The following is a 72,089-nucleotide window of genomic DNA, read 5'->3' as shown; positions in this document are numbered from 1 at the left end:
TTGGTAGTGTATATATGTCCATGCCAGTCTCTCACTTTGTCCCAGCTTACCCTTCCCCCTCCCTGTGTCCTCAAGTCCATTCTCTATGTCTACATCTTTATTCCTGCCCTGCAACTAGGTTCATTCGTACCATTTTTTTTTTTTTAGATTCTATATATATGTGTTAGCATATGGTATTTGTTTTTCACTTACTTCACTCTGTATGACAGCCTCTAGGTCCGTGCACCTGACTACAAATAACTCAATTTCGTTTCTTTTTATGGCTGAGTAATATTCCATTGTATATATGTGCCACATCTTTATCCATTCATCTGTCGATGGACATTTAGGTTGGTTCCACATCCTGATTATTGTAAATAGTGCTGCAATGAACATTGGGGTACATGTCTCTTTTGAATTATGGTTTTCTCAGGGTATATGCCCAGTAGTGGGATTGCTGGGTCATATGGTAGTTCTAATTTTAGTCTTTTAAGGAACCTCCATTCTGTTTTCCATAGTGGTTGTATCAATTTACTTTCCCACCAACAGTCCAGGAGGGTTCCCTTTTCACCACACGCTTTCCAGCATTTATTGTTTCTAGATTTTTTGATAATGGCCATTCTGACGAGCGTGAGGTGATACCTCATTGTAGTTTTGATTTGCATTTCTCTAATGATTAGTATTGGGTTTAACACTGTTCCTGTTTCAAACATACAAGTGTACACTACGCACCAGCTAGCCATTAAACTTAACACAATTATTATTCTGTAGTGTAGATGTTGAGACATCAATCACAAATAGAAAATCCAAAACTAACATTTAAAAAAATGAGAATTTTCACAAGTTTGTGTTCCTTGTGTATTCCTGCTATTTTTATCCATTCTAAAAAATCAGGGCATAATACTTTTTAAAAAATCAGTAGATTTTTAATTTGTTTTCATATAAAGACTACTGTATGAATGAAGACTATGTATGAAGACTACTGTAGAAAAATTTTTGAATTTTTCTTCTTGTCATAGGTTAAAGACAACTGAGTTAGTAGTTCAAATAAAGAAAGATTCTGTGACATAATCTTCACTAAATTGTTTTGAGGTTTTTCACAGAACCTTAAAAGCAAAGTGAAGCAAAAGTTTCTGTTAGTGTGCTAAAGTTACCAAAATTATGAAAGATTTTGCCATATATACTTCAATTAACCATTATGCAGAAGAGGAATTACTCTGCAACCCCCTTAGTTTCACTCCTTAGGGAAGAAAAGGAATTGTTATTCCTAAAATCTGAATTTTTACTAATAAGAATGCAGTGGGAAAAATATATGGCAAAAGAATTTTAAAGGTTGCACCTTGAACTCAGAAACAATTTATCATATTAACAAATGCATGAATAGAGTCCTCTATGAAGTGTTAAAAGTGAATCTGTTATATATAATGCCCACTTTTAATGAAGATGCAGGACACTGGCTGATCGTACATGACTAGCACAGCTATAAATTGGTACATTTTTAGAAGGCAATTTGACAATAGAGATCAGAGACTTGACAACTACACATATACTTTGATTCAGCAACTATGCGTCTGGAAAAGAGTTCAAGAAAATAATAAGAGTAGTTCACAGAAACTTATGTACAAAGATGTCCCAACAGTAAGAAGTAGGCCAAATAAATACAGGACTAATCAGTGTGTGGAATACTGTGTAATTTATTTAAAATGATGAAAATCTATATACCAAAGTAGGGAGGAAACAAAGTCAGCAGTGCTTAAAGCTGTTGCAACCCGGTTTTCCCCTCACCCTGAAGAGGCCAGTTCCATAGAGTTCTGGGCACACCATGCCCCCCAGCAGACACTTCACGCAGAAAAGCATCTGCTCAGTAATTTTATGTTGAGGTTTGTCTGCAGGAACATTGGGATAATTTCTTCAGGATTTGTGCAAAGGTCTTACTGACTTCAAGGGTTTAGGGCAGCAACGAGGGAAGAACTTTTTTACTTTCCAGAAGACCAGGTGCACAGAGATGCACATTGGGCTTTATGGAGAAGAACCGTTAAGACTTCACTCACACGGAAAAGAAGGTACTTTAGCAATACATTGTGCTATTAGAAACTTCATCATCAGAAGTAATTATTGGGAGTAAACTAATCTTGCCTGAGAGAGCAGAACAGGATGAAGGGCAATGCATAAACTTAAGAAATGCCTATTTGTAAGTCCTAAGAGCCTCCAAGATCATCATTGAAGATACTGCACAATCTATATTATTTTAAACAACCAAAGGCTGTCTAATTTTTTATATATCACTTACAACTACTGGAGTATATCAGAAATTCAAAACTAATGAGCATCCACAAAAATTCAGACTCCAACAATCATTAATACTCTCAAGTAGGTTAATTACTGGGTGCTGGAAGCACACGCCATAGAATAATTCTTTGATTGAATGAATAATATACCAGTATGGGTTTCTTGTTCATACTGACAGGAGCTTTACTAAATACTGTAAACATAAAGACTAACAAGGTCACTTGTCTCATGAAGTTCAGAGTTTGATGGAGAGGATAGACATATGAACAAATAACCAGAGCAATGAGATAAACGGTGTAAGAGGATGAGCATCTGCTTCCAAATCATAAGCACTTAGCTTTAACTGGTTAGCTGGGAAGGCTCCCTGAACTGATGATGGTATTTGAGTTAAGAACTAAAGGACAAGGCTTTTCCAGGCAAACAAGAAGCACAAAGACATTCAGGGTAGAAGGACCAGCATGTACAAGAAAAAGTACAGCCCCTTTTGAGAATTCTATGTATTTTAATTCCAAGAGACTAGCTCATGAAAGGTAGAGTATGTAAGCTAAAGAGTTTTATATATCCTGTAGGTGATGGGGCAATATTGAAATTTTACAAAAGTGTAATACCATACCTGCATTAGTCAGGGTTCTCCAGAAAAACAGAACCAAGAGTATGTACGTACATATAGAAAGAGATTTATTATAAGGAATTGGCTCACACAGTTATGGAGGTTGGCAAATCCAAAATCTGCAGGGCCGGCTGGCAGGCTGAAGACACAGGAGAGCCAATGTTCCAGTTCTGGTCTGAAGGGTATCTGCTGTAGAGCCAGGAAGGGCTGATGTTGCAGATGAAGTGTGAAGGCAGTCTGTTGGAGGATTCTCTCTTGTTTGGGAGGGGCTGGTCTTTCCGTTCTGTTAAGGCTTTCAACTGATTGGATGAGGCCCACCAACATTATGAAAGGCAACCTGCTTTACTCAAAATCCACTAATTTAAATGTTAATCTCATCCAAAAACACAGAAACACCCCAAATAATGCCTGACCAAATATCTGGGCCACCTGTGGCCCAGTTACGTTAACACATAAAATTAACCATCACAATACTATATCTCAAATCAAGATGGAGTTATACCATGTGAAGTAGACCACCCAGCACCTTTTATACATTAATACATTGCTAAAGTTTAAAATACATGTCTCTTATTTACAAGCAGCTCATGCAGCTCAATATCAAAAAAACAAACAACCCAATCCTAAAATGGGCAGAAGACCTAAATAGACGTTTCTCCAAAGAAGATATACAGATTGCCAACAAACATATGAAAGGATGCTCAACATCACTAATCATTAGAGAAAAGCAAATCAAAACTACAATGAGGTGTCACCTCACACCGGTCAGAATGGCCATCATCAAAAAATCCACAAACAATAAATGCTGGAGAGGGTGTGGAGAAAAGGGAACCCTCTTGCACTGCTGGTGGGAATGTAAATTGATACAGCCACTATGAAGAACTGTATGGAGGTTCCTTAAAAAACTAAAAATAGAACTACCATATGACCCAGCAATCCCACTGAGAAAACCATATTTCAAAAAGAGTCATGTACCATATATACCCTGAGAAAACCATAATTCAAAAAGAGTCACGTACCACAATGTTCATTGCAGCTCTATTTACAATAGTCAGGACATGGAAGCAACCTAAGTGTCCATCGACTGATGAATGAATAAAGAAGATGTGGCACATATATACAGTGGAATATTAGCCATAAAAAGAAACGAAATTGAGTTATTTGTAGTCAGGTGGAGGGACCTAGAGACTGTCATACAGAGTGAAGTAAGTCAGAAAGAGAAAAATGAATACCGTATGCTAACACATATATATGGAATCTAAGAGAAAAAAAATGGTTCTGAAGAACCTAGGGCCAGGACAGGAATAAAGACGCAGATGTAGAGAATGGACTTGAGGACACAGAGAGGGGGAAGGGTAAGCTGGGACGAAGTGAGGGAGTGGCATGCACTTATATACACTACCAAATGTAAAATAGATAGCTAGTGGAAAGCAACCGCATAGCACAGGGAGATCAGCTCCGTGCTTTGTGACCACCTAGAGGGGTGGGATAGGGAGGGTGGGAGGGAGATGCAAGATGGAGGAGATATGGGGATATATGTATATGTATAGCTGATTCACTTTGTTATAAAGCAGAAATTAACACACCATTGTAAAGCAATTATACCCCAATAAAGATGTTAAAAAATAAAATAAATAAAATACATGTCTCTTTATTTGGGCAAAACAGACATAGACCATCTAAATCTAACACGGGATAGATGATCTGTCTTGATGAAAAGAGGTGGATAGACTTCTTTTTACCGTATTAATGTAAACTAATTTTCCTGTCGTGCCCATGACTTCATGGAATTACTATTTGAAAATATGTTTGGATTCTACGTTACTATTATAGAAGAAATATATGTCATACTTACTAGTTTTATAATGAGTGGTTCTGACTAATGATCTAGAGGTAGAAATCCCTTCATGTTCAGAAGACCATTTTTGGAATATTTAGAATCTATACTATATTTCAATAAAGGGCAATCAGTAACTTTGACAAACTAGAATAAAACAAAAAATAAAATAAATAATACATTTTAGGTTTTTTAATTAAGAATTTTGATTTGAAATGTTTGATATTAAGATATTTTCAGGTTTTTTAAAGATCAATTAATTCATCTCAGAAATATGATCCTAATTATTCTGAATGAGTCTAAAAGATTCACTGATATAGAGTGGGACCCATGTAGATTTTTCACCAATAATGACAGTTAATCCATGTATAGAATTAACTATGAGCCATGCACAGACATAAGATTTTCATACGTATGAACTCTTTTAATCCTCACAGTAATCCTAAATGTTAGGTACTATTGTGATCCTTGTTTTATAGATGAGAAAATTAAGACAGAAAGAGATTAAGTGATTTTCCCAAGGTCAAACAGTATGAGGTGGACCTAGGATTTAAACTAGTCAGACAGGCTCCGTATTCCACTGCTATACCGTCTCCCCCTTTTACTGATCAGAACACATGTGTAAAATGTAAACAAAAAACTATGTGAGTAATGTACAGGCCCTTTTGGTTTGGTTTATACAAACAGTATTGTACCTGTAGTGAAGTACCACCTTACACCCAAGCTGGGAGTCAGATATACTTGTCTATGTCTGGCAAACTGGTGGAGCAACAACAGGGGCCAACTAACTAAGAAAATGATGGAATTAGCTCAGACCCCAGCCCCCTCCACAGGTCTAGACAGGTGAGTGCTCAAAACCAACATGGCGGAGAGGTAGGTGTGTGTAACCTCAGACTGGGCAGAGCACACAGCCAGGGTGACCAGGCGAAAAGTCAGCAAGATCAATCAAGCTGTAGAATAAATCAACTATATTATAGTTTAGATCTGACTCTAAGCTCTTTTAGATGATTTTCCGATCACAGGGACTGATTATGGTTTAAAAAAACAAACAAACAAACAAACTACACTAAAATCTTTGATGAGTTGAGCTCCTGACTGGCGAAGATATAAATAAGTTCTAAACACCTCACAATGATTTTAACACCTCTAGATCATTTTTTGTCAGAAGGAAACAAAGACTGCAAACAGTTGGAGTTGAATTATTTCATTGGTGAAGGAAATTCCTGCTTCCAGGACCCTCAAAACTGCCCTGATTCCTTTCCTTCCAAATAACCGATTTTTTAACTCTTCTTTCTGTTCTGGCAGCTATCCAGTATCTCTTTTTAATTCTGGTTATCAAGAAGACAACCAATACAATATTATTTCCCCCTTACCTGAGTTCTCTCATTGTCTCTCAAAATCTCACCTTCATTTACAACTCAAGGTAAGTCTTACTTTGACTTCCATTGATTTCTTTCAGTTAGGAACCCACTTAGGAATAAATCTAACATGGTAGTACCTTGTAAATACAGATGTGCATTAAATATTATTCTGCAATGCATAGTTATTCAATACGTTAGTATTTTTCCCCAACTATACCTATATATGGTATAGGTAAGCATTCAACAAATATAGATTGAATTGAATCATCACTATCAAATCTTATACTAGTATAATCATGTATAATTTATTCCATATAAACATTCTCATCATAATAGGAATCTTATTTTGTAGTACACTGCAAATATCTTTAGCAGAGGTCAAGATGTTTATCTTTTGGTAAGGAAATCTGGATGTCATGTTGTGGCATTAAATTCAACTTTATTTAAAAATGCATATTTTCTTTATAGCTTAAATCATATAAACAAAACATTCTACTTTTTGCATTCTTCAGTGAGACCCCTACAACTGAATGCTGAGATATAGTAACTCTTCAGTTATTTTAAGACTACTTATCTTGCAACCTAGCCTAAAATCAGCAAATAAAGAGTTCCATATCATCCAGCAATTTCACTCCTGGGCATATAACCAGAAAAAAAAAATGAAAATATTAATTCGAAAAGATACATGCACCCCAATGTTCACAGCAGCACTATTTACAATAGTCAAGACATGGAAGCAGTCCAAATGCCCATCAACAGATGAATGGATAAAGAAGATGGTATATTTATATACAATGGAATGTTACTCAGCCATAAAAAAGAATTAACTTCTGTTATTTGCAACAGTGTGGATGGACCTAGCATATATTATGCTTAGTGAAATAAGTCAGACAGAGAAAGACAAATACTGTATGATATCACTAACATGTGGAATCTAAAAAATAATACAAATGAATGTGATGCAAAACAGAAACAGACTCAGTTTAAAAAAACAAACTACTGATTACCAAAGGGGAGGGGGGAAAAGGACAAAACAGATAAGCAACAAAGATATATTGTATAGCATGGGACTTATAGCAATTTTCATCTACTAACTTTTAATGGAGTATAACCTGTAAAAATACTGAATCACTATGCTGTATACCTGAAACTAATATAATATTGTAAAGCAACTATACTTCAATAAAAGAAATACATTAAAAAAATTTTTTTAAGTTCCAAACAGAAGCCCCAAACTCTATGTAATAGAGTTAAGCAAGTTATTCCCTCAGCTATAAAATGAAAATGGGTAATAATTCTAATCTGCATTATATTATATTATATTATATTATATTATATTATATTATAAGCATTATATTAAGAACTAAATGAGATGAAGTTACTAAAGTGTTTCCTGCAGATCGTGACACCAACATCAATAAATTTGAGAATTAGGTTGAGATAAAACAAACTCAGAGGGTCTACTTATAGAAAAGCTTCTCAGACGTCACTCAAAAAAAAGTTTTACTCATCTGCTGTTTTTACAAATCCAGTTATCTATTTTCCACCCTACAACAGATTAAGAGTAGCCAATTAAAACAATGGTAGGGGAAAGCTCCAAGCAACCACTGTAAAGGTTATTCCTCCCCACCCCCCTTTCCCTTTTGGTAACCATACATTTGTTTGTTTGTTTGTTTGTTTTTTGTTTTTTTAAATAAATTTATTTATTTATTTTTTATTTTTGTGTCTTCGTTGCTGCACACGGGCTTTCTTTAGTTGTGGCAAGCGGGGGCTACTCTTCTTTGCTGTGCGCGGGCTTCTCACTGCGGTGGCTTCTCTTGTTGTGGAGCACGGGCTCTAGACGTGCGGGCTTCAGTAGTTGTGGCTCGCAGGCTCAGTAGTTGTGGCTTGCAGGCTCTACAGCTCAGGCTCAGTAGTTGTGGCACACGGGCTTAGTTGCTCCGTGGCATATGGGATCTTCCCAGACCAGGGGTTGAACTCATGACCCCTGCATTGGCAGGCAGATTCTTAACCACTGCACCACCAGGGAAGCCCATACATTTGTTTTTGAAGTCTGTGAATCTGTTCTGTTTTTTAAATAAGTTCATTTGGATCATTCTTTAGAGTCCACATAATAAATAAATAATATGAATTTGTTTTTCACGTTATCTTTTTGTTTTTGATGTCTAATGTTAGTAAGTTGTATAACATCCTCAGTGCTCTGAATCATGTAAGACAATATTGATGTAGTTACTGGACAGACAATTCATCTTGTAAACAGATGATGTAAACTTACGGTATCATTAAATACAGTACAGTACTGTAAATGTATTTTCTCAATAACATTTTCTTTTCTCTAGCTTACTTTTTTTGTAAAAGTACAATATATATTACATATAACATACAAAATATGTGTTAATTGACTGTATATGCTATAGGCAAAGCTTCTGGTCAACAGTAGGCTATTAGTTAAGTTTGGGGAGTGTCAAAAGTTACATGCAAATTTTCCACTGCATGGAGGGTGGGTGCCCCTAACCCCTGAGTCCTTGCTATTGTTGCCAAGTCAGAAGCAAGTAAGCTGAGAGTAGGACACATTTAGAGTTACCTTGCTGAAATTGAGGAAGCATATATAGAAACCATTAAAAAGAAATAAGCATGAACCTCCAATGCAGGTATCATGCAAATAAAGCCCTGCACATTATATAGACTTGAGGGCCTCAGATTATTAACACACAAAAGAAGTGTGCTGAGTATACTATCAAAAGCAGTGGGTCTAGTCTCATGTTCAAATCATAGGTCTACCCCTTATAAGCTGGGTCTAGTGTTTATTATCTCTGTAACCTCAGTGGCCCCAGCTATAAAAGGAGATAACAATAACTATTTTGCAAGACTGTTTTAAAGACCAAAAAAAAAAATGTGAAGTGCCTATTATATAACTGTATTCAGTACATTTTGTATAAGGAGGCAAAGAGGTAGATAATACAATTTAGAATGATTTTTCATTTAAAAATTGCCCCATTTTAAAGTTTTGCATTAAAAAAGGCTTCAATTATTTTGAAACTTTATTTAGGTAGAATTCTTCATTCTTGGACAATGCCAAATGAAGCATTACTACCTATGAATTAGAAATGCATACATCATTTTTTAAAAAATCATAAACACAATTTAAAGGCAAATGAAAAAACATATTCATAATATATACTACAAAGGATTGATACCTTAATATATAAAGATTTAAAAATTAATAAGAAAAAGTTGGGCCAAGTCATGAACAAGCAATTCAAAAAGAAGAATTACAACTGGACTATATATATATATATTTTTTTTAATGCTAATTAAAAACAGTGAAATAATATTTTCACCTATGACCTTGACAAAATTTTTTAAAATTATTGTAATGACTACGATGTGGGGAAACAGGCTCTTTTACACACTACTGGGGATATTAGAAGCAGTCTGCCTGAAAGGCAAGTTGTTAATTTATATCAAAAGGTTCAAAATGCTGTTCACTCTTTCATCCAGGAATACTAATAAATGTGTATAAGGATTAATAAAAAGGAATATTCATCTATTTGAGATATGGGAAATATCCTAAAGTTTTGTTCAATAGGGAAATTGTAAGTAAATTATAATTATGGTTCATTCACATGAAAGAGTATATATTAACGGATGCAATCCTAGTCAATGCTAAGGGAAAAGGAACAAACTACATATTGTATATTATACACTGCAATAATAGGGTATACTTTAAAAAACTATATGCATAGGTAAAAATTAAGACGAAAATGACATAAACATGTGATAATAGTTGTTTGGAATGATTATGGATGATTCTCAACTACTCCTTTCTGCTTATTTTAATTTTCTGCTTTTTTTTTTAACTTCACCATGTATTGCTTTTGCAATAAGAAAACTGAAACAAATGTACACTGATTTTTATAGAACCTGAATACAAACAAGACCATTTATTCGAAAATATATAAAATATATATTTAATAATCCTACATTTACATAAGATTTTGTGTGTAACACTTTTCCATACAAGATTGTCTGAAGCCTCTGTGACATATCTATTATCATCCCAAATTAAGGATGAAGAAACTAAGTTATTTCAACACAGTCATCCCACTGATAAATGACAAGGCTTTGTCTTAAATGCAGCTCTTCTGAGTTTAAGGTCGAGGCTCTTTCTACTGCACTGAGAGCTGCCTCCCACTTAATCCCTGCATGGCAGTAAAAGAAGCCAACTAAGCATTAAAATATAGTATCTTTAGTATTTCTGCTCCAGATGCTTGTAGGAGCAAGCCAGCATATCATTATTTTTCATTTCATTGAGTTTTTTTAATGACAAATTTTGACTGCAAACTCTTTCCAGAGTGGAGAGTTCAAATTAAAATGTCAGTCTTGATTCAGTGAAGATGATTTACTTTCAAAATATTTAAGGAAAATATTTTCATTAAAACCAATATGATTGGATGTTAGAGTATATAAATGTCATGATAAGTTCCACCATTTAGCAAAAAGACTTCAAGCCTTATTAGACAAATCCTGAAACTTTGTAACACAGGAAAACATTCATCTCATTAAAAATATACATGTGCATATATATATTTACCTAAATATTTAAAACGTATGCAACAAGTACAAGATCCAGATACTTTAGTGTGTCAGTGTCTGTAACAAACAATCCAATTTGCTGACAAGCTGTCTCCAACAATTATTGACAATGATAGCATCTATTAGACTTCTGTTCACTACTATCTCTCTCACTGATAAATTGCTATGCATTTTGCTAAGCCTCATTTCTTTCCATATATTCATATTAACTCCTCTGTAGTTCTTTTAAGTAGGAGATAGATACAGAATTTTGAGGTTCACTTTAGATTGACAGTCTCCAGGCAAAACAAAATCTCTCATTAGTCAAAAAAATTTCACAGTTTTTGATACCCTTACCACCGTACCCCCAAATGGTAGAGCATTTCACAAATAATTTTATTAGAGCCAGACCTTCTGGGCAGTTTTAATTTGAATTTAAAACTTCACCCATAATTGGACAGAGATCTCTTCAACCATGGTGCAAAGATCAATACTGGCTCAAGAGAAGTGGCTTTTGCACAAATTCCATTTCACCTCCCCTTCCTTCTCTCTTCCAGGACCTAGAATGATCCCCACCCTATCCTTTGCTCTCTCAGCAGCATCACCCTTTGCCTTTACTCGTCTCTGAAATTTTCAGTAAGGATGAGGAGGAAAGGGCTTCTTTAGTTCTTCCTCCTCTGAGAATTCCTTCTGCGACCCATGGGAAACTGAAACAGAGCCAGAAGCTATAAGTTGATACTGCCATCCTAGCATTGCACTACCTTACTCTCCTCTCTCCCACCTAGCCTCTTAGCTTTTATCTTTATTTTTCTGCCTCTCACAAACACCACTAACTCTCCTTGAGATTTCTCCAATACGACCTGGTCTTAAAGGAAATTGAAGGTGGTCTCCCAATGACACACTCTGGATCATCACAATCTCTGTTGCTTCTTTTGTTTTGTTTTACTACTCGGACCACTGCAAGACCCCTCCTCAGACATACACATGGTTTAGCAAGGGTATTATATATGTCTTACTTGTAAGTGGTATTATTGCATGTGTGAATTCATTCAAAAAGCACAATTTCAAATATTTTTAACTGATTCAATCCAATTGCCAAAACACTTAAAAACAAGTAGTCTACTGAATTGAACCAGATTGCTTTAACCATTATTTACACATGGCAAATCATGATTGGACAGCTCCATCAGAAATCGAAGCGAAGAGGCTTTTGGTAATGTTGAATTCCAGGAGGGTTCACTTAGTTGATCCAAAATTCAAGTAACAATGATTTATAGAGAACTTAGATTCTAGTACTATGCTAAATTCATTGAAGAATCCAATAGAAACCTAAGACAAATTAGGTGAGAACTCAGGAGAAGCATACATAAAGAATTTAGAGAACAATGCAAAAATACAAAATAGTGCAAAATTAAAAGGCGATCACCAAGGTAAAAGCCAGAAATACTAAAGAAATTCTCATAAGTGAAATACTGGAAAGGGAGGGCTCCATTGAGGATATAGAACTCAAAATGGACTATGTAGATTAAAAAAACATTTCAGGAAAGGACACGAGACAGGACACAGAGTTGGAAACTAATAACCATGTAAGCGACTGGAACTAAAAATTATAAGTAGATGACTTACATATCTGTTTCACACAATATCATATGGGGAGATTCAAAACAGCCATAAATCTTCCCTTACCAGAGCTAAAGTCTGTCTCTCCACCTCTTGGATCGGGTTGTCACTGTGGCTTCCTCTGGCCAATGGAACCTTAGCAAGCATGACACGAGCGGAGGCTTGAGAAACACTTCCACCTCGGGGCTTGCCTTTTACTATACTTGGTATCGTAAGACCACCATGGATGGAAAAGAACCCAAGCTAGCCTCGTGGAGGATGAAAGATGAAAAGACCCCAAGGAGAAGTGAGGTGACACAGACAACAATCAGACAGCCTCCAGGCAAAACCTGCCAACTGCCAGTTGTGTAGTAAGGCCGGCCAGCCTGCCAGCTCGCTATGGACACGTGAGTAAGCCCAACAGAGAACAGTGGGGCCAGCCCAGACAGAGTACCTCACCAATCCATGGAATTCACACACACACACTCTTGAGTTTTTTGTTTCTTCCTTCAAAACTACTGTCATCCAATTAATCACCTCCAAACTGACGATGCAGCTTTCAGTTTTTCCTTCCAAGCTACCTTAACCACTGCTGTCAGACTAGCTTTTCAAAAAAGCACAGCTTTGATCCTCTCACTCTTCTGATTGCAAACTCCTAATAAGTATTCATTCATTCATTCAACACATTTATTGATCACCTGCTAGGTCACAGCCACTAATCTAGATGTAGGAAATACAATTTTTAAAACATTGTACATGGGCTTCCCTGGTGGCGCAGTGGTTGAGAATCTGCCTGCCAATGCAGGGGACACAGGTTCGAGCCCTGGTCTGGGAAGATCCCACATGCCGCGGAGCAACTGGGCCTGTGAGCCACAACTACTGAGCCTGCGCATCTGGAGCCTGTGCTCTGCAACAAGAGAGGCCACAACAGTGAGAGACCTGCGCACCGCGATGAAGAGGGGCCCCCGCTCGCCGCAACTAGAGAAAGCCCTCGCACAGAAACGAAGACCCAACACAGCCATAAATAAATAAATAAATAAAATTTATTAAAAAAAACAAACAAAAAACATTGTACAAACTCCCTGCTTCACAAGACTGACATTCCAGCTCATCATTTCTACAGTAAAGGCTCTCCAGTCTGACTCCACATAAGATCACTGGGGGAGTTTTACAACTATGTACTGAGCATAAACAATGGAATGACAAATCATACATTGTTTAAATGGATATCTATAGGGAGAGGAAGTAGATAGGCTGGTGGGACAGGCTAAATTACTTTGACAATAACTTGATTTGTAAATTTAACTTTGGAAACATGTAAATATTCTACATAATTATAAAACAAAATTAAATTTATAAATTAATCTCTCAAATGAAAATAAAATAAATGAGCTTTAATACATAACCAATTGCTGGTGCAATCAAATAGATGAACTCTTCAAAGTAACTTTAAATCAGAGCAAATTGACTGTATATCCCTACTGATAGATACACTAAGAACAAAAAGATAACAAAGTTACCAGTAATAATATCATTAGAAAAGATGTTATTATTGTTAATCTGAAACTTTTGTGTGTTCACTATAGGACAAAGCAAATAGTTCATTATAAATATTCTCCTTCTAACATTCCTGGTGTCATTGAAAGCTGGGATTCGGGGGAGGCCTGGGGTAAAAAAGATACCAACATAAAATAAACCCTGTGGTGCTGAGTTTGAATGGAATGTATCAGTATATATCTGTGATGTGATGGTATCTTAGAAAATAAAATCTTCCCTGGTTCTTTCCATTTAAAAGGCTTAGAAACATGGCCTAATAGCAATGTAAACCACTAGTATCCAGATTGTAATCTTAAAATATGGTTTCCTAGTGAAAGATATCAGAGCTCCACTGCAGGTTTGGGACAGGAAATGTACATGATGATCCTGAGACATCTTGTCATACTAGAAAGTAAATAATGTTTCAAATACTACTAGGGTCATGTCAGAAGAACTCTGGAGCCAAACTGAAGAGGTTCCCACCAGGCAAAGAAAGAACAATCTGAGAATCAGTAACAGTAACATTGCAATGGACTGGAATATCCCAAACATGTTTAAATTCACGGTAATACTAAATAAACAAATTAATTAGATAATTGAATTCACTGCATGATGCTAATGAACAAATTCATTATTTTTGAGAACTGGTAAGTAAGGGAAAGAATCATGTATCCTGCCTTTCCTGTCTAAACTGTACCACCTTTTAAGCAACTAGTAGATGAAAGGAAATGTCTCTTTGTAGAAGCATTTTAGCAAGTTAATGAAGAGACAATAGAATATTATCATTTTGCAATTTCTATTAAATTAATGGCTCAAGGCATTGCTCATCAGTGGTTGCTAACATCTTAATAAGACAGGCAAACAGATATTATATGCTCCTAATGAAAGAACACATCACGACCTAGAAATTAGTCTTGAAAAAAAAAAAAACTGGAACTGAAATCTTATAAAACCTCTGGATCCAACTATCTATACATGACTAGAAAATATGCTAAATGATACCATAGGAATGAAATCAGCAAATTGCAGAGTGAGGAAAACTCTGTAGGACAATCTAGTTTCTTGAACAGAGAGAGAGAGAGAAATGGAGAGGGAACATGTATTATAGATTCAAAGAGACATACCAACCAATCTTATTGTATAGGCCTTGTCAAAATCCTGAGTCAAACGATCTGTAGAAAACTGTACACATACACACTCACACTGATGAAACAGTAACTAATTAAAACACAACTGGCTCTTTCATGATATTTAAAAAGTATGGTACCATGGCATTTTTATGTCCTTATTTAGAGATACATGCTGAAATGTTACAGATGAAATTTTATAATGTCCAAGATTTGCTTCAAAACAATACAGAAGGGCTTCCCTGGTGGCGCAGTGGTTGAGGGTCTGCCTGCCAATGCAGGGGACACGGGTTCGAGCCCTGGTCTGGGAGGGTCCCACATGCCGCGGAGCAGCTGGGCCCGTGAACCACAACTACTGAGCCTGCGCGTCTGGAGCCTGTGCTCCGCTACAGGAGAGGCCGCGATAGTGAGAGGCCCGCGCACCGCGATGAAGAGCGGTCCCCGCTTGCCGCAACTAGAGAAAGCCCTCGCACAGAAACGAAGACCCAACACAGCCATAAATAAATAATAAATAAATTTAAAAAAAAAAAACAATACAGAAGATGGGGAGGGTGGTAGGGGTACAAGTGAAACGAGACTGGCGGTGAGTTTACAATTGTTGAAGTTGGGTGACAGGATGGGTGTTCACTATCCTGCTCTGCCTACTTTTATATATACCTAAGTCTTTCCATAATAAAAAGCAAAAAATATATGCATTGATACAAAGGCCCCACTCTCAGAAATTCTAATTTAATTGGCCTGGGGCTCAGGTGTGAGAGAGAGAGAGAGGAGTAGAAGAGAGGAAGAGGAGGAAAAGTTGGGGGAGGAAGAGGAAGAAAGAGAAAAAATGGAAAGAAGAAAGGAATGGAGGGAGGGAGGGAAGAAGGAAGGAAAGTAGGAAGAAGGAGGGGACTCTCCCTGTGATCCTAGTGCACGAGCAGCCTGGGCTAAGAGCCACTTGTCTACCCTCCAGCCATCCCATTACTTCCAATTACCCAGCCATGCCTGTGTTTCTCAGTGGTTCCCTCAGAATTAACTAGGATCCATGTAAAACATGCTGATTCTGGGAACATGGACATTTAGTAAGTTCCACAGGCCATTCGCTGTCAACTCAGGGTGAAACACCCGCCCCACCCCGTGCTCATCAGAGCAGGCCTTCCCATTGCTCTCTGCATGCAGCCCTCGTGTGCTACCTCTCCCGAGCCTTTGTTCATTCTACTCCTCCCTTCCTCCACCTGAAATGCCTTCCCCTTATCTTCATCCAAATCCTCCCTACTCTGTAACCGAGTTCAAAAACTGCCCCTCCGTGAAGCCTAATCCCTTCCGCTGAAGTGATTCCTTCCTCCTGTGAACTCAGTTTTTCCCCCTTGCACAGGTTTACATCAGTTTATATATAATGCTTCAGCTCCTTTACTCAACAATAAGCTGCTTTGGGTCAAAGGGCCTTTTTTTTATACATATTTTTGTACTCTCACAGAACTTAGACATTCAATAAACATATATGATATCAATGAAGCAATGAAAGCATAATAGCTGACGGCAGCCAGAATACTTATCCAGCAAGCTCTCTTCTCTTAAGGACTAGTTACCATCCCCATTCCACCTTCAATATACAAAGAAGCACCTCTCAAGGAAAGGTGGTACTGGAAGGAAGGCAGCTCAAGTTAAATGACTATCAGCATTTCTCAAGAACCAGCTAAATCAGCTATAAAAGCTTAACTACTTTCTAAATCAAAATGCCACTCTTACCGTTTTTACAAACTAAAGAAATTGGTTTCAAGAAAAATATTTCAAAGTACTATTTTGCATAGAAAAACTGTGTCCGAAAAGTGTTAAATATCCTAAGAGGTTTTATAAAAATGTAAGTAAATATGCCTTTCTGTAGAAATGTGTTGCAATTTTAGGAGGCTTCTAAAGAAAAGGGATATGTATTTGTAAAGACCTCTACTTTCTTTCCTTTGGGAATCTACTTCAGATTCCCAAAGGAAAGAAAAAAAAAAAAAACTTTCAAACTCTGACTTGGGAGGGTTATCATTATAAATTAATGCCTGGCACTCATTGAGAGCCTACCATGCTCAGCAGTTTATCTGATTCTCTCTCTCAGTCTTCTCCGAGTTAGGGTTATCCATGGTTTATTGAGAAGAACACTGAGATCTGGAGAGGCTTAAGTGCCCAAGGTCACCCAACTGGCAGAAGTGGGATTCAAGCCCCTGTATGAGAGATTCTTTCTTTCTACAGACCTCTGTCTTCTCAGAACTCTGCTGACTATTGTAAGTAAAACCACAAACACTAGGGAAGAGGACGGGGAAGAGGAGGGAGGGTGGCTAAGAGGATGAGAGAGAAGATGAATGAGCAGAGGACTTTGCTGTGAGGCAAATCTAGGTTCTTATCTTACTACCTTCCCTATACCGAACCTCTCCGATCTTTAGCTTCCTTCTTTGTAATAATATGGACCATTTGGAGCTGTTGTGAGGAGTGTGTAAGACGGAGCATACGAGGACCCTGACTCAGTAAATGGAAGGTGTTGATAAAAACAACCAGTGCGGTCAACTTTGGTCTTATGAACAGGATGTCCTTGTAGATTTCTCGTTACTGGGCTATCAACTCATTCAGTGAAATGAACTAACTGATATTTCACCCTTCACAGATTCTGCTGAAATCACATGATACCAACTAATTTGTTGTTGTTCTTTGGGGAATTTTCTTGTCAAATATCTTAAAGCATTATATATATTTAAGAGAGTGTAATATTTAAATGCTTCACCTTCGTTTAACCCCGAGCTCACGAGCAAAACTGCTCTCAGCAACCTCAGTCTGCATGATCTGTCATTTAGGCAGAAGGCTCCACTCTGTACACAAATCTTGCGCAAAGGGATGTGGCCCAGGAAGGGTCAATACAGTACACCTGTCACAATTAGCCTCTCTAGCAGTCCTTCTGCAGCCTCCTTTGCTTCATCCAGGGATAATGATGATCATTATTTTTCCTAGAGTAATCCTTCCTAGCGGCTCGGATCCAGCAGAAGGGAATGGTCTGGGGAGGGACACTCAGCTTGCCATTTCTCCCTCATCTGTCTTTCCCTCCCTAATTTGATTGGTTTTACCCTAAACCAAGGGGTAAGTGTCAACCTCTTAGGATTCCAAGAAAAAAATTCTTTTCTAAAATCCATCTGTACCATCCATGTAGGAGGTACATAGGAGGTTTTACAGAGTGGTCTGAGTCCATGGTTAAATTCTGAGGTGACACAGTACTTAAAGATGCAAACACTTCTGCCTTTAATTGGTGTGGAGTTTGAATAACTGAGTCAATAGTCAGAGGTACCAAGAGAGAGATCGAACATTGTTGATGATTTATCATTTTGTTGACCAATTATAGCCACAGACATTATTTATAGAAAAATATTTACAATCTCTACATTGTTTATAAGAAACATAAATTACTAACCAAAATAAACAATTTGTAATTTGTGGGTTTCTGTGCACAATCTTTAGTCCCTGAAACAAAGTGTTTCACTAGCACCTTCCTGGACCTGAACTGAAGAAAAAAGTAATGAAATTAAGTGTTTATTTATAACTTAGAAATAAGTTTACAAATATTCTGACAGAATGATTCAGATGCCCATATTAATGAGCACACATATTTTTTTCTGGAAAATAGTGTGGTTCTCCAACCTCCACGACGCTGAAAATCTCTTGCTCTCTGGGGGAATCGTTCACCTACTAATTTATGAAAATACTTTTAGTCTCCCTTTATTCACAGAGAGCTAGGTTTGGAGAGCCTACCCTTTTAATGTAGTACAACATTTCTTAAAACTTAAGTTCATTTATGTTTTTCTAAAAGGTATGCACAGATGTTTACACTTTTAATAATATGGCTATTTTTTACATAAATACAGAAAATACAAGACAGAAATACGATATTTAAGACTATGTTAAAAGTATAGCCTTGCTATGGAACCAGCAATAAAACAGGATTTTTATTGTTAAAATCTCCCTGAAAGCACTCTGCATTTATGAGATTAAGCTGCTGTGAGGTCTCTTTTATCTATTCCTGAAATTATTTTGTCAGTCTTTTTAACTATCTAAGTATTTTTTACAGTTAGAATTAAAAACCCAAACCTATCATTAGGATTCTTACAAATCCTCTGTAGAAAATCTGTTTACCAAGGAAAAGAAACAGAAAATTTCTTCTCAAGCAGAGGATGTCCTATAACCAGAAATGATGTAGGAATAATGCAAATTACACATTTTCCAAAATTTATATTTTCTCTCTTAGAACGATATAGAGGAAAAAATTCTAACCCATTATGTAAGAAAAACTTGGTCATGCTTCCAATACAAGGGCTTAAGCTTTCTTCAATGCTCCTGTACTGTTCTTCACTGGTTGCTAACATCAGCATAATCCTGAATTATTAAGAAAATTAGAGGTCAGATTTACTTTACAGGAGAATTCAACCTATCTATCTGAATCAGGCCTGAGAGGGTCATAGCATTCCAGATGTGAGCCTGGTGGTAGGTGTAAAGTGCACCACATGTAGAGAATGTGCACAGTAAGGAAAAAGACAAATTACCCAGAGCTATTACTGTCATTAGTTCCATCAGCCTGGGAAGCCCTCCCACGGCATTTTCAGTGTAGTGTGTGGAGCAGGCCTGGGGCTTATCACATCTCGCAGGGGGTCGTCTTCTGCCGTGCATAGCCACATAGCTTGACATTTCAGTAAAAAAAAAAAAAGTCTGGGCCTTCACTCTCTGTGCAGGCTTCTGTTTCCCAGCTCCACAACTAGTAGCTCAAATAAAGGGAGCCAGCCCACTGAAGACGCAATCATTTATCTGATGGCAGAATTGCTAGCCTTTCCAGAGGTGCACACTCTTCTTTCACACAATCAGTTCTAAGCCAAGGAAAATAAGCCTGTGCTACTGTATTGTACCAGAAGCTCCTCTGGGGGTTGTTTCATTAACCTTTTGAATATTTTGCCATAATTAAAAGGTTAGGAATCTATGCCACAAGAAATGTGATGAAATTATTAAGCATACACAATAACGTTAAATGGACTGTGCAATGGTAACCAGTGAGAAAGGCTTAAGGAACCACTGATGTTAACAAAGCCATTTTCTCAAGATGTTTTTGATTCTGAAAGTGCACATAATACTTATTATGGGATATTAAGCAGAAAGGGCATAAAACAATACGTATACATTATAATCATAACTGTATGAGAATCTGTGCTTGTGGGAAGTTATATGTAAAAAAGAAATGGGTTGTGCTAGGTAGGGTGGTATGATTTTTAAAAATTATCTTTTAATCATTTGCTAAAATCCCTTTAATTCTCCTCAGTTAAAGGAAGCCACAGAAGTATATATATACAAGCATTCTCATGAAGGAAACTGTAGCCACAGAAAGGAAAACAAGTGTAAAAATATAAAAACAAGAAAAAACATAAAGACTCAGTATCCATCTCAATAGGGAACAAAGAAAAAGATGCAAAGAACCAAGTAAATTCATTCACGAGAATACTTTTCTTACACCCTTCATAATATAATAATAATCCTACATAGTAGGCACACTTCAAACTAGTCCAACAAGCCATTCCTAAACATGTGGAAACAAGTTCAGAGGAGCTAAGTAACATGTCCAAGGTCAAACAGCAAGTGTTCATATCCAAGACTACTGCCTGACTCTGTCTTTAACCATTAAATTGCACCTCTCTCAATCTCTGTCTCTCTCATCATTATTTTATTAAGGTCCAGTCATAATTCTGAAATAGCCCTCTTTTCCGTCCCTCCCTTGCCCCTAATAAAGCGGTGCAATTCTCATCTGACCTTGGCAGGTCTGATACTCACTCATACTTTAATATACACATACAGTAAATAAATACTTGAGTACCTGCTCTGTATTGGGCTGGTTCTGGAGATACAGAGCTGAAGAAAATAGACCCTCTGGAGGCTTACAGGCAAGTGGGAGATAGAAACAGGCAAGCAGGCAAGTGCAGTCTGTGATGGGAACTCATAGCTGGGGCATATGACTTTGGCTTCTTGAGGAACTGACATCTGAACCGGGAAACTGAGGGATGAGCTAGGATTAGCAGATGAATGGTGCATTATAAGAAATAATTCCTGTAGAGGGCCAGGTGGGGGAAAACAAAAAGAGGACAAAAACAAAAGCAAACAAACATGGTGTATTCCAGAAGCCGAAAGTGACCTATATAGCTGGACTTGGCGTGCAATAATAACCATAAATACTTTGTTGTGCCTAAACAGTATTATTTTTTGAAGACTTGGAGGGTTTGCTTTTCAAGGAAAAAATTATTCATGATGTCAAAAAGCAGCATTTAAAAATTTTTAGGATTTCCCTCATTGCATGTCAACAATAAAAACCTCTTTGTGAATGAGCACACCTAAATTATTTTGTTATGCAAATTACCTGTGCAATTAATTTAAATATCATTATGTCTAGTTCCACAAATTCTGAAACCTTGGGCAAGTTTTCTTGACTGGAGGTTACGTTCCTCTTCTGCAAAATGGAATGAACTTATCTTACATGTTTATGGATGAGAAAGAGAAACAATATGAAACTAGCCCCTAGCCGGGTGCCTGGTACATAGAGGACAACCATTAAATAATAACTGTAGTAGGAGAGTTTGGAAAGCCTAATGCCCATAAAGTACCATTTTACTGACAAGAAGAAGAAGGGGGGGGGGGAAAGAAGGAAGGGCCATTTGCTCACCTGCCTCACACTTTGTTCCCAATACTGACTGGCTGTTCAAAAATATGATTATTTTACTAACAGCGAACTTCAACTGTGTTAATGACTCAAAAGGCTCCCTGTCTTTCCCGTACTCCATATGCATTCATGTTGCATTTAAGAATATGTGCTACAGTTCAATGGCTGCAGATCAGAATGGAAGGCTTGATCCATTGAGGATAAGGCCTCTAGGCACAGTTAGAACATCCCTAAACTTAGGAGGATGTGTCACAAAAGTTCTCATTCACTGCCTGTGTCATCTAGCCACCTATGTGGCTTATGCACAGCTTGCTATAGAACTAATGAGTTCAACGCCAAGAGGTTTGGGGACTCTTGTAGAGCGTCCAACTGTTGTGAATTTATCCTGGCATGTTTCTTTCTGAGATAGTTTACTGCAGCATGCCTTACAAAATCAAGACCTTTATTTTAACTCTACAACTTTCTAGGCTATGTTGCTTATACATTCTTGCTAAGCAATACTGACTGATGCAGGCTACCATTCTGAGTAGTGGTCAGTGGGGAAGAAAATGATCCTCATTAACTCTCAAGTATAAAAATAGATTTATCATCATCATTTTGAAGAGAAATGATTTTTCTCTAACCAATTGATTTCAGAAAGCCACTTTTCTGAAAATAAATGTAGTTTGGATTGCTGTGGCATATTTTTCCACAAAGGGAAACAATCAAGACATTGTCTTTGAAAAAAGACAATTAATATCAGGTGATATCAAATTAATCTAGCAATAAGAGGTAAATTACATTTCCACTATTAATATACTTTCTACATGATGTGCATTTTGGAAAGTTTATCACATGAACACAGATGATATTTCATTCAGAAAAAAAGTCAAAGATTATATTGGAAAGTATTTTATATGCCAATTCTGGATTCTACAAGGAATAGAATAAATAAAACCTTTACAATTATGGAGGTGTCTTCATTTTATCGTTTGATGCACTTTAACATAATCTCAAAATTAGCGCTTAGGGGGAAAAAGATGGAATCTCTATCATTTTAGGTGAAAATAGTATTAAAGAACTCACCAAGACTAAACATTTTCAAAACTGAGTAATTCAACGATACTTACTGAAGTCTTTTGTTTTGTCTTTACACACTTGTCCATACTACACCTAGCGCGTTTAGCTATCAGATGAGTGTTTCCCATTTCCTTTATGTTGGCCCTCAAAATCAAGTAAGGCTTTCTCTTCTTCCTCCATTCATTCCTACCTCTACCAAAGATTTTATGTTTTACCTTCTTGTGTACACAAATAAGGGGGATAATTAATCTTTTCAAAGTATTGGATAGGGGATAATTAATCTTTTCAAATTATTTTAACTACAAATAATAACTAACCTAGTGTGTTTTTATGTTACTAGATTTAGTCTTTACTTTTCCCTCTAAAGGGCCTACATTATAGGCACATCTATAGTGGTACCTATAGAACCCAGCATTCCTCATAGAGCAAAGTAAAACTAAGAGAAACTATGAATTCTTGGTAGGCATCCATTCCATGAGAGGCAAATTGTAGCAGATATTATTACTGGTTTTCTCATCCCATGGACACCTCCGTGATGCAAAACGATATACCATCTGATTCCCCAGTGTTTTCAGACTGGCAAAGCATCAGCTAGATGATGAGTCACAATACAAAATATATGAGGACTTTGCTTCTTGCCACTTAAGTTTCTAAGGCCCAACTGATTTTTTTTTCCCTTACTTCATGTGGTTTTCAAACTTGTTGCTCTTTCCAATAGTGTTTTCAGTTGAGTTTTTAATAGTACGATAATATAGAGCCCAAGGAATATTACTTTCTGTTGAAACATCACATACACTAACCTACCGTCAACAAAACTAAGCAAATTGCTAACCTCTCACAGTTTTACAATATGCCAATAGGACTTTTTTTCTTTTAGGTTTTTGCCTAGGTTCTTATAATTACTGGATAATGACCTCTCCATACTCACTTTCTTTTGACAGCTTAGTTCTAGCCTCTGGGATTTTAACATCTAATTGGTTTGTCTGCTTAGATTGTGGATACTTGAGTCTTCCTGAACTCAGCAAAGCCAGACGGCCAAAGGGATTAAAAGCATTTTAGGTAATTCTGTCCCCCAGAGCCCTTCTAAAATAGAAGTACCAGACTCTGGTACTTCCGTCATTCTTCACAAACCTGGTAACTGGATTCAGCGAATACTTTGGTTATCAGAACAGCACTCTATAGAATCACTGCACTCAATAAATGTCCAATAACAATGGTGAAGAGTTAGATGAACTATATTTAAAATATTTCCCCCTTAATTCCCCTCCTAAATCTGGCTTCCATCTTTGCCTCTTTATGGTATCCAATGATCTCAATTCAGCCAAGTTCAAAGGCATTTTCTCTGTCCTTATCTTCCTTGATCTTTCTGATGTATGGGGCACAGCTTTTCATACCTGCCCCTTTGAAGGCTTCTGGCTTTAGTTCCTGAGACATTTCTATTGTCATTTATTTTTCTTCATCATCACCCTGATCTCTTCACTTATTTCTCACATTTCTTTGTCTTTCTTTTCTCCTTATACCTTTCCAGTCACTTTTCTTCCAAACATATCTTTGATGAATTACTGTTTTCCTTGTGTCTTCCTGCCTTTTTTAAAATTCTACAGAGATTCTTTTGTTTTCACTAAGTTGTGTAAGTTAATAATTTACAGATACCTCTCTAACATTGATCCATTTCTTTCCGTACATCAAGGACATGTTAAAACTCAAATATACAGTTTCAATATAGAATTGATACAGTACATACATTATCTCATTTTCACTTTTTCAAGTGCTCACCATGTCTTCAAAAGTCACTTCTTCTGAGAAGCTGTACTTGATCACTCTACTTCAAATTCTGTCCCCCTTTTTTAAAATCTGCTTGATTTTTCTTCATAGCATTTGTTATTGCTTTCACTGTAATGTGCATTTATTGTACGTCATCTGAATGTATAACAAAAATATAAGCTTCATGAAAGCTTCATGTTTACTGCTATATAGCCAACACATAAAATAGTACATAGCATGAAGTAACTACAAGATAAATATTAGAATGGGTTAATGAATGAGTGAGTGATTACGTAAATAAATGCATGATTCATTCAGAATCTGTCATCCAGATTCAGAACCTTAGAATCATCCTTGATTTCTTACTACCTCAATGCTCTAGTCTATATCCTGTTGTATTAGGATAATAAGGCTAATTACCAGCCTAAGGCTAGGCTGATGCAATAAATAGACCTAACAATACTTCAGTGGCTTAACGAAGATAAAAAACATTACTTCACACTTATAGTTTGAACTGTTTCAGGCTCCACTGGGCAGCTGGGCAGCTCCATTCCCTGAAATTATTTAGAACATTAGTTATTTCCACCATGTTGATCCACCATACCCGTAGGGCACTTTCCTCATCTGTCCTATTAACGCTGGACTTTCCTGGGTTCCAGCCAGTTGAAAGGAAAAAGAGAATATGAATGAAGCACATCCCCAAGCCCATAATAACCTACATTATTTCTGCTTAGATTCCATTGGCAAGGATGTGATCATGTGCACCCCCCACACACCTGTAAGGGAATCTGGGATATAAGCCTATTATACAATAGCTTATGAAAAAAGGGAAAAACAGATTCTGATGAGACAACTCAGCCATTCTCCTCCACATCAGTCAATTTCTCAGAATATTTTTCAGACCAACTCCTTCCATTCTCTTCCTGCCAAATCTAAAAAAGTCCTTCCCTTGCCTGAACCACTCTGATCCTCGACTTGTTGTTTTTCTAGCCTTTAGTCTTTCATCTCACAAGCTTATCTCATTCCAAAATCCAAATGACTTTTCCAAATTATAACTGTCATTTTTAATTTGCTGTCTCAAAATGCTGCAGCTAGCAATTCCCACATATGTCAAGTCAGAATTATTCGTTATGGATTTCAATGCTCATCACCCTCCAACTTTACTAGGATAAAGGAGGAAAAGATTCTAAGAGATAAAAAAATAAAATAAATGAGTTCAGCACATATTACATACGCTAGTCCACATTCATGGATCTGTTTCTCCTAAAGATTTTTAGAAAGGAGTCTTAAATTTTCAGTTATGTAACATCACAATATTTTTTTTTCTTCAAGGCCCTGGATATAGGTGACTTTCAGATCAGTGTTTGATGACGGAATTGGAAAGTCACAAAATAAAACTGCAACGAGAATTTGCCTTAAAAACAAACCTGTTATCCCTAGAACATTAACCTAAGCAATTAAATTCCCTCAAGCAATAGTTTCTCTATAATCCTTTTGTAAAAGCCCATTTTTAAGGCAAAGATTCTCACTATGTGATCTGGGGACCTCTGAGGAGGTGTCTCTGAAACCTTTTCAGGGGGGTCTATGAGGTCAAAACTCCTTTCATGGTAATGCTAAGACATTTTTTTACCTTATTACTTTCATTCTCTCATGAGAGGACATGGACTTTTCCAGACGCTACAGGATGTGTGATATGACCACAGTTTGAATGAGGAAGCAGATATGAGAATTAAGCTATCTTCTATTAAGCCAGATATCTAAAAGATCTGCAAAAATAGAAAACTATACCACTCTCTTCTTAGAGAACAGAACTTATGGTTACCAGGAAGGAAGGGTGGGGGGACAGGATAGTTAGGGAGTTTGGGATTGACATGTACACACCACTATATTCAAAATGGATATCCGACAAGGACCTACCGTACAGCACAGGGAGCTCTGCTCAATGTTATGTGGCAGCCTCGATGGGAGGGGAGTTTGGGGGAGACCATTGGATACATGTATATGTATGGCTGAGTTGCTTTGCTGTGCACCTGAAACTACCAAAACATTGTTAATCAGCTATACTCCAATATAAAATAAAAAGTTAAAAAAATTAAAAAAAATTTAAAAAGAAAACTATATCACTCTTCTTACTAGATTTTTTGCTTTGTAATCTATACTTATTTTTCATTAAAAAGTAATTTATGTGATCATATAGCACATTATTTTAAATAAATAATAAATATTTCAAAATCATCATTTAAAATTTATATAGTAAACACTGACAAATATAACTTGCATAAACCAAAACTTTTTGAGATCCTCAATAATTCTGAAGAGTTTAAAGGGGTCCTGAATCAAAAAGTTTGAGAGTCACTTATTTAAGGAGATAAATTACCGTTTTGCTAGTCAATTTCACACACCCACTGCGCAATTCAGCAGCTCCCCTCAATTCCTGGAAGTAAGGAGAGTGGACCTCACTGAAGATGTTTATAAAATGGTTTCCATTCTCTGATCTAATGTAGTCCTCACTGAAGCCATCAAGGACAAAGTGTTGTTTCTTTGATGTTCTGCTCTTACACATATGAGGGAAAGACAAGGGAATTTTTTTTAATTTATTTATTTTTTTTAACATCTTTATTGGAGTATAATTGCTTTACAATGGTGTGTTAGTTTCTGCTTTATAACAAAGTGAATCAGCTATATATATACATATATCCCCATATCTCTTCCCTCTTGCATCTCCCTCCCTCCCACCCTCCCTATCCCACCCCTCTAGGTGGTCACAAAGCACGGAGCTGATCTCCCTGTGCTATGCGGTTGCTTTCCACTAGCTATCTATTTTACGTTTGGTAGTGTATATATGTCCATGCCATTCTCTCACTTTGTCACAGACCTACTAGAGAATGGACTTGAGGATATGGGGAGGGGGAAGGGTAAGCTGTGACAAAGACAAGGGAATTGAGAATTGTGCTGAGAAACAGGTAGAGAGGTCATTAGGAAACCGGGCTCAGGGCGGCTCTCATGCATAACTAATGACTGTAAAGTGCTTTACAGATAGAAAAGTGTCATGTCATGGCAGAAACAACCACTATGCGTCTCTTGCTTTAGGAGAAACTGCCTCCTTCCCTGATATTCCCTATAAAGACGATTTAAAATATTCTTAGTCTATATAGTGGTTCTAGAAGATTTTAACTTGAATAACCAAAACAACATTCATTATGAACAACATTCATCATTTATATTCTTGGACCATCACTCAATTCTGTAATGTTACAGATTCAATTCTAATACCAGCCACTTAGCCCGGCCCTCGAGAAAACTCTATGCCACGGCCAAAGGCTGCCATAATACAGGTTACAAATGCACACATTTATCCACAAGAATGATTTCATAGAGTCCATCACCACTACAAAATGAAAACAAATAAACAAAGCATTACTCAATTCCGGTAGATAATTCATTAGAAACAAGGTCCTATATGGTGAGTAAGCAGTTTATCACCAGCTTTGGTCCTAGATCTCAATAGTAGAGAAGCTGTATTATTTGCCTGGCCTGGCAGGAATATTTCTGAACAATCAGTTAACTAATAAGGATTACTCCTAAAATTCTAAAAGGTGAGGGAAAATATTTTTAGGCCTTTTTTAAAAAAATTAATGCATTTGTTTTTAAAGTCAATTCTAATCCTACCACTTCATATGCTGATTTTCACCTGTGAGACTAATATATTATCTAGGCCTAGGTGTGACTGAAGTTAGTTCTTAGGTCGTTTTGGCTTTGACATACTTGCTATAAAGACATTGCTGGGTGAAATACCTCCAAGCCCTGTTTTGCAAATGACACATTAACATTAATGAGACTTATGAATCCATTGATGGGATAATAGAACTAAAAGGTGAATTTCTATTGGTGATATACAATCCTTCATCCAAGTGTTCAAATTCTGGTAAACAGGGAGAAATTTGGCCATGCATAAAATGCCGCAGTGACTAGTATCTGTGAAGCTGTAAAGACTTCAAGGATATAGCATAGTCTTAAAAATACGAAATGTACTTTGATACAAAAATGAAATTCTAAGTAGTGATCTCTAAAATATTTCCATACATTACTGAAGAAAGTAAATGATTTCAGAATTTATTCAGCATTTTTATTTTCCAGAAACTGATAATCAGTTTCATTCTCCAGAAACTGACAATAATGTATTTTCCACACTTAATCATTTTAGACATCAGCATTCATTGTTAGTGGAAGAAAATTACTGTATTTTACAAATAAAATCACTCATTTTGTTTCATGAATTAAATCTTAAATGTTATTTAGGTTGCCAGGCTACTTTTATTTCAAGTATTTCTTCTTGAGAACTTATATCCCACAACAAAAACTCTTGGACAAAATTTTAAATAACTATAATTTATAGTCTGTGAGTTTAAAATGAGATTTTAACTATTTAGTCCACAAGCACTTTCCCATTTATTGCTTAAAATATACTGTTTCAAAGTATATATGCTCTCTTCCCAAATAAAACTCTTTTTTTTTCTATTTCCTGCTAGTTCTCCCCCGAAGTCAGATGTTCTTTTTCCTTTGCTAAACGTATTTTTAAAGTAAACCTCCTGTATATAATAAAAACAAAGTAATATTTGATCTAATAAGTAATTATTGAAAATTTTAAGGCAAAACATGATCCTAATTAAGTGTGGGCATTTTTTTATTAATGGTAAAGAAAACTTATTTAAAACTAATTGAGACTATAAGTAATCTAAATTATCAAAATAACTGCAGACCAGAATCTGCACAAGTAGCATTTTGCCAGTCATGTCTTTACTGTGCTCTGAACAACTGTTTACAGTATGATATTACAGAACTGTGAAAAAAAAATAGATGTAACATTTTGAAGAAATTAATTAAATAGCTACTGGGAAAAAGTAAAATCCTTCATAGCCCCTAAAAGTTCATTCCCACCATATTTTACCTTATCATATTCAGTGGCCTGTCTAGTATTATCTCCATATACCTGCTAAGTTTAACAAGTTTCAAACAACACTTTGTATTTGTGACAGGTCAAAATAAACAGCAACTCTTACCCATGAGAAAAAGGAAAGTCAACGCCTGAGTTACAGTTAAGGATTATTTTCTGGAGAAAGAAAAAAAAAAATTTAAGCTCCCTACAGAAATTCTTTGATTTCACGAAACTTGGGTTTTGTCTTTTTTCATTTGACACGTTTGTGAGACTGGGACCAGGCAAGGAAGAACATGATGTGAATTCGTATACCTCCAAAGCTGGGAGATGGTGTTGTCTGTATTACCATCACATGAAGCAAATAACCAAATTTTTTGACCTCCACTGATGGTTAGTTTTCAAACAGAGGCAGCCAAAGACACACACACATACACACATACATTGTTTGCAAACTAGAAGAATAGTAACAAGATGTAACTAGAAACTCTCCCTTCTTTTTCAAACAAGAGAAAAACCCCACAGGGAAGGACCAAAATTATAATTAACTGAATGCTACTCAATTAATTTGAAATGCAAGCCACAAAATCCTTGGTTATAAATCCCCAAGCTGGGTTATTCGTCATTCCAAAAAGGGCACTGCAAGCTCTGTCCCAATGGTCCCCTCGCTCCCAAGTGGATGGTAGTGCCAGCCTCTCTGTGGTGGAAGCCAGCTGGAGGATCAAGGCAGGCGTCCACGGTTTGCCCAGTGAACTGGTCACGAAAACACAAGAAAGTGACGCCACTTCTTGTGCTTGCTGGGAAAGAAAGGGCGCTCCGCCGCTCAGGGACACTCTAAGATGGTGACGCATCTTTCTCGGTACACGGTGGGGGGCGAAGGGGGGAGAAGCTTATTACTGAACTAAATGTTTTTATTGATTGCCCTTGAGTCAGAGCCCACTGACCCCGCAGACCGTAAGTGGTATAGCGCAGACCTGTCATTTCCAGGCAGCAAGAGGAGATACTGGATTAGTCTAGGACACCTCGCGCTGAGCTTTCTCCTACAGCCCGCCGCCACCCCCTCGGCCTCCGAGGCGCGGATAAAGATGCGCGCCGCGCTGGGGTTTCCGGCGAGCCCTGCCCAGGGGCTGCGCGGGGGCGGCACGGGACCGGATGGCCGCGCGCGGTGGCCCGCGGGGAGCGAGCGGACGGCTGGGCTGGCGCGCGTCCCACCCGGTGTCCGAGGCCCACCGCCACGCAGAACGGCCCGGCTCGGGGCCGAGAAAACAAATGACTGCTTTGCGGCCCTCCCCATTAAACAATAAAGCGAGCTGTAAAGCCTCAGGTGCCGTGTTTGTTGTGCCGTCTGCGCCGCGCTGTTGCTCCGGCCGGGGCGAGCCGAGCGCAGTGGGCCGGGGAGCGCCTCTTCGGCTGATTCCAGGGAAAGATAAGGAGCCGCCGAGCCACCAGCTCTGTCTAGACTCGCGACCTCACAAGTCAAGCGCCTTGTTTGGATTAGCCCTCCAGATCTGCCAGCCTGATCAACCCCTGAAAGAGAAGGGCCCAGCAACACCCTTTTTTCCTCTCCCGGACCACGATTGTCCCTGCTTTAAGGGATCAAGGGCTGACTTGCCTGCGGGAGTCATGGGTCTGGTTAGACCGGTGTCGGGTCCCCCATTCCTAGCACCCACCCACCCCAAACCCGAGTGCAGCCCGGCTCTGCCCTGCCCACTGGACATGGGAAACGCTTTAGAGGGGAGACCACTAGGAAGACCGGAAAAATAAGTTGCCAACCCAATCAAATCCACAAATAACATCACCCTGAAATGAGCACGAACTTTTGCTCAGTGGGAGGGAAAGAGGGTCCTAGGCGTGGAGAGGGCTGAGCGGAATCTCCCCGTAGGGCTCTTGTAAAGCTCAGGTCAAGGTGCCTTTCTTCCCATCTGGTGAAAAGCAACCTTACCCCCAACTTTCCCCCCTAATCTTAGGCGTCCTCTTTTGGAAAAAAAAATGGTTTTCTTTTTAGAACGCTTTGCTTATCATTGCTGAGCGCTTTTTCAGAGGCATAATTAAGCAGGAAGATTTGCAAAATAAATGTTAAAAAACTAAAAAGAATGAAGTACTCTGAAGTGCGGCTCTGGGAGAGGCTGGCTTCTCCAAGGCATAGAAACTGGCTTCTCGGAGCCAACAGCTTAAGCGCCATAAAAATTAAAGGATGTGATAGTAACAATGCTCACAGCAAACACTCAGCAGCCTTCCCTCCTGCCCCTCCCCCTCCTTCGCTCCCTGTGAACCAACTTCTCTGTCTACACTTCAGAAGTCTCCGGGAGGTGTGGAGAGATCCTCCATCACGACTTGGGACATTGTAAGCTGTGAAGTTTATGTTTGTGGCGCCTGGGCTCAACCAGCCATTCAGTGGCTTGCTCGGTTATCAAGAAAACAACAATCAGAAAAGATCAGTAAACAGAATCGGCTGCCAGCGCCCTGAATTAACTACTTACACTTTAGTTTAAAAATACCCACTCACACTGTACAAGTTAATTGTCTTTATTTTAAATAATTAATGAGAATTCAAGATTTGCAGCCATTTTTTGAAAGTAACACTTTTAAAATAAAGGCACAAAAATAATCCCCTCCCCCTTTCTCCCAGAGCCCCCAAAGAAAATTTGACTTGCCTTGTTGTGACATAATCTTTAATTGTTGATTAGCAGCGAGGAAGTAAACAGCCCTTAATGAATAGAACCCAAGCATAATTTGGATTATAAATCTCCTTTACAAAAGTTGACTAAACTGAACTTTACAGATAAGAAAACAAGTACTTTCTGCTTAGTTTACTTGTATTAGAGGGGAGATTAAACTCAAACTGGCTGGGTTCCATCCAAACTTAGCTCTTCTGGTGGTAGGGACCTAGTTTTTACTTTTTTTTTCTCTTTCTTCTTTTTTAAGAAAAAGGAAAAGGCTAAGTAAGTCCACATGGGGCTTATAAGAGATATTTCAATGAGATCGATCTTATGGCTTAAAAATTCAAGGTGCTAGAAAAATGCCAAGTACTTTGAGGTACCTCAAAAGCACATTGTGTCTTTCTGGCTTTTAGCCAAAAGGATAAGATAGACCAAAAAGGGGGTCAATAGATAGGTTTAACAACTTGATCAGGGTGAAGAGCTGCAGAGCAACACAAAATCATCTATTTAATCTTGAATTCCAAAAAAGTTGTGAATTGGGAAGTGGGTAGACACGCCCACACAGAATCTCAAATAACCAGAAATGTTATTTCAATGAAGAAAAAAAAATCTCTTCAAATATGATTCTAACTTAGAAAGGACTTTTTTTTTTTTTTTAATGGTAAGAAAAGCCAGGTCCATTTGATGAAAGGAAAAGACAGAGACAGTAAACTGATACAGAGGGTTATTGCTCTGAACAATAGGGAGAAAAAAATCCTATCTTTTTAGAAGTATAGATGTTGATATAGATTCCCTGATTTAAGGAGAGCGTCCTGGATGTTTTTAGTTGCATTAAATTTTAGCTTGCAGAAGCTGGAGGAAATGAGTCATAATGTCCAGAAGGAAGAATTCAGAGTAATAAGGGGAGGGAGGATCAAAGATAATGGCAAACAGGAGGAATTTCATTAGAAGAGCACCGCTCAAAATTCGGTCTCCAGAGGTGTGCGGGGGAAAAGGAGAGTATGTGCAAAAGATGGTTTGCAAACAAGAAGACATTTCAGCTACACATTGTAGAGCACATGCTGAGGAGTCTAGAAGGGAACACACCTTTCATATGAATAATACAAGAACTGGAATGCTATCGACCCATCAATCCATTCTCAGCCATCAGGCAACATATATCTTGAATCTAGCAAGTGAAACCAAATCATTCAACACTTCCCTCCCAAATTACTGTACTTAAATTCGAGCTGTGGACTTCAGAACAGACTGACATCTATATATGTAAAACATTATCTCCCCACACACAAACCTAATCTCAGAAATAAATGTCAGCATGAAAAACCATCACAAAGATGTGTGCCTCACTTAAGTACCTCTATTGCATTCAAACCCTAAATAAAGTTTTTTTCCAAGTCCTAATGTTTTCAAAAGTGTCAACTAAAGGCTATGGTTGGGAAAGGGAACTTAATGGTTTTCAAACCAGGGCTTGGGCTATCAGTAACTGCACTCCTGACACCAATATTCATGTTGTACCTGCCATCCTTGCACTTATTAGTTAGTCGTCTCAGGTATGACGGTGAGCAAAAAGGAAAATCAAAGACAGACGAATAGAAACAGTGAATGGGAATCTGGAAAAGTCAAGTCTGGTGCAAGAGATTAGAGGAGAGAGACGGGACAGAAAAGAAAAAAAAGAAGAAGAAGAAGGAGAAGAAGAAGAAGAAAAAGAAAAAAGGCCTTCCTTGGAGAAGATCCGTGTGAGATAAGCCATAACTCCTGTTTTTCTCAACAGATGACTACAAGCCATTATTACTGCCGGCCAAATTATTACCCCTCTGTCAAGAATTAGACACAACAATCAAAGTAATCAACGGGCATGTCTAATGCACTGTAACATTTTCAATGCAAAGTTTGTTTTCTCTCTGCCCCCACCACGTTAGAGCCTGTAATTAACCCCTTATGTAGGACAAAGCCAAACAAAAGCCTAATTGAGGCTCGTTTCCCGACTTGCGGCAGGTTTGGAGAGGGTGAAAGCGACTTGAGAGCTGGGGAGACGCGGGGCTCCCGGGGCTCCAGCCCGGCCTCCGCCCCGCTCGCCGTCAGGGGTCCTAAGGGGCGCACGCCACGAGACACACCATTAGGGTACGTTAGCTTTCGTATTTATTACGAGTTGTCAGATGTTTAAAAAGGCATTACACTCGCGCGTACAAATGCATTCAGTTTGTAGAGAGCCAAAGTATCATGGGGGGAGGGGGCAGGGGAGGAGAGGAGACAGGATGGAGCCCCAAATCCTAACTCTACACCCACAAACGAACCGAGAAGCCTGATTTCGAACAGGACCATTTCTCCTTCCCTGGGTTCTGGCTCTGGCCCAGGAGCCGCTGCTAAATGCCAGCGGGCAAGGTGTTAAGAGCGCACGTCCACGAAACTCCGACCGCACGCAACCCGGACCCCTGCCCCTAGAAGGCGGTTCCCCATCTAGTCCCCGCCGCGCCCCTCCGCCCTAACCAATCACCCTCGTAAGGTTTTGGGGGTCGGAGTTAAGGGAGAAAGAGAGAAGGGGAGGGGGGGTTGGAAACAAGTTGGAGACGGTGGGGAAGGAGAGGCAAGAAAAGACACCCACTGACTGGTCTGGGAACTGGTGAGAAAACTCCCCTCTCTCCGTCTGGTCTTCCTGCGCAAATAAAGCAGCATTTCTCAAACGGCTGACAGCCGCCACTGGTAAATAATGGTCATACTTCACTGGCTAGGCAGAAAGCCTCTCTTTTAGCGAGAGCTTATACTTGAAATATGGGTCATTTCAACGACCCTAAGCAGAAGACTTTGGTATAAAGCACTCCAAGAAGATAAAAATAGTGACTCAGGATCAAAATCCATTTTAAGCAGGACCCTCTTCCTATTTTGGGTGGGGTGGGGTGGGATGGAGGGTAGGACAAGAAAAGAGACAGGAGGAAAGAAAGGTGGGAAACAGGACAGAGGAAAGCATCTCATTTTCAAAAAACCAGTAACATTATCACAGCTGAGAGCTAAAGGCTTCCAACCAGTTTTGATCCAACTATTGAAATGCAAACTTGCAATTTCAACCTTAACTATCTGCAATAAAATATCATACCTATTATATGTCAGTTTACCCCGATTCACATGCAGTCCTTAATTTCAGACATTTTAATGACTTAACTTGTAAACATATAAAAGAGGGACCCTGGATCATTGTGTTTATTTATTTATCTATGCCAAACATTTATTGGTGAAATAGTCCTGAAGATATAATTCTACATATGGCGCTTTGATTTCACATAATATTTAAGAAAAAAGACAAAACACATAGAATTAGACATATAATTCAAAGACCACGGTACAACCTTTATCTTTTTTTTTACTTCAGCAAACAAAAAATAATGTCAAATGACATGAAAAGTGGCAAGTCTTCCGACAATAAATAATAAATTACTTTATAATTTTTGCAATGCAAGAGCAAACAAAAAAAAAAGTTTCCTTTTTTTCCTCTTTATTTCCAGAGAGAGCGAAAACAGTCATTTTAACCAATAACTATACACATCTTTGGGGGAAAAGTTCTTGGACAGACACAAGTCAAACACAATCCCGAGACGCTTGTGGCAAAATAGAGGTAACCTTGTTGCAATGCTTTATAAGTTGGTTTTTAAATCTGAATTCAAAAACCTTTAAAGTCGCTTCAGACTTCTTGATAGAGGATGGATCTCAAAAAAAAAAAGATGGGGAGGGGCAAAAGGAAAAAAGAAATCAGCTACAGGACATGCTAGAGACCCAGGATTTCAATTAACACCTTGTTAAAGTCAACTAAAAACATTGCAAACCAACGCAGCTCCACCTTCCTGAAAGGACTCTTTCAGCCAAAGAGGCCAGTTTCTCTTCCCGCTCATTTGCTGGAGCTCCTGTGTGGCAAGGCAATGACCAATATAGAAACAGCACCATTCAGAAAAAGATGGACTAGAAAATCTCTATTTCTGCTTTTCTCTAGATGTGCAGTGAAACGAAAATGTTTTTTTTTTGAGATCCTTGAATATAAATCCTCTACGTTTTAAAAACGTCTTTTTTTTTTTTTCAGTACTCCTAAGGTCATTGGATAGCATTATGTTGGGTTTGGGTTTTGTTTGTTGTTTTAATTCTAGTAAAATCCCATGATTGTCTTCACAGTGTTGCTACCATATCACCTTGTCATTAAAACAGACTTCGTGCGTTTCATGGAGCATTCATTTCTTGATTCAGTTTTTATTGACTGGGTCGTTAAATACTTTTGTTTCGGAGTTCAACATTATAATTTCCCACTTTCTCCAACAGGGAAAAAATACGTCTGAATGAATGTTCCTCATGCCTCAATGGGACTGGCTACCATGCTGTTAGGTGTATCTGGGAGCTGAGAGGACATCGACGCTACTTCACTGCCAGTGGAATTAGAGCCCGGTCCTCCTTCTGAAAAATTGACCTGCATAGAAGGTTAAGAAATGAATAAAGGAGGCTGTGATCGTATTCACAAAAGGATTATAAACTTGTCCTCTGTGTGTGTGTGTGTCTGTGTGCAGAGACAGATATATAGATAGAGATATCCGCATATATAATTGAATTTTAACAGGCTTAAAGAAAGCCTACAAGGAAAAGAACTTGGGAAGAAATCCTCTCGCTTTCCCATCTTCCAAGAGATCTGTTTTAACTGAAACTGAATTCCCAACATTATGTTGCATTAAATTATTTAAGAACAAATGTGTTTCCCACTGTAAAATGGCATCGCAACTCTACCATGCATGCTCGAAATAAAATTATCCTGCCGGCTACGTGTTGCCCTGGGAGCAGGCGAGTTCTCAGTCTCTAGGCATCAAAGCCTCTCTTCTTGAGTTGGAAAATCCATAACACGCCGCTCAGATCGTGTGACGGGAGATTCAGAGGAGGCTCCACAGAACAATGATTAACTCCTCAGAGGGTCCACAGCATGGCCTTTCTTCCTTGTTGTTGGTCCTGCTGCCTTTTGGCCTCTTTCTCTCTTTCAATCAGGCTCTTCCTTCCGAGAGGAGACCCATATATTATAATGTCATCCACATTATAAATATCTGGCTCCTTCTCTTAAGCCGAAAGTATTGTGTTGCTGTTGTAAACCTTCTTCTCCACTCTGCTCCCAACACCTCCCCATCCTCGGCTTCCCTTCCACTGCTCTCAGCTGACACTAAAGTTTCAGGAGGTGCAAACACTTGGCTGCCCTGAACCCTCCCCTTACCCGCCTTCTATGATCCAAATAACTGGTAAGATTAGCCTGACAGTAAAAATAAGTTCTTTTTCCTAATTCCAGGGTCTGCCTTCCTTGCTATCTTATTGAACTTTCCCACTGTGAGGCCAAGGGACTTCTCAAATTTGCCTCCTCTAGACTGGCCCACTTGCAAACAGACACCTGGGCCAAGCCCTTTTAACCACTGCCTGTGGCCCATTACCCAACTGTTGCCACAAAGAAAGAAAATGCCCTCCAGGTAAATGTGAGGGTAAAAAGTTAACCTCAATTCAAGCTTTATTTTCAAAGAAAGGAACAAGTTTTTCGGATGGATCTTGTTTTATAGAACAAGATCCTACAGGGCTGTTTATTACTTAAGAAAAAACCCCGTATGTGTACATATATCATCTCATGAAAGATATATACTTAATAATCTTAGTTATCTTCACCCAGGTGAAAGGTGAGCTGAGTTTTCTCTTCTCTGGATGTGTAGAACATATTAACACTAAAACCGGTTTTCACATTATTATCTCTCTGACTGGTAGAACTCAGGTTCCTTTTGCTATACATGCCCCACAGTATGTGACTGTGTATGATATTTGAACTTATACACTAAAAAAATGTTTAAGCAGTCCTACATTTTAGATTAAGATATAGTCCCAGAAAGAGATATAGTCACAAAAAGTATCAATCATATCTTTGAATAACTGAACTCTTTATTGATATATTTGAATAGTGCACAGATAGGTGCCTGCTGACCACTGATAATAACATTGATTATGTATTACAACATTGATTATTATTACAATCACCTTGATTTAGGTCCTTAACTATACCATGCTCTAGGAGCTGAAAAGGGAGTAAATTTACTGGCTGCTGATCAAAATGCCAAGGTGATCTCTAATGTCCCTTCTGACGCTACAAGTCGAAGATGTATGATTCTGCAACCCAGGATACCTTCCCACGCGTGTCTATTTAGTTAGGCACCTTGAAGTTAATCCCTCAGAACAGGCCTGATTGATAGAAAATTCAACCTATATGGTCAAACTATGAACTCACAGAAAAGACTCACAAGAGGTTTGTTTTCCTTGCGTGCTTGCCTCCTCTCTCCAACACACCCCCTTCGTCTCTCCCCAACCCTGGGGACAGGCAGCACCCTCCTCGCTAACCCCCCCAGACTCTTCCCTTGTGTGACAGTTTAACCAGAATCTCCTTTCCTTGGAGATTCAGCCTCCCCACTCTGGGAGCTGACACTTACCAGTTGCTGAAAAGCCGGCTGATCTATGTCACTCTGCAAGGCGAAGTCACTCAGTACTTTCCAAGGCGGCTGGTAACTTTGCACCTCCACTGGGTTTGCCTGTAAGCCACCGTCGTGTCTCTCTGGACTGGCGGCCACCATGGGAGTTCCTGTCATCCCCTGGATATTCTGTGAATAGGTCCCCCCCAAACCCAACATGTTAATGAGCAAACTCCCTCCCTCCATTGTCTGTGCAGGCTAAGCAAATATACCCTGGCATTATCTTATCTATATAGTGGCCTTTATTGACTCAGTTAATCTGCTACGCGTATGGATATTAGCCAGGGTTCAGTTTTGTGTTATTACGTTTTGTTCTTCTGTTTCTGTGGGCTGGACTATTAGGTTGGCTTGGACCTTATTAAGCGAAATTCTGTCTCGACTTTCTTCTTTCCCCTTAAATTCACTGTTCATCCCAATTCCGCCCATCTGCCTTTCCAGGCCATAGCATCTCAGTGGAAAGCTGAGGCAGGATAGGCCTCCCTTCAGCCTCTAGACATGGTGGTTTTCTGGGCAGTTTGTTAGTCAGATTTGGGGGTAGATTTTCCGCAGGCAATTCTCCGGGAGCCAACCCCAACTCCCAAGCATTTGGGTCTGGCCACTATTGTGCTATTATGCACTAACCAACTTAGAAAGTGCCCTGGCCCAGGCTTGGCGAGTCTGCCAAATTTAATGACAGCAGGTTTTATGGCATTTAAAAATAGGGCCTAAGCAGTAAAAAGCAAAAAAAAAAAAAAAAAAAAAGCAGGTTGTGGGGGGCAAGAAAGAAACTCTTTAGTTTAACTTAACCAGGAGGCCTGCCAGTTGGGTGCCGCTCTGGGCCAGGGATGGTAGTGGGTAATAGTGCCAGGGGCCTGACATCTCTGGAGACCTGGGCTTGACCTGGAGCAGAGGGTGCCCTGTTTTCACAGGTCACCTTGGGGCACTTCGGCCGCCTGGGGGCTCTGCTGCAGGCTGCGCACCGGGGACGCCGGGGTAACCCTGGATTAAAAAGGAAGCCAAGGAGTGGTCCCTTCCTCCTCTCGTCTGCCTGAGGAACTGATGACCGGAACTTTGGCAAAACCAGCGCCAGGCCTCACTGCCCACGGAGGGGGCGACGGCCCTTCCGGATCTGGGATGGGGCGAGGCTGAAGGGCACGAGGCCACCCCCGGGGGCTGGGGCCTCCCAGAGCAGCGCGGGCCGCGGTGTGGCCACTGGGCCGGGCACCGGTGGGGGGGGGCCTCTCCCCGGGGCAGGGGTGAGGGGGAGGGGCCGCCAGTGCCGGGTCCTGCTCCGGAGCCGGAGGGAAACGGCGCCGGCCCACCTGGGCAGCCGGCACGCACGCCTCCTCGGCTTCCCCCTCTCGTCCCCTGTCCGGGCCCCAGGGCCACTCACAGTTTTATCATTGGGCTGCTGCTGCTGGAGCTGCTTCATCATGATGCTCCGCTTCTTGTCCTTGCACCGCTTGTTCTGAAACCAGACCCGGATCACGCGGGGACTGAGGCCGGTCATCTCCACCAGTTGCTCCTTCATGAGCGCGTCGGGCCGGGGGTTGGCGGCGTAGCAGGTCCGCAAGGTGTGCAGCTGCTTCTCGTTCAGCACAGTCCGCACGCGGGTGGTCTTCTCTGGCTGCTTGTGGACGTGGGGCCGCAGGGCCGGCTGCCGGGCGGAGATGGGCTCGGCTGCGGGGCAAGGGGTGCCGTGAGCGGGCCGGGCTGCCCGCCCGCGCCGCTCCCGGACAATGGGCAGCTCTCTGCAGCCTCGACAGACAAAGCAGGGGCGGCAGAGGTGGGGGTAAGGGGCGCGAAAGGGAGAATAAAATCTCGCTCTCTAATCTCAGAGGTCAATGCTCAGTAATCCGGGCCCGGAAAGCAGCCTCCGCCCCTGCTCGTGTCAACAGGGAGTCAGAAAAGGGGCGCACGTCTCAGGGCCTGTCCCCCTGCTCACAGCAGGGGCGGCATCGTTCTGCCTTTTTCTCCTCCCTCCTCGCCTTTTCTAGTACCCGGACTGGGCCCAGGTTACACCGAGTCCACCCCCCCACCCCCAACTCACAGGCGGTACTAGGGAAGGAAACGCAGAACACCCCAGTGACAGCCAGAGACACTACCCCAGCGGGATGTCTGCAGCGCAAAGGCTGAGGAGAATTCTGACAGAGAGCTTGAACTTCAGTCCCCAGGGTACAGTTGTATCAAGGGGATAAAGAAATTCGGGATTTCGGCCATCTCTCCAGCCTTTGATCTTTCTTAGTCTACCTGGATCTACTAAATCTACCTGGACGTTCCTGATGTGATCTGATCCCAAGAAAAGGAAAACCGAAACTCTTTAGAGCTGCCCGTCCTCTAGAGAAAAGACAGCTGGGGAGTGTTCTGGCTCCTGACTCCCTCCCAATACTTCGGCCTCTTCTGTGCTTCCCACAACAGAGCACAGGTTGCACCTAACAGAAGTTGCCACCTCTGGCTTTGCCCCCCTGCAAGCTAAGTCACAAATCCCCCAGGACGGGATTCTTAGAGCTGCCAGAGAGCAGAGGAGGAAGAGTTGTAGTTTTCTCACAACCAGAGAATTGACACTTTAAAAGTGCACAGGGCAGATTTATCAAGACCGGAAAGCAGGTTTGGAAACATTGTCTGCCTTCTTACCTGTGGCCCCCCTCCTGGCCAACCTTGCTCTATTTCTACTCTCCTTCCCGGGGCAAAGGCCCTCAGATCTGTTTGTTACAAATCCTGCACTTTCCAGGACCCCCGGGGGTCAGGTCAACACCTATGGGGTCAATTTAGTGTCACAGCAACAGGCCCGAAGATGAAATTCTCACCAAATCAAGTAGAATGAACGGTTTAAAGAGGGAGGCTCCCTTTTAAAAGGCAATTACTGCAGATAAGCTTGTTGACAGTTTTAAATTACGGCTCTGTGCAAAGGCTTGCAATTATTAAAACTGTATCTTTTCAGGCCCACTCTCTCACAAAGGGATACAAATAAAATTTTAAAATATTTTGGAGTGGGGGGCAGTTTGCAAGGGAAAAGGAATTGAGAGGCTGAATAACTTGAGGCCACCTAAGCTTCCTTCATTGGGTTAAAGGAGGAAGCTCCAGGGGCCCAGAGCTCCACCCCTTTAATTAGGCAGCGGCGGGCAGAATACCTGGCGGGGAGCTGAAGCCCGTTTTCAGTAAGCCGCGTTTTGGAGGCCAAGGGGAACTGGAAGTACTGTTTGGGCGTATGCATACACGTGTGCCCAAGCGGTGTACATTCACGGGCACCCACATCTAGACACACAGACGTGTAGCTGGGGGGAGTCAAGGGAGACAGTGAGGGCATTGAACCTTGCTGCGAAAGAGTGAAGCGCGGTGCAAACCGCACCCAGAACCCTCCGTTTCCGACCGCAGCAACCGCCGCAAGGGTCCCAGGGTTGCTGCGGCCGCTGGCGCGCTGGCAGGGGTGGCGCTGGCCTCGCCTGGCGCCTGCCTCCCCGAGGAGGGCCTCCCTCCGCGCCCAGGAGTACCTGCCATTTGCAGCGGCCGCGCCGGGTGCAGGGGGCTGAGCGGGTCGCCGGCGCCCAGGCTGGCCCTCTCCACCACGTCGTGATCCGCGCGGCAGAAGAGCCCGTCCTCCCGCAGCGCGAACTCGTCCCCGGGGATGAGCTGGCGGCTGCAGGCCACGCAGCGGAAACACTCGATGTGGTACACCTTGGAGCGGGCGCGCATCACGAAGTCGTTCTTGCTGAAGCCGATGCTGCACTTGGCGCATTTGATCCCGTACAACCTGCGCGGGAGCCGGGCCCGGGGCGGGAGGGAAGCACAGAGAGAGGGGGTCACTTCAGGCGGGCGCTGCCCCCGACCCAAGGTCGCTGGCAACCTCGGCCACAACGCCCTGAGACACTGAAATCAGCATTCGCAGACAATCTGGGAATGGGAGGATGGAGATGATTAGATTTCTCTCGTTTCCCGCTCCATTTCCCTTTCCTATGAGCTTCTGTGTCTCGATCCGTACCTCTTAGTTGAAAACGCCCAGTCCAAACTAACGAAAAATGTTTGACGTGTTGGAAGCCTGGGCCGCTGCTCTGCGACCAGTCCAGGGTGGCCCTTGCCGCTCTTGGCAGGAAGGGGTCCAGGGGAACTCCGGGAGTCACTGGCCCCAAATTTTCGCCTCCCTATCCCCCAATTTCTGCTGCTAGAAACGTCTCTAAAACTGCAACCCAAATCCTCCTTTCAAAAGAAAATGAGGTTATGGAATGAGATTGTCACCCCACTCGGTTTGAAAACACACAAATGCACAGGCAGAAGAACAAAATGAAACCTCTGAGGGTTTCCAGAGCCCTTTCTGCACAAGCCCACTGCACTTTTCCCCAGCTAAAGATCTTTTCCTCAGGCAGCAATGTTAACAGAAATTTTCCTCTCCCTTCCTCCTTTTCTTATTATTTTAAAAATCTGCTTTGGTTCCCTCCATCTTTTTCAAGTTGCTGAAGCATCTACCTTTATTTCAGTTTGTTTGAGAACCTTGACCGGACAGAAAAATGAAAAGACCCACTCCTAAGGTCTTCCTCACTGATGATCTTTCTTTACCAAGAGACAATCGTTGTAGGTTTCATCTAGAGGCTCTGCCCTGGCCCTCTCTCTGCGTTATCACTAATAACCAAAGCAGGAGCGTTCCTACAAACAGAGAGAATGGAGGAGAGGAAAAGACCTACACAAAGGGGGGGTAAGAGGGGGAGCCTCGCTCCCCCAAGGGGGGAAAGGCATTCGGAAATGTAAACGGTCTCTCTGTTCTGCTTTTACAACTACAGGATTTCAAAGGGACACACACACTTGCACGCGCACACACACACACAGTTGAAAGAGTGGAGAAGAAAATGTAAAAGAGATCGGTTCCTTCCACTAACGTTTAGCCAGAATTAGGCACAAGCAGGTCTGAATACAATTGAGCAAAACACTATCTCCACAGGAGTAAAGCTACTGCTGGGGTTGAGAAGTGAGCTCTCCCACTCCAGAATCTCCAGGTCACAAACCAATCAAGTAAACAATTGAAAATGGCTCATTTGTCAGAGGTTAGAAGGTAGATTGAAAAGTTTTCCCTCCCTCCGCCTACTCTATGTGAGATCTTCCACTTCATAGGATGAGGACTTTACCTTGCCTGTGACCAAACAATTTGGAAAATCCCTCCCCCTTCCTCTAGCTCCCCACTTCCCCTCTTTCCTCCTGTTCTCCTCCCCCACCATCAAAGTATTAATAAACTTTTTTTTTCTGCACTGTTCAGCTTTATTAAAATTACAGTCTCCACTTCATGGTTTTAAAATAAGAAAAAACACTGCACACTAAGTGAGCAGGAAAACATTGTAACTGCATACTTAAATCACAGCTAAACTTTAAGGTAAGTTCTAAGCTCGATAAACTCTATGACTTACAGAGCTAATTACTTGTTAACAGCCACTGGAGAACTTATTTTTAAATATAATATTTTGATATTATTCGACATTATAACGAAGGTGTTATCTCTTTTGTTTTGTTCTTAAAACAATAATATTTTCTTTGGAAATTCTACTTCCTTCCTAAGGCAGAAAATGAAGTTTCTGACATATGTATACACAAGTCAGAAAATTTGAGATTGGCAAAGCATGAAGTTTAGACGCAGAATAAATTGAAAGAAAAAAATTCAGAAAGTTCCTTATGTGGTTTTATTCTTGACAGTAAGGGCAATTCGCTCATTTTATCAGTTACCAGATTTTAATGTGAGAAAGGAAGCTGTTCAATTATCTAAATATACCAATTGTTCGTAGACAGATGATGGGCAATTTGATCTGCTCTGTCTAATTCATCAGCTCAGATAAGATAAGAAAGAAGACAGTCAGATGTCACCAAAGGGTTAATATTTAAAAAGATTAAATTTCCGGTCTTTTTTACAGAGAATATTTGTGTTGGTTTTTAAATTTTCCAGGCAGGAGTCCTTACCCTAAAAGTAAAAGGGCAATATCTCTATTTGCTCTTTCAAAGTACATCTCTAAATATGCTTAGGTCAAACTATTTCACCTATTGCATTGACATCTCCGAAGAATCTGTAAGTTACTAATAAAATATTTAATTAAAATAAATAAAAAAAGAAAAAACATTGCATGATACAATAAACACTAACCAACCTTTTTTTTTTAAGCTTAGAAACCCCAACTTTTCCATCTTGAATTTTTTGTTTGTTTTGGAAGGGGGAGGGTAACAGAGGAAAATAATTTGAGCATCACAAATTCCAAGAGCAATTATACAAGCTTCAATGCCACATAATTTATGGGAACTACTATCGAGTTTCGCGGGGGTTTTTTTCCCTCTAAAAAGTAAAATGAACAGCATAGGTAAATTTACATATTACACTTACAAGGGTAACTTTTGCACGCTGGAATCCATTAAGGCAAACTTCACCAAAGGACAAAGCCACACAAAATAATAACGAATGGGGAGAGAGAGGGAAATCTCACAAAATTAAGGAAGCAGTATAAATGGCGTACCTGATATAATCTCTTTTACAGTAGGTTTTCCCATCTCTAACAAAGCACGTACAGCTCTCGTCCAAATACTGATTACACTCTGCACATTTCAAACATGCCGCATGCCATTCCAAATCCGGAGAAACCCTCAGAATATACTGATCGTGAATTTGATTGCCGCAACCAACACATAGGGAAATCAGACGTTTTTCTGAAATGAAAATAAATACATGATTGACTAACCGTTTACTTCCTACAGAGATAAACACACTTTTAGTGTCGTTCTCTTATAGGGCGTACTCTGGGAGTTTTTTTTTTTTTTTTTTTTTAAAGAGTATTGCACTTTGGGATGGTAATTGGCGTGTGCCATCAAAACCCTGACTCATTTTTAAAAGGAGGTGGAATATATGTAAAATGTAGATTTGAATAGTCTACATTTGTAAGCCTAGCACGCAATCAAACCCGTTCATTTTGTATTTCTTTTTCCTCCCTCCTCCCTCTTTGCCATAATCATCGGGAAAGATTATGGATAAGTCAAGTCAAAGAAAAGGTTTTGACTAGAAGCGTTAAGTGAACGCAGGGATGTCTATATTTTCCATGAAGCACGCTCTTAAATAGCACATAGGACTGGAAATTGTTAGCAAGAGCAGACATCAATACAGTTGTCACTCGTTCTCTTTTGCAAGTCTAATGCTAATTCACATCTCCGGGTATTGTACTTGCAGGCAGACCTTTGCAACAGAATAACCTTCTCGGAGAGCTCAGGATTCCCGAGGAGGAAACCACCGCTTAGCACCAGAAGGCTAGGGTTTTGGAGGGCACGCAGGAGAATTCAAACACAAGGTACGATCAGTTTCCCGAAGATCAGAACCGACAGCAAGCATGCAGGCGTGGCGGCAACAAGAAAAAGCCACCTTCTCTCTCTCTCTCTCTCCAAGCAATGACTCGAACTCCGAAGAGCCCTTGGCACCCTTGCCTGAGAGAGACCCCCGCACAAGAACAGCACACCGAGCCCCACAAGGTAAAATCGCCTCTTACTTTTTGGTGGATCTCCCATGTCTCCCATATCTGTAACAGGGAGTAATGTCCACAGTGAAATGGTGGTTGTACAGTTGGTGAACAGCCCACAGAGAGGATGCTGGAGCTGTGGCTAAGTGGGAAACAGTGGCCCCTAGGGTTGCCAAGGCTGAGAGAGCCGCTGCCCGGCTGCGCCGCGCCCTCGCGGATCGGGGAGTCCAATTTAAGCCGGCGGAGCTGGCGGAGCGGAGGCGCTGCGGCGGCGGCGGACTCGGCGCGGATCGGGCACCTCTCTTCCTTATCTCTTACTCAAACTTCTCTGCTCCAACTCAGCTCCATCGCCATTGGTCTGACGCAGCGCGCGGGGACGTCAGGCGAGCGCCTCGCCCATTGGCTGCGGGGCGCGCGGCGCAGCTGTTCTGATTATCATATTTCAGCCTCGCTGGTGCCGTGCGCCACTGATCGCTCAGCGAGCCCGCGGGAGAGGATTAGGGCTCCCGAGGCGAGTTGCTCGGGGCTCAGGCCGCTCTCCCCCGATGCTCGTGCGGCCCGGCCGCTCTGGCTTTTGGCTTCCTTCTCCTCTTCCTTCTCCTGCCCCCTCCCTTGCTCCTTCTCGGCCGTGCCGCCAGCGCCCTCGCCTCCTGTCGCGCTGCTCCTCCGCCCTGCGCTCCTGGGGTCCCCGCAGTCCGGCTGGCCGTGTTGCGCGCTGGGCTCACTTTTCCGCCGCCGGTGGCGAGTGGCTGGTGGGTAGGTCTTCCTGATGACGAGGTCCTTCCCGGGTTTTAGGAAGAGGGGCGACTTGGAACAGGCCGTTTGCCTCGTTTGGTTTCGCGCTTTGGCGCACAGCTCCGGGCCTGGCCGGGCTTTGCTGCCGGGGCGGGTGAGTTCCCGAACCGGCTGCGCATAGCGCGCTGGGAGCTGCCTAGGGGAAGACGAACCGGTCCTGGGATGAATAGACCCAGAGGAATTGTTCGCTGCTGCTACCCCACTACCCCGTTACCCCTGACCTCAGATCTCCAGAAACGTGGGGCGGGGGGAAAGGGGCGCTTCTTGCCTAAGCGGAAAATCAGGTTGGAAGCGCACAGGTAAAACCAAGCTGACTCCGCGGACTGCTCTCTCCTTCCGACCCGCGAGGTCTGCTTTGCAGTTTAGAATTAGGAAGTGCACTAACCCGAAGCCTAAGTGCAAAGTGATCGGCCAGTAGTTTAAAGTTTGCAAAGCGATTCTAGCCTGTCCAGTTCCTCTCTCTGCTGGTTTCCTGCCCTTTGTTTTTAAGCAAACGTGTGCAGTTAGCTGGTGGTGTTTGATAATTGCAAGGACAAGTCTCCACGTCTCTCTAGAGATTTTAAAAATGCGTCAGTCTAAGGGCGTGAGTTAGGGAGAGGTCTAACAGAAGAACAGCGAAATACCTATTTCACTTCACTGGGTGTGTTTATCTAATCATTTTCTCTCGGGAAACAACCTGGAGAGAGAAGAATGTTGGCTGCAACTCGCCGGTAAATAACTCTTTTCAATAATTTCTTACATGTTCCCGTCATATCTTAACCATCTCCCCAAAACAGTCACAGGAAGGCCACGAAGACTCCCCCCACCGCACTCCTCCAAAAGCTCCTAAATAGCTATTCCTTATCTAATATGACTGCCAATTTTATCTAAAAAGGCCCGCAAACGCACGCAGCAGTAAGTTTAATTTCGGTGTCTTGTTGCCTTGAGAAAACCTGGTGTGTTAGGAAACTCCTTTCTTTGTATCATTCGCCAGATCTAGCCCTTGATAACAGCCGTGAGCCCTCGGCCGGTCTCAGTGGCTCGGTTTACAGGGATATGCTTCTCCAGAGCGCAGAGAGAAACTAAGATGCTGAATTTCCTCCTGATCTGGCTGGGGCTTTGCCAAGAACATGCATTTGTTTTGTTTTGTTTTCTCTCAAGGAAAATTTCTAACTGGATCTCATCCCTTCTGTTTTTATTGTATCAATAAGTTATATCAGAGTGCGTGTGTGAAATCGAAAGTTAGAGGTAGGTTGATACATTTACCAGATTGGGGGGGCGGGGTGTTTTTTGGTCATAGTTTCTAGTCTCGCTGGTATTATATGCGTGGAGCCTTTTGTCAGGCTGCTTTTGTAAAACTGATGCTGGTAATGACAACACGAAGCAAATCTTCCCAGCATACGGGTATGTTTCCTGTACAGATAACCAAGCTGACTCTAGTTTTTCTTTTTAAAAAGGTACTATATCTCCAGGAAGTAAATAGAGAATTTTAACCAATCATATTCCATCATGCTACCTTTATAACATGGAATTAAACAACGGAAGCTGCCAGAAGCCTGATGACTTATATTTGAGATCCAGAAAGCACCCTCACTATCCGTCCTCCTTCAAACCAGCCACGCACACAGTGTGGTATTTTAACTCCCTAAACTCATAAGCTATTCTAAAGAATTATTGCTGCTGATGATAGCAAGTCCAAATAGAAAAACTGGCATGTGGCTTGGAGTAAACCGTTAGTATTAGGCAATTTTATCATAATGGTAAAGACAAGATGTTTTCCTTTCTTCAGCCCACACTGTTACTGTAAGCAAGTATTTTCTTAAGAAGTTTCTAAGCTGTTAGAGGTAAAGATCATGCAGAAGATACCTTCTGTCAAAGGGAGAAATTTGAGGGAACCCAATTATGTTGTTCCATGATGGATGTACTCTGGAGTTCTGTGTGTCTGTTGCTAATACATTTTGCATTAAAATCACAGTTAGGATAACAGGCATTATTGTTTCACTTCACCTTGAAGTTCAAGTGCGATCACAGATTATTCCCGTTTGTTTAAATGATTTCTATACACACATTTAACGCATCAAATACATCTGTAAAAAAATTTGTAATGTTTTTATAGAATACATCAAACTGTGATTAGCAATATTTCCCCCCCATATTTGATCACAGGAGCGACCTCTTGTGTTCAAAGGGGGGATTAGACCCTCTTGTCAAAAATGGATTCAATTTTGACCTTTATATATTCTGTTAGGTCAAAAAATCTATCCTTAAAAACAGCAGTTGTGTGAATCCCGTTGTCAGCTCCTTTACTGGTGAGAGAAAAAAGAAGAATATGAGTTCTTATTAAGTATAGTTCCCATTACCTCCTGGCCATCCCAAATATATTTTAGTGTCTTTGAATATAAAAGGGATGCTAAGATTTAGTAAGTTCCACTTGAGTCTGTGGCATCCACCCACATGGGCTTGTACACACCTTCCAAAATGCAGCTTTTCCACCTAAAATGCCTGGTGGACTCTTACAGCTGCGCTTTGTGTGTTGTTGCTTTCTTTCTCTGCTTTGATTAAAATTTAAACACTCCACATCAAACAATGCCAAATACAAATTCCTAAACAAATATCATGTTCCCAAGCTACGTTTCAAATATCTAAATAGGCTTTAATTGCAATTGACAAGTAGCATTACATATTTAGGATTTATTTATTTCCCAACAACTTCTGGCAGATGTAAGTGGATTTTAAGTAGGTTCTTTGGGAAATTATGTACGGTAAGGGGGAAAACTTTTTCCTCCCCAACTAACCAAGATTGGGAAGGAGAGGCAGCTTTAATCAGCTTTTCCTGAACTATGGATTTGTTTGGGAACTTATTCCCAGGGAGGTGATGCTCAGTTTAGCCCACATCAGGATCAGGCTTGAGAATAACGATTGGAATGCCAATCTCCACGAGTAAGGTGTTCAGATATAAATATATATATATATAACTGAAGGATTTATATTTTCTGATATCCACAAATACATAACTTGGGGGTCAAAATGAAACATGGACATATTTTATTCACCTCAGAAGATAGGTATGGAATATATGTATATTTATCGCATTCACACTTTTTGTTTTTACTTATCCTACGTAAAATAGGAATAAGAATAAGGCTATACAAACCATCAATATCTTAAATCACGTCCAAGGGTCAGATAAAATTACAGCCGTATAAAGGGAGTCACGATTAACCATTTATATTCCACCCAGAACCGGGTGTGGATGTTTAGAACTAATTTGCCTCTCTTCCAGTTGCTGGTGGTGGCTTAATGAGGATGAATCAAGAGAATCTGCACTCTAATTTCAGAGAAAAATGGAAGGGATATTCTTTATGTACCACTGGGTATGAAATGATTGTCTTTTTTTTCTCTCCTTTTACTTTTTTTTTCAATAATTCTAAGCAACGATAATAATAAAGGCAGTTGTTAACAACAACAAACCTTTAGTTGTCATTCTTATTTTATTGCCAAGGACTCCTGCTGTGATTGTAGTTTTGTTGAGTGTCAATTGCTTTATTAACCAGTTAAAACAATCTGGGTGAATTAGCAAGAATTTTCTTCTGCATGCAGAGCTGCTTAGCCTGAATTCAGGTAACCGCTGTGTCTGTCACCAGCGGTTCTGCTATTCTCTACTGGCGGACGGCAGCCAGGGAGACAGCGTTCATGTGCGGTCTGCTGCTCGGTTCCCAGTCAAGATAGAATTCCACGCTCCCGGAAGCGGCGAAGCCGCAAACCTCAGATCAGTCTTGAGAATGCGAGGTTCCGCATCTCACTGCCGGTAGGACTTCGACCAAGCGAGGACAGAAATTTGCACCCTCCCTTTAAAATTGTGCTTTTGGAAACATTTATGATTTCAAAAAAGCGCTGGCCATGTCAGGTGAAACCCTTTTCTTCCTTTTTAAAGTTTTTTTTTTTTTTCTTTTTGAAACCCCATGTGACTAGGAACAGGCAATTTTTAACTGGACCAGAGGTCTGCGTGGACCCCAGGTTGGAGTCAGTGAGTGCAATGGGCTAAGAGGTTCTGACCCAAGGACGCACTGAACCCTACCTCTGGCAAAGCCTTCATTAAATGCATCGGATTCTCGCGGGGGTAATTGGAGTCCTGAGGGGCGAAAAAGCTTATCTCCCAGGTCCTGGGCGGTTCAGCTGAAAGCTACCACATCTGCACCGAATCTAGCAAAACACCCACGGGCCCACCCGAGCTCTCGGGAAACCCGGAGCAAGTTAACTCAAGTGTAGTTGATCAAATGACATTCTTTCTGAAAGAAGTGACACCCTTTGCCCCACTGCAATCCTGTAAAACCGGCAGCTCTGAATTTAGCGCCAAAGGATTGATTTCCAGCGCGCGATGGAGGTTTACTGGGAACGAGTGGGGGGAAGGGAGGCGAAGGTACCTTGCTGGAGGTCAAGAGGAGGAGGAGGAGGAACAGCAGCAGAAAATTACCGGCCAAGCGGGGGAGGGAATTGGAAGCCCGGAAATCTACCACTATGCCTCAAATAACCTTCCCTTAGGTCTCAGAATTCAGTGCTCGAAAAAAACAGTCTCAGTAGGGTGTCCTCGGCTGGAGTCCTCGGGTGGGTTGCAGAGGTGATGTCAAGAGTTATAGCTACTTTCTACGAATAAAACTGGTGGCTAAAGTGTACCGGGGCCGTTTACTGTATCTGAGAGGAGCGTGGGTGGAGGCTGATTTTAAGGGGGGGGGGGGGGGTGGAGGCAATCATTGGTGGCATCTACCGGCAGATTGTGAGCGTAGAAGAGAAGGTGGTTTCGGGGCTGGAGGAAAATCTCCAAACCCCAGTAAATGGCTGGTCAGTTCGGAAGGTATGATTTTAGGGACAATCTTAAAGGTCGCCGTCTGATTCGACTCCGCCAAGGTGAATGGGAGGATGAGCTCCGGGGGCGTGTACATTTATAGAATTCTCTACGCCTCCAGATCCAGGGTGTTAAGAAAAATCATTAATTCTTTGAGACTTCAGGCTGAGGGAAGAATTTGCTTTGCCCCTCTACCTGCTAAATAACAGCTGAGAAAGGGGCCCAGGAGACGACCCCTTTCAGAAAGAACGTCATTTGATCAACTCAACCGAGTTAATCACTTGCCTCCCGGAAGGGGTCAAGAACGCCATCCCTTCCCCCTGGTGCAGCCGCGCGGCGCGAGGTCGACCGCTCTACCCCAGGTAGCCTCTCATCGAGGGCCCAGGAAACCCTGTCTGACTGTTCTCTGTAGGGCTTAGAGCTTTGTGATCACGTTTCTGGTGTTTCCTAGAACCCCACTCGCCCGCGTTCAAGCACCAAAGGTCGCTAGAAATTTAGCCTGCCCCGAGTCCAAGGATAAGAGGAGCGCGAAACAAAGAGACCCCCCCCATCTCCGTCTCTCGGCCTCCTCCCTTCCGGATTTCCAACTTGCCAACCCCTGTGCTGGAATCCGCCCCCCCCCGTCCCCGCGCCCCGTGTTCTGCGCTTAAGGGCATTTTTCAATTTCACCTTCCCATTGAAAGAAGTGGAAACATCGAACTGGATCTACACCCCCGGCCCTAATTCCTGCTAGATTTGGGAAAAAACCAACGTCCCGCAGACCTCTTTCCGTCCCGGTTGGCGAGCGCGGCCCCCCGAGAGAGGCCACTCAGTTCCTTAGTGTGAATCTGCTTGTCACGCACCTTTGGGACCAGAGCCCCGGATGGCCTGTCTCTGTCGCGCACTGGTGGGCCCGGGTGGGGACTCCAAAGTAAAAGTGAATCAGGTCGCCTGCCCGCGGTGCCGAACACTATAAAAGAGCAGGGGTCTCTGCCTGCCACCTGGGGGCTGCCTGCTGGGAGACCCTCCAACCTGCTAGACCCCAAGAGTGGAGAAGAAAGCACAAGCCCCGGCTGCAGGCTCAGAGACTAACCTTTTGGGAAGGTAAAACTTTCAGTGTTAGGTTGCCCCCTTCTCTGTCCATACCCCAATCCCCCGGGCTTCCCCCCAGATGAATACACTTGTGGAAATGAAAGAATCAAGGTAGCATTTTAATTGCTTCAAACCCTTTGTCAGATCATCCCTTTATGCCAGCTGCCAGAGGCTCAACTTGATCTGAGCGCCTACATTCCAGAAAATGGTAAGGACGACATTCCCTCTGCATTTGCCTTGGTGGCAGCGTCCGGAAAGGATGGTATAGTTATTGATACAGAACATTGGCGTGGGTAGTTTAATTCTTAATATCACCACCAAAATATAGATAGCCCCAAGTATTCGTTGGCATTTTTTTCCAGGTTTATTTTATTCACTTTGTGTGGCAAATGTTTGAATTGGAAAACGAGAGAAACCCCGCAGCGTAGATTCACTTCTGTGCTCTTCTGTCAGGCGGGGGACCCACATGCGTTGATTAGCCGGAGAAGCGGACTGCTTTGTTGATTTAAGAGTTCATCAGGCAAGAGGTAACAATTACCTTGTTGCGTTTTCTCAGTTCTCTGTTGTTGACTTGTATCCGGATTGCCTCCATTGTACAAAATTCAATCCAAAAATGAAAAAAAATTAAGGCAAAAAGGTAACAATGGTAGGACAGGTCTATTTTAACTGACCTTGTGTGTGGATTGTATATACCTCACAGACATATGAAAAACATTAAAAGTATATAGCATATGTTTTATGTATAATTATGTATAATTATGTGCTAATGATAGCATTATTTAATATTTTAATATAATTCCAGAAAGAAATGTTTGAAATGCTGTTTCAGAGTACACATAACACCCTCCTTCCCAGAAAATAATTAGCAGGCTTCAAAATAATATTCAGGGTGCTTTGTAATAAGAACAAAATCTGAAACTTCATAGACCAAAATCCCATCAAACATCATGGTCCATAACTAGTTTGCTACAGGTTAATTCTATAAAGAAACACCCTTCTGTTTTGCACAATCTCATTTTATTTCAGTTGTGCATTTAAAGTATGTATTTTACCACTTACTATTCTGAAATTTCCAATCATATCATATCAACAAGAATTAAAATATGAATAAGTCCTAGATAATGCTTAAGGAATGACTACAATTAACTTTTGTGGTTTGACAGTATTGTGCTCTTCTTTATTTAAATGTAAATATTAATATATTAATATAACTAGATAGTTTTACCATCTCATAATTTACAAGACATTCACATAGTGAAAGAACAAGTATTACTTTCTGTAATATCTACTTAGGGTCTATTATCAAAATATAGTAATAAGATTCATATGAGTAACAAATATGTAGCTATGCACTCTGCTATCAGAGTGTTCAGTCTAGTTATAAAAACATTGAACTGTTATATCATGTGTGCTCTCACTTGAATGTAGTTAAATTAATGCTTTCTCATTTTTAAGAATCCTCCCCACACTCCCTAGATATGTGTAATAGCCTAGGAAGATCACTGCATCAACTGTAATGCTAAATCAGATATTATATTATTACCTATAACTAGCATCCTGCTGACTTTCACTTGAATATCAGGACTCAGATTATGTCTTACTTCAGAATGTGGTACAATGTGCTATTTTGTCTTCTTGGCTCAGTGTTAGAATTTATTATTCACTCTCCTTTTTATGAGCTGCACAAACCATTGGGGATAGTGACGAGAAGTGCTGGATAAGTTTCATTGGCTTTGGAATCTCCTATTGTTTTTGACAAGATAGAAGTCTTATCTTTTTAGGTCTTGATGGTGTGTTTCTTCCAATCCTGAGATGTTGATTTAGCTGTCCCAAACATCACATGAAGTGCCTCTCCATAATCCTGTACCCAAGTCATTGCAGATCTGCTGACATGATTTTGGATATGCTGTGCCAGGGCAAGTATATTGTTTTGAATTATGCCAGTAGTGAGGAGGAAACATGAGTACAGCTCTCAAAGTGGAAGAAAAGGTAAGTGGGTCGAACATCACTCCTTTGAGTATGGTGGTGGAGAAAGAATTGAGTGTACATGACTTTATCAGCCATCAAAAGAGAGGATGAAAATAGATGTTAGACTAAGAAGAGAAAAGTATTCAATTTTGAGAAGGGTAAGAGAAAGCTTATTGAGGAAAAGGAAAAAGTGGAGTAAATGTCAAGAGGAACAAAAGAAAGGAACAGGCCTTGATGACCCAGTTCATCTGGCACCCAGATCTTTACTAGCAGTAGATGGAATTTGGGAAAAAATAGAGTTTATAATTATTTTAATCTGGCATTTATACTTTAAAACTCTGATTTAAGGGGGGAGATTTTTTGTAGACTATTTGGCAATAATTTTTAAAAGTTGTACTGCATCTTTAAATGTCTTATGCTAGAATGCTTACCAAAAGTAAACTCACTATTGTTAAATTGAATCAGCAATCAGAAAATACAAACTAAAATTACTAGAAATACCACAGAATGGATTCCTACATTTTTTAATGTAACTATTTTCATTTAACAACAAGATTCAGGACTCAGAAAGGAGAAAGGACTAGATCTGAGAAGGAATTTTATAAAATGGCTTCAAAGTTTTCCAGAGTTTTTGTCAGTCATTGCCCTTTCTACAGATTGGATTATACCAGAAAGTGTGATTCACATATTTGGAACTGCTCACTTAAACCATAATAAGAACAGAAAGATGTTGTGAAAAAACTACCCTATGTTCAAATTCATGCCAGGGAACTTGAAGGGCTGCCAGCAAAATCGTTGCTCTGTTAGCATGTCTGACCTGGCTTCACATTCTCCTAGACTAGTTCTTCTGATGTGAGAAGAATGTAAGCCAAAACCACAAGGGAAGCACTCTTCGCACCCATGCCCTTGGGAAGAGTTGGGATGTCCAAAATATTGGAATGGTCAGATACAGTTGTTCTCAGAATCTATTCCGGAGGTCATGGGGTCAGAATGTCTGCACATGTGCACAAACCAACAAGCCCATAAAAGCCTGATTGGAGGCAGCAGTGCCCCATAACATGTCATACCCAGCCAGAATCCAACAACATTTGAAAAGCGTCTGCTATAGAGAAGAAATATGAGACTGACAGCGTCATCTTCGGCAGTGGCAGCAGCAGTGAAGAGAGATGGATGGGGATTAATCATGGTAAAATACTGAGCAGAAGAGACAGCAGATTCTGCCAAGCATGAATACTTCTCTACTCACATGTTTCACAAAGTACACTCTTCAAAGTACAAGCTGATTGGTCAAGGTTAGGTTGATCTTTGCTAGGCTAAAAGAAGCAGCTGCTGAGCTTATCCCATGGCAGATGGAAGACACAAAGATTTTTAATGTTAAAAAAAAAAAGAAAAATTATTTGTAGTTTAACAGTAGAAATACTTCTGATAACACATGGTAATCAAAATTGCATTCCCTCTCAGCGCTCATGCCATTCACTTTGGGGAGTAACACGGATTTATAAAGATTATTGGTTGCTATTAGCCTGTGGATCTTCAGGACTTTTCATGTATATCCCTTATCTTACTAGATTTAGCATGTTGCCTCATTTCATAACCTCTCCTCATTAAGACATCATTTGTGTAAGTAAAACATTTACATAACGGCCTTTGAAGGACTGAACAGGTAGCTCTAAACGTTAGCTCTAGGCAAGGCTACCAAGACTGAAATAGCACCACAACCCTCCCCCAGTATCTATCAAGGGACACCGAATAACTCTTGTAAGGATTTACTTCTTTGACATTCATAAAAGGCTTTTTAGTCTTCAGAGGTTTTTGTTTAGTTTTGTTTGTTGGTTTTTATTTCAAATATCAAAGCTTTCTGTAGGTGATTTTTTTCCCTGTTCCTTTACCCTTTTGTGTTATTATGAAAGTTTCTATAATAAGCAGGTTGACAATAAGAAAAGAGGAAGGAAGATGTCAAAAGGGAAACAAAGATGGTGGATCTAAAAATGAGTGATATACAATGGAATACAACTCAGCAATGAAAAGGAATGAACTATTGATACATGCTATTACATGGATGAAAGTCAAAATACATATGCTGAGTGAAAGAAGTAAAACCAACAAATGGACACACTGTATGAATCCATTTATATAAAATTCTAGGAAATACAAACTAATGTATAGTGACAGAAATTGGAGAAGTAGGGGCTTGGGGAAGGGACAGGTAAGGACCTTTAAGGAAACTTTTGGAGTTTCATTATCTTGATTGTGGTGATAGTTTCACTGGTGTATATCAAAGCTTACCAAATTATATACTTTAAATATGTGCAGTTTATTGTTCATCAATTATACTTCAATAAAGCTCTTAAAAAATCAACCTCAAGAAAGAAGCTTGAAGTATTGTGTTGCCCCATTCTTTATTATTATCATTCCTATATCCTTTTTACAGTGAGGTGATAGGGGAAAGGACAAATGCACAGCATTGTACATGATGAAATAAGGTGCTTGAGGAGAAAAGAAACTTAACCTCAGCCATTGCCCTGATTGGAGCTTTGTCAGCAGTTGATCAGGTACACCAATCTGAATTTTCTATTGCCTAATTCTATAATTTTAAGCACTTTCCCTTCCTCTTGTACTATCACTATTAGGGAGGATCCCAAGATATGCTTTCAAGAAGGTTTCTCAAATATCCTGCTTTCCCCAAAGTCAAATGAATTCTATCATTTTTAGCACTTTGTTGATAATTTTTTATGATACATCACTTTCTACTTTGTTTAGGCATACGTCTTTCCATCACTATCAGAAAGTCTTAACAGAGAGTCCACATCCAGTCCATTATTATAAACCATTGGCTATCTACAGATCTTTGGTGAATTACCTAATGGTCTCCCAGCCAGATGAGTGTTGCTGCCTTCGGCTGAACTCCTCCAGATGTCAGTGTGTGGTTCCCCTGAACAGTATTCTTGGACACTTGGTTCTGTCACCCAGCAGGTCCTGAAGTCAGCCTGATTTATGTCTGAGCTCTTCACACCCTTCAGGCACTGCCTTCAACTCCTGGCTGCAGCCCATGGCTTTCTAGACAGGCTGCCACGTCCCTCTTTTTGTCCCTGTGGATGGGTCTCTAGCACATCCCCAGCTCACTTCTTCCTTGTCAACTTAAGTTGCTGTGAGCTGACCTCTATTTCTGATCTTCAAGTAATCACATTGGTTCTATCTTTAATCACTCAGACACACACAGGCCCTTCTGTGGGGTGGAAAGAAGGGGAAAGAGAAATGATTTAATGTGGCAGTGCTTAAATGTAAGATTTATGTCTCCATGTTTTGGATTTGGGGTTTAAACATCACTCACGAGGGAAGGGATCAGCTAGTTTCTTTGCCTGTAGCTTATATTTGTGGGTCTCTCCACAGGGCAGGACTTGTACCACATGGGTGAACACATACCTCCCTTAAAGTCAGAGAAGGGTATGAGGCATTTGAGGGCAGAGGAGATGGACCAAGATCAAGAACACTAGTATTGCCTAGAAACCTTTCTTCATACTAGTTTCTCGCATCACCATTCAAAGTTACAAAATATGCAATACAGTATTATTGACTGTAGTCACCATGCTGTACTTTATATCCCCAAGACATTTATTTTAAGACTGGAAGTTTGCACCTTGTGACACCCTTCATCTATTTTGCTCACCCTCCCAGAAAACTTTTGTGGCAGAAAAAAAGAACATTTGAAAGGCTGTTGCCAGAACAATTTGTTTTTCCTTTTCTCTCTGTGGAAGAGACTGCTGTTTGCTCACAATATCCATTCCTCTCCCACCCCGCTTCTTCCTTGCTAATAGAATCCTGTTTGGTGTTTGTTTGTTTGCCTGTTGGATATATTCCCAGCTAAATCACTCTATTTCCTAACCTCTCTTGTAGATAGGAGTGGCCAGCAAGGTGTAAGTGGAGGTATATGTGTGGGTCTTGTGGGAAAACTATTTAAAGGGTAGCAGACAACTAGCATGCATCTCTCTTGCTCTTATTTCCCCTCTTCTCTTTGATTGGAACTTGGGCATTGTGGCTGGAGCTCCAGCAGCCATATTGTATCTTTGGGATGACCATGAGGAAGAAGCCAGGCACAGTGAGCAGGTGGAAGAGGTTCCTGGATCTCTGATTATTTTCTAGAGCCATGATACCATCTCTGAAATGTTGTGCTAGTTATCTATTGCTGCATAAAAAATGACCACAAATTTATCAGCTTAAAACAACACCTGTTTATTATCTCACAATTTCCTTGGGTTGTGAGTCTGGGCATGGCCTAGGTCCTTGAGCAAAGGACCCACTTAGGGTCTCGCAAGGTTGCAGTCAAGGTTTCAGCCAGGCTGCATTCTCATCAGGAGGCTTGACTGAGGGAAGAATCTGCTTCCAAGCTCACTCAGGTTGTTGGCAGAATTCATATCCTCGCAGTTGTAGGACTGAGGTTTCCATTTTCATGCTAGCTGTCGGCCAGGGACTACTCTCAACATCTAGTTCAGGACTTTGCCATGTAGCCGTCTCCATAGTTCACAACATGTCTGTTAGCTTCCTCGAGGCCAGCAGAAGAATCTCTCTCTTCAGGAAGGGCTTCTTTTAGAAGAAGAGTCCTTCTTTTAAGGGCTTTCACCTGATGAAGGGAGATGAACTCTCCCTTGAGATTAACTCAAAAATCAACTGATTTGGGACCTTAATTACATCTGCAAAGTCCTTTTGCCTTTGCCACATACCGTAACCTAATCACTGGAGTGACATCCCATAATATTCACAGGTCCTGTCCACAGTCAAAAGGCACGTATAGCAGGAGGCTGAGAATCTTGGAGGCTGTCTTAGAATTCTGCCCATGGGCTTCCTTTACATTCAGAGGATAAACCCCTCATTTCTTTCACCATAGACAGACACATCTCTGATACTTACAACCAAGTACAATTCCTAACTGTTACAATCTCTGGAAATGTAAGGGAAAATATATAAAGAAATAACTGAGTAAAAAAAAGTAATTTCAAAATTAATACAAAAACATATGTTTGTAAATTTAAAAAAAAAGTCAAAAGCGAAAACCCTCTTTCAAACACCCCAATACCTCTTCATTCCCTAAGAGTAGAGGCTGTTAGTCACAGTCATTTTTCTGTGCATTTACAGACACACACTTCCATATGCATGTATTACATATATAATAAAATGTTTAATTATATTTTATACATATATAACACATCTATATTTATTAAAAAATTAATCATATGATGCATAATATTGTTGTAGGATTTTTATGTCTGTTAATGCCTTCCATCCAAAGACCACCAGGAATTCACTTGTAGTAGAACAAGTCGGATTTATTGTTCATTGCTGCTAGAGAGACTGCACACCATGGAGAACTTGGGAGTGTCTTGATAAAAGGGTATTAGAAAGAATTGAGGATTTGTACTTTAGTTGGGTGATTTGGGGGGAGGGTTCAAAGCAATGGGGGTTTGCACACTCTGGATTGGATGCTATCAGAAAGTGGCGATAATTTGGTGATTGGGTATCTTAACAATCTTTTCTAGAAGGAGGGAAGACCAGAAGGAAAATAAAGCTGTCATTGCTAAAGAAGCAGCGCTCACTTAAATGAGCCAGGAGATATTTGATATTTCTGTGGTTTGTACAGTGACTTGGCTTTTGTCTTGTGAGTAGACAAAATTATGAAGTGGTCTTGGTCTTTAGAGTCACAGAGAAACCTCGCTTCATGTTGATATCTGTGAGACTGTTTTGGTGGGTCAAACAGGAGAACACTGAGCCTTAGGTGTGAGGGCCAGGCCAGCTCCTAGCAATACTGAGCCCCAGCTGTGTCAGACTAAGTTCACAGATGTCAGGAGCTGCTTTTCTCATTCTCCCAGAGAATCTATCTACTGAGAGAAAAAGAAAGATACAAATGAGGTAATATATTGCATTGATTTGGAGATAGAACACTTATAAACTATCCATCACATGCATAATTATATATGTAGGATCATAATGTAGTTGATAATTCTAAACTTTGAGACATTTCAATATTGTCTGAAAATATCCTATGTTGGTGGGATACACACACACCACACCTACAAACATATATGAAATACATGTTTTATATATGTCTCATATATATACTTTTTCAGAGAAAGCATTACTCTAAAGGTATCTATAGACATGTTTATAATATATAATTTATATATACTTTGTTAAGAGAAAGTATTACTAACTATCACATCCTGAATCAGTATACTAGTTAGAACTTGTAGGATTTATCTTGATTGGTCTTTGTTTCACAGTTGTATAAACAACCAACTGCTGCTGCTAATATCAACAACATTTTCTAAAAATATGCTGAGTATGTTGTGTCCTTCTAAATATTTATCTTTTTTAATAATCTCAATAAGCTATATTTTGGGAAACTTTTTGGGTGGGCAAATAAATACTTCCAACTGAAACCAAATGAAGACCAGTTCAATTCTCTCTAGCGTTTATAGCATTCTTGTCTAGTAATCGAAATATCCTTGGTCCAAAATAGATCTGGGCTCTAATGATTTTTCTCTCTAAAGTTGGAGTAAGTGAGATTCTACCAGAGCCAACCAGCCTGGTTTCTCATTTTTCTGTTAGAGAAAGAGAGCCCTTTGAAGTTCATTCTGAAGTTCCAACTGGAGTCATGTGTATTTTTCACATTCCTGGTCTTTCAAGTTAAGTGTTGTAAGCCTTGTCTACAAAGTAGTTACAGAGTTATCTGAAAGGGACTGTGGGTTGCTTGTCTAAATTACTTAGGATGACTTGTAATTTCTTGGGGGAGAAAGTTAGAAAATGAAAGTTATCTCTGAGTGTTTAGATTGAATTTCAGTATTCAGAGGATGAAATCTTCCACAAATCTATATAAAGTCGTTGAAAAAGGTGTAATATAAGCACAATACTGTACCTTCTTTCCTTTCCAAAACTCCTGGAAAGGTGCCATAGAACATGTGTTAACATCAAGTCTCTGCTGGAGGTGAGTAAGCAATTACTTTAGCGGCCAAAAGACACCCAGTTCATTATTCAGTTTCCTGGTCCTTGTTCCCGCCAGGTGTTCTATCAACTTCATATGCCACTTCATATCCAGGTTACCCGGTGAATCAAAGGAAAAGGGAGTAGGCTCTGTGGTCTCTTGAGAAGGCAGAATGATGAAGCAAGTTGATTTTTAGCACACCTTCCACTTCTTTTTTTTTTAATTTAATTTTTATTTTATATTGGAGTATAGTTGATTTACAATGTTGTGTTAATTTCAGGCATACAGCAAAGTGATTCAGTCATATTGGGTGGGCCCAAAGTTTTGTCTGTTTTTTTCCATAAGATGGCTCTAGTATCACTTAGTTGTCTTTAACTTCATTCGAAACAATTTTGTTAGATGGCATGTGACAGCTGTCATATCAATGTGAATTTTAAAAAAGACATCAAAATTGGTGAATTTTCGTGTAGCCATTTTAATATTGAAGATGGAAGAAAAAAAACAATGTTTTCGGTATATTATGCTTTATTATTTCAAGACAGGTAAAAACGCAACTGAAACGCACAAAAAGATTTGTGCAGTGTATGGAGAAGGTGCTGTGACTGGTCAAACGGGTCAAAAGTTGTTTAAGAAGTTTCGTGTTGGAGATTCCTCATTGGACGATGCTCCACAATCGGGTAGACCAGTTGAAGTTGATAACAATGAAATCGAAACAATAATTGAGAGCAATCAACACTAAACCACGCGAGAGATAGCCGACATACTCAAAATATCCAAATCAAGCGTTGAAAATCATTTGCACCAGCTTGGTTATGTGAATCGCTTTGATGTTTGGGTTCCATGTAAGTAAAGTGAAAAAAAACCTTCTTGACCGTATTTCCACATGCGATTCTCTACTGAAATGTAATGAAAACGTTCCGTTTTTAAAACAAATTGTGATGGGCGATGAAAAGTGGATACTGTAATAATGTGGAATGGAGGAGATTGTGGGGCAAGTGAAATGAACCACCACCAACCACACCAAAGGCCAGTCTTCATCCAAAGAAGGTGATGTTGTGTATATGGTGGGCTTGGAAGGGAGTCCCGTATTATGAGCTCCTTCCGTTGAACCAAACGATTAATTCCAACAAGTACTGCTCCCAATTAGACCAATTGAAAGCGGCACTCGACGAAAAGCGCCCGGAATTAGTCAACAGAATACGCATAATCTTCCATCAGGATAACGCAAGACCGCATGTTTCTTTGATGACTAGGCAAAAACTGTTACAGCTTGGCTGGGAAGTTCTGATTCATTCGCTGTATTCACCAGATATTGCACCTTCGGATTTCCATTTATTTAGGTCTTTACAAAATTCTCTTAATGGAAAAATTTTCAATCCCCTGGAAGACAGTAAAAGGCACCTGGAACAGTTCTTTGCTCAAAAAGATAAGTTTTGGGAAGATGGAATTATGAAGTTGCCTGAAAAATGGCAGAAGTAGTGGAACAAAAGGGTGAATACGTTGTTAAATAAAGTTCTTGGTGAAAATGAAAAATGTGTCTTTTATTTTTACTAAAAAACCGAAGGCACTTTTTGGCCCACACAATACATATATATATATCCATTCTTCCTCATATTCCCTTCTCATATAGGTCATTATAGAATATTAAGTAGAGTTCCCTGTGTTATCCAGTAGGTCCCCATTGATTATCTATTTTATATATAGTAGTGTGTATATGTTAATCCCAAACTCCTAATTTATGCCTCCCCCACCCCACCGTTGCCCTTTGATAACCAGAAGTTTGTTTTTGAAGTCTGTGAGCCTGTTTCTGTTTTGTAAATATCATTTGTATCATTTTTTTAGATTCCACATATAAGCAATATCATATGATATTTGTCTTTATCTGACTTACTTCACTTAGTATGATAAACTCTAGCTCCATCCATGTTGCTGCAAATGGCATTACTTCATTCTTTTTTTTACAGCTAATACTCCATTCTATATATGTACCACATCTTTTTTATCCATTCCTCTGTTGATGGACATTTAGGTTGCTTCCATGTCTTCACTATTGTAAGTATGGAAACGTGAAAGACCCCAAATACCCAAAGCAATCCTGAGAAAGAAAAATGGAGCTGGAGGAATCAGGCTCGCTGACCTTCCACTTCTTATAGTACTGTGGTCTGCATGCCTAAGGAGCCATCCTGCCAAACTCTGAACTCTGTGGGTGTTGTTTGGATACCCATACTGATCCTGACTGAGCTCTAGTGCCCAACATTGTGATCTGGACTATCATGCAGTAGGTCCTGTTCTCTCAGCCCTGGCTTGTGCATTCTAGATTTGTTCCCTGTTTTCATGTAGCCGGTCAGATACCCTCATTGCTCTCAACTGATGCGCGTGATGGGTTGAGGCAGCCCCATATCAGCTGATGTTTGGTTGGTTTTCAAGCACCAACCCAGAAAACCCATTTTGAAGGTATCTGCTTAAGATTTCATAAAGGCACTCATGCATGAAAGTCTATTCACAGGGAACGTAAAGTGTAACCCTTACTTGCAAGAGATAAATGAGATATGATCTAATTTTTCTTTCCTACCCCCTGCAATGCATACCTCTATCATTAAAGATTATATTTGAATATCACAAGGTTGATGTAAACAAAATAAGGTAATGGATGTGAAAATAATTTGTAAATAGAAAGCAGTTTGGTTCTATAGGCATTGTAGTTAAGGCAGTATAACTATAATTATTAGTACTATAGTTATTATCATTGATGGTATATAGTAGTAGCATTAGGAAGGACATTGTAGATGTATGTTCCTGTTCAAGTGGCAAAAGACTTTAGAATGGGAAATACACTAAAGACATAATTGCTAGTTGATAGATTGCTGATGATTATAATTTTTCTAGCCATGTAGAAATATATAGCTTTATTGTTTTCTTAGAGATGCCAGAGGAATATTATATATATATACAACATGCAAAAATACTAATATAAGCACATATTTATGAATGTTGTGCATAGATTTTATAAGTACTATCCATGATGTAATGTGTAATATATCACACTACTATAATGTAGATTCCATGTATATTACAATATAGTACACATCAAGTTAAAGAGGCACTGATACCTCATACCAAAGACAAATTATCATATATATTAATTAAAGTCCTATCTTTAGTTCTCTTGTAAAGTACAAATTATTTATTACAATATTATGTAAAAATGTTAAATTGAACTTGGAAGGGCAAGCATTCATCCATACTTGTACACTTCAAGCACGTTATGTTTTACTAACGAGTACCAGTGACTCTAATGAAGGCAGCTTAGGGTAGTTCAAACAAGTAATTAGTGCAGACAATGTATGTATGAATCTTTTCTGCTCTGAATAAGCCTGTAGAGACAGGAGCCTTTTTTTTTTTTTTTAATTTTTATTTATTTATGGCTGTGTTGGGTCTTTGTTTCTGTGCGAGGGCTTTCTCTAGTTGCGGCAAGCGGGGGCCACTCTTCATCGCAGTGCGCAGGGCCTCTCACTGTCGCGGCCTCTCCTGTTGCGGAGCACAGGCTCCAGATGCGCAGGCTCAGTAATTGTGGCTCACGGGCCCAGCTGCTCTGCGGCATGTGGGATCTTCCCAGACCAGGGCTCGAACCCGTGTCCCCTGCATTGGTAGGCAGATTCTCAACCACTGCGCCACCAGGGAAGCCCGACAGGAGCCTATTTTATAGTTAAATGCAAGTGCTAAAATTATAATCTTAGTGTGTGTATTTAGTTAATTTTGTATTTTCACAACCCTTTGATTTGCGGCTTTTTTTTTTTATAGTATGCAATATCTAGAGAGTGAAGCCTGTTCTTGTATCTTTGTTTCAGTGAGACTGTAAAACTGACACTATCGTGTCTCTATATGTAAGACTCTGTGGCATTTCCAGGAGCAGTAATATGTCTGCAGTCATCCTCAGTCCCCTGTTCTCCTTTGTGACATTCATCTGTGAACAATGTGGAACGAGTTGAGTTGGGGTAGACTCTGTAGCAAAATGGTAACTGAAAACAATTTTAATTGATGTGAGAAATCTCAAGCCCACTTTGGCTTTATTTCCCAGAATCTTTCATCATCTGCCTGTACAGCATAAATTAATCTTGTAGGGCTTGATATTTTCCAAAAGGAGAGAGGATTTCATGATTTCTTTGAAATACAGTTATTTGACCAATTTGAGGGGACTGGTGGAGGGTTCTTTAAATTATGCTATCTTATTTCTTTACCTAATTTGTCTAATTCAATAAAGTGTGAATGTTTGTGATTTAAGCATGTAGAGAAGAAAGTTTCTTCTTCTGGCAACTTTGACCAACTCTCACTTAGGTGTAATTAAGTGTATTAATTAAGAGTATATATAATTATTAAGTGTATATATATACACATATATATTAATTATACATATATTATTAAGTGTATATATACATTATTAAGTATATATATATATACATATATATATATATATATATATATACACATTTAATAATCTAGACATAAAGTGACAAATGCATTTCAGATATCAGTCATTTTGGATACTTATTTTCCATATTATAGCAAATCTCCTGAAGATTGACTAAATATTTTTGATCAATCCGGATATTTGACATTTCATTTATATAGTTTCTAAAAGCAGCCATGTTAAATAATAGTTTTGATAGATTATAAACAAAATAAATGTGCTCTTGATGGGCACATACATTTTAAAAATTAAATCCTTAAATTCTAGTTACCATTTATTTATTCCTGTAATGATCTGTTATGTCTATCTGATTGACCTTCAGTATTGCAATGAACTGTATTACTTCATGAGAAGCATTTCTCTCCACTCTTCTTTGTGCCTTTGTTAAATAGTTTAAAGTGCCTAAAACACTTGAAAGTATTTACTCTCTAAAGGTATGTTTGGTAACACTTTTTGTGGGCTTTTTAAGTGAAGGAGGATTCAGTTTTTCTAAAGTGGGGACAGACATGTTATAACTCAATTCAAAAGATGAACAAATTATAATTTTAATTACTGGTAGACGATTACACTGTCTTGAACTTTCTTATGCTTGGTATTCTTCCAGAGCACCTCAAGGAAAATGTAAGACTCAACTAATTGAGTCTTAAATGAATAGTATGAAAAAGATATTCTGTATTGAATCAGACAGTTCACCAGCAGCAAAGAAATGACACACTCAAAGGGCTTAACCGGAGAATTATTAAGGATTTAGGGAAGTATGGGCAGGGTTAAGGGAACCAACAGGGGTAGTGAAGCATTTGGGACTAGCCACCGTGGGGAGTGACCAGCCCTAGGCCTAGGATCCTGAAGCTGTGGAAGTCAGGATACCTATTATGAATGGGGGCGGTAGGGAGACACCATCAAAGGCCAAAAATGCAGTGATCTGTGGGCGGGGCAGGGATAAACACTCTAGCGTCTCTCTTCGCCTTCCCCATTCCTGCCCGTGCCTCCCTTCACTGATCTCAGCTAGAAGCCAAAGATCAGCCTCCTATGGCACAAACCCAAACAGGAAAGGGTGGAAAATGGATCTGGGATGTCAGAAAGCAACAATTAGCAGAGACCCTGTTTAGTTTCTTATTTCTGCTGTAGCAAATGACCACAAACTTAGTGCCTTAAAATTACACAGGTGTATTACCTTATAGTTCTACAGCTAAAGTTCTAAACACAAGGTGTCTACAGGGCTGCATTCCTCTGGAGGCTCTAGAGGAGAATCCGTTTCTTTGCCTTTTCCAGCTTCTAGAGACTACATGCATTCTTTGATTCGTCACTCCTTCCTCAAGTCACTCAAACCTCTGCTTCTGTCATTACGTTGCTTTCTGTTACTCTGACCCTCTTGCCTTCCTCTCCTCAGGAACCCTGTGGTTACTTTGGGCCCACTTGGGTAATCCGGGATAATCTCTTCATTTTAAGATCCTTAACTTAATCCTAGCTGTAAAGTTCCTGTGCAGTATAAGGTAACATATTCACAGGTTCTAAGAATTAGGACCTGGGCATCTTTGGGGAGCCATTTTTCTGTGTTCAGATCACAGACCCCCAACTAGCTATGAATGTGAAAGAAGTTGATGCCTCTGCTCTTGGGAGATTAAAACTAGAGACTTTGTTTACACATTGTACAACTAAGAAAGAATTGCTTTGCATAATTTGAAAAGTGTTTTTTGGAGGAATGCAAAAAAAAATGTTAAAGTAATGTTCCATTTAGTGTTAACACTGCTGTATATGTTTAGGCCTTTATGTTTTGAATCTCTTCCAAATTTTCAGCTTCCCAAGTTATCCTCTCCACATCTCATAGCATGAGTTACTTTGACAACTTTTATTTACAAAAAAAACAGACTTGGAAAAAAATAATAGCTAAGTTGTATTGAGTAGTTATGATTTTCTAGCTATTTTCATATATTATTTCCACAATATCCCTATGAAGAAGATACTATTATTAGCTGGATTTGAGAGAAGATGAAACAGAAACAGAAGTAATATGTCTCAGGTAATATAACCAGCAAGCGGATATGTTGGCTATCATTTTCCATTTGCTTCCCTAGGTCAATTTTCTGTTCTCCTCTCCCCTGCTCTGGGAGGCAAAACTATTCAAACTGCATCATCCAGGCTTCCTTTTCTCCTGGCTTCTGGGAGCCTTCAACACAAGGGAGATCTCAGCAGGAGTCTTAAAAGTGAAAGAAGAGGGAAGAAGTGGTGTTATTTTTCCCTACCTTACGGCCACCCTGCTCCCTTCCTGCCTGGCTGTGGAGAGTCTGTTTCCCATACAGTCGTAGCTCCTGTTGGTGTTTCACCAAATTCTGGTAATACTGTTTCTTGAGTTCCTGGGGGTAGCAATGGCTTCCCATTTCTGCGAGTCCCTGAGTTCTTCAGCATCCCTTGTTGTTCCCTTCAAGTTTCCCCCACCTCTGCAAACAATTCCTCCATTCAATGACTTTTATTTAAACCCTTCTGAAGGCGCCATCTTTTTTTCTCCCTTTGGAAGTTAGCTGCAATTTGATTACAAGGATATTTGACTTAGAAGCTGAGCTCTTAATCATTTCAATGTAGTGACTTTAACAAAAACACATCCCCCAAGCAAGTGAATGTATAACTTGAAATAACTTAGTTGCATTTGGTCAACTGCTTATGTACTTGTTTACAGTAACTAATTTAAAAACAATGACTAACTTACTAAGTTCAACCAGTTTATTAATTTTCAAATGTGGACATAGCATACCTTATGTTGGATATAATGAGTATATTATATACTAAATCTCTCTGTAAATGTAAGGCCAGTTCACCCTTGTTAGTTTTCTGCCATCAGCAAGCATTGTTCATAACATCTTTTCTTTCATGCTCAGATTGCATGTTTTGCAGTGAGTTTGGGTTCTATTCATTAACATTGGAAACCTATCAAGTTCTCCTTCAGAGAAGGAAACTCTTTCCACTGCAACGTACAATATACTTCTCTTCTTTTACAAGTTTCTTTTCACTACATCCTAAGTGATCCTGATGGCTGTTTCCTTGACAACAAGGTAGTGTAAGCACTGAAATGATACTGAGTACATGTCAGATGTATTCATAAAATGAGTTGTAGTTGTTCAGAGGAAATGTATCAGAGCAACCTTGTCTTCTTTCATGAGCAAAGATGCTAATGAAGGAGCTTCACGTCTCCAATGATTTCCATGGAGCTGAGGGTATACATACACATGTTATTCAACCCTGGCCTATCATATTTTTGCATTAGCTTACTACTACTGTTCACATTTTTCCCCCAGTTATTCTTATGTTGTACATACTGACCAACTAGTTTCTAACTTGAAAGCTAAACAAACACTTCATCTATTCCTTTTCAACTGTGGGGTACAGTTAAGATATAGCATGATGGTCTCTGGTGGTCTTTGCAACTAGAACATGTAGTTCAAACTGTGTTATAACAGTATACTAATTATTCTGTGACCCAACAGCAGAAGTCTCCACTAGTAGTTGTTCCTGCAAGTCCAAATGACAATGTCTATATTGATAAACATGTGATGTAACAAGATCCTAAAATGACTTTTGCATTGTAAAAAAAAGTGTTAGATTATTTTTAGTCACCTGGATCTTAAATGTACATTGATGTGTTGAATTATTTGAAAATTGGTAATTCAAACATAGTACGTATGCAATCTCCATTAAAAAGAATATAATTAATCAATACATTCCTTTTCTTGTTCATGATGGATAATAGAGTTTACTCTACTTGAGTAATGATCCTCCTGAAACTAAAACCTGGGATATTGTGGTTGAAAATTAATTTATATATATGATGTAATCTTTGTCTGTGATTATGGGATATGGACATTAAGGATTTATAACTTTAGTTGTCTTCAGTACTAAGGTATCTTCCCAACATTTAAGGATGTTTTGAAATGTACATATCTACATTCCTACTGGATAAAAATCAGAATAACTCCAGAGAACTTATACTTTTCCATAAACTGAACACATAGATGATATAACTGAGTACACACAATGTAATGGGTATTTCTTTCACAGACCATGAAGGTTATATCTGTTTTAGCCATTGACAAAAGTTTATATAATTTTCAGAAGTACCTAACTCACTTACTGTTGTAGATATCAGATTAAGTCCCCTGGGAAGCAGACTTTGAAATGGAAGATTAGTATGCAGGAAGTTGACTAGGGTGTTTTTTGAAAAAGGAAGGCAACGGGATTAAGTAGAAGGAGAATTTGGGCTGTGATGCAAATGCAACAAAAGTCTCAGCCAACTTCATGGTTGAAGCTGGGATGATCCTTCAAGGTTGTCCCAAGTTAAGGTGAGGGAGCCTAGCCTTTATAACCCCATATTTACTAGTCATTGGACAGGGGCTCCTCTGAGAGGCAAGACAGCTGTCTGGCTCTCTGAAGCTTATGGTAATTCTGTGAGGGGCTGAGAACAGATCTGAAAGCCTTCAACAATCTTCCCAGCAGCTGAAGAATCATTTCTTCAGTCCTGAAAAGAGGATTTGAATAGGACAGCACAGTATCTCTCACAGTCCAACCCTTGAGCTATTTGCCTCCACTTACTTTAGAGGAGGTCGAGTGCAACTCCTTCAGGGCTCTGATGGGCCTCTTTTCCTCGGCAAAACAAATAAGAGAAAGTTTAGTGGTTGATCTCCAGGCTCTGGCGCTGCAGCTTGTCTAAAGGCTGCAACTGATACTCAGCATCTCCTTCCTCTATTTTCTATTCTAGATTTGCCTCATCCTTGGCAACTCTGCTGCTCTAGATGGCTTATCTGGTGGGGTGGCAAGACCCTGATCTGAGGGGTACAAGGTCCTCTTACCACGCTCTTTTGAGGCTGCTGCTCTGGTCTCATGCACATCTCATCTGACAACCTGGATGCCAAATATATTCATTCCTTCCTATCCCCACTGTGTAACAGCATCCCTACCTCCTCTTCGTGGTCTGGGTTAATTACTTCTGCCAGAATGGCAATTTCTCTCTTTGCTTGCTGAGTACCTTGGCAAAAGTTGTTCAGAGTGCTTAGGCAACCTATCAAGTTCTCCTTCAGAGAAGGGAGCTCTTACCCCTGCAGCTGTAGCTTAGTGTTCAGTTAGACCCTTTCTGTTTTCCCTGGTGACAGAGTTGCAGAGCTGGGAAGCATAAAGTTTCCAAGTGGGTCACTGAGAATGATGGTAGGCAGGGTCACTCCTGCTTCCATCTTTGGTTCCCAGACCCATATACTCTGTCTACTGGGATCATTGCACTCTACAGTAGTCATTGATTTAGCATGTACACTGTGTCCAGGAAGATAACACCCATCATCCTTGCAGGGTATCATCTTCCAGCTGGCACCTCAGCTGTGTTTTTAGTAGGCCATTGCATTCTCTATGAGGCCATCAACTACTGTGTGCATGGTATGTGACAGGACCGGTGGACTTCATGGTCATGTGCTCACTATCACACCCCCTTTGCTGTAAAGTGGGCCCATAGCGCTAATGAAAAGTTATAAAGGATGATGTATCAGTGTATCAAACATTCCATAAGTCCTTGAATGGTGGTGCTAGTTAAAGCTCTGTGGACAATAAAGTCACACTCACACTTGGAATACATGTCAGTTACCAACCACGTGTGTCACTGTCCCTTCCCATCGTAGAAGGGATCAAATATAATAAACTTGCCATCAAATGGCCAATTGGTTTCCTCAAGGAGCTGTGCCCTATTAGGTGCTCAGTATTGGTCTCTGTCTCTAGCAGGTTGGGATTCTGCTGTAACAGCTTTAGCAAGTGAGGATTCATGTTGTTTAGCCATTGCTTAGCTACCATCCCTGCTACTCTGGCTACTCCATTTATGTGTCCATTGTATCAGCACTGTGGTGGTTAATGACAGACTGGGATTGATGTCAACTGGCTGAATTGTTCTATCAATCTGGTTGCTTAATGTTTTTTCCATGGTGGTTGTTCGCATGATCAACACTTTTGGGAGAAGGGAATGAAGCAGAATTGGGATGAATA

General features: G+C 40.3%; 1 protein-coding gene across 1 annotated transcript; it reads right to left on the bottom strand.

The window, feature by feature from the left end:
• Nucleotides 1-35,364: 35,364 nt before the first annotated feature.
• ISL1 (ISL LIM homeobox 1) lies at nt 35,365-46,315 on the bottom strand. Its single transcript, XM_007195570.2, has 6 exons — nt 46,014-46,315; nt 44,997-45,186; nt 42,009-42,268; nt 39,911-40,197; nt 38,500-38,667; nt 35,365-36,470 (listed from the first exon to the last, which is right to left on the bottom strand). The coding sequence occupies exons 1-6, from the start codon at nt 46,039-46,041 to the stop codon at nt 36,354-36,356; spliced, it is 1,050 nt and encodes a 349-aa protein (XP_007195632.1). The 5' UTR covers nt 46,042-46,315; the 3' UTR covers nt 35,365-36,353.
• Between the last annotated feature and the right edge of the window lie 25,774 nt (nt 46,316-72,089).

The sequence above is a fragment of the Balaenoptera acutorostrata genome, chromosome 2 (genome assembly GCF_949987535.1).
Source record: "Balaenoptera acutorostrata chromosome 2, mBalAcu1.1, whole genome shotgun sequence".
In the NCBI taxonomy this organism is placed as follows: Eukaryota; Metazoa; Chordata; class Mammalia; order Artiodactyla; family Balaenopteridae; genus Balaenoptera; species Balaenoptera acutorostrata.
Note: the sequence above shows the minus strand (reverse complement) of the source record. Positions and strands in the feature narration are given on the sequence as shown.

What these genes read in the sequence shown, in the direction of transcription:
- ISL1 (XM_007195570.2), bottom strand. Translation starts at nt 46,041, where the DNA reads ATGGGAGACATGGGAGATCCACCAAAAA. An exon ending in GCGGCCGCTGCAAATGGCAG is followed by an intron (nt 40,198 to 42,008) that starts GTACTCCTGGGC and finishes CTTGCCCCGCAG; the next exon opens with CCGAGCCCATCTCCGCCCGG. An exon ending in AGCAGCCCAATGATAAAACT is followed by an intron (nt 38,668 to 39,910) that starts GTGAGTGGCCCT and finishes ACCTATTCACAG; the next exon opens with AATATCCAGGGGATGACAGG.